This window comes from Gymnogyps californianus, chromosome 1 (genome assembly GCF_018139145.2).
Source record: "Gymnogyps californianus isolate 813 chromosome 1, ASM1813914v2, whole genome shotgun sequence".
Taxonomy (NCBI): Eukaryota; Metazoa; Chordata; class Aves; order Accipitriformes; family Cathartidae; genus Gymnogyps; species Gymnogyps californianus.
The window spans coordinates 3,057,121-3,128,788 of NC_059471.1; the positions used below are offsets into that span (position 1 = coordinate 3,057,121).

Genomic DNA, 71,668 nt, shown 5'->3' on the forward strand with positions numbered 1-71,668 from the left:
ACATTTAGCCGTGTTTCTGTATTAATGAAGTAAGCCTAAACCATATTGTCTTTATTTTCCCTTTTTTTAGTATAAAACTGGAGCACTCTTGACATTTTGTTCATCAGACATCAAGAAATGCTCTCAAGTCTCAGTCTCCTTTGGGTGACCTCCCTGGATTAGGCTAGACGATCCACGCTGGCTGCGTGCAGTCATTCTGAGTGCAGATAACCTTAATTTAGTCTTATGGAAAGATCCGTGCGGCTCCTGGGACCGGTTAGGGCTGTACCGCAGGTAAGTGATTTTTGTGTGACGGGGGACTTGACTCAAGAAGACCCTCCTGACCAGAGCCTGCTGGGCTCCGGGGTAGCTCTGGTGCATCTGCTGGGACTCAATTTCTGCTTCTCTGCAGGGACAACCTTGGTGGATCCATCCAAGTTGATCAACCACTGCAGAGCTCTGGCCTTGGTTCAGGTTACTTACGCTTTTCAGAATTCATTATTTATGTGGTTTGGGTTTTTTTTTTTCTTTGTCCACGGTGTCTCATTTTTATGGGTAATGGAGAACTGATTGTTAGGTTCGTCTGAAGTAAATGGCAACATTGCTGCCGTAACTACAAGCAGAATTTGGCCTTTGGAATTTCTGGACCTCTCTCGCATATTTCCAAGTCTGGGTCTTCATCCTTAATAAAAATAAGAAGTATTCTTGGAAATCATCTTATGACATCTGTAGAAACGCAGCAATCGCAGCTTCAGACACTTCATTCATAACTGGCTCATTTTTTACATCTCTTTTCTGTACCGTGCGCCGAAGGAAATGAAGCATATACCATTTCCCTGAGTACATACATATGTACGTACGTGAGGGTCAGTGTGTGTCTGTCCACCTTGCCTGTAATAACTGTTGATCCCATTGGCCAGTTTCATCCACATTTGAAAGAAAATTAAAGGTCTTTAAAAAATACCAAATTGATCTCATTAAGTTTAACGAATATGGCTGCTGAGCAAGGCTGAGAATACGTATTTGTGCTCTCTCTGAGCTGCGTTGTTATGAGAACAGAGTATGCGTGTATGAGAACAGAGTGCATTAATAAACACACAAACTCGAAGCAAATATTCAGCTAAAATTTACACCTTAGATAAATTTGTTTAAAAAAGAGGTTTCGGTAGTTTCTTGCTCATGGAATGATTTATTCTGTTAAACAACTCGGATGCAATAAAAACGATACTCCGCTAGAGCATCACAGTTACGACCGATGAATAAACCTCAAAAAAGTTACTTTATTCTGTTAAGCGGCAAGGCTGTCCTGCCTGTTCCTATTGACCAGAGTAATCCAACTAAAAGACACATTTCCAGGTCAGTTTGCAGTGGAGTCTCTGACCTGCAAAGGCAAACTTCAACTTCTGGCACCAACCTGGTCTGCACCTTCCTCGGTTTTGTGCAAAGCTTAGGACATTTATCCTTATTAGGTAATATTATGCAGAGATGATGCTACTTGCCTTCAGCTGGTTCTTGTTTAGGAAGGCATTAAAAAAGAAGGAAAATCGTTCTAGCTCTCCTGTACTGTTCAGCATAGTTATTTTCAAGTGCTTGAGATTTATACCGCTGTGAAGAACAATAGGAAACGGCAAGTGAGAAAATGTTCATCAGTGATCACAGGGAAGAAACATTTTTATCTATAGTTAGGTGGAAATAACAGCACTTGCAGATCTGGAAATAAGTGTTGCAATTCAACGCACACCATCCGTCCGCCTTGTCTTCACCTCAGCAAACTTCCAGCTGTTCCTGGCATTCTGAAAGCAAACTATAAAATACAATTTTCTGGGAGAAAGAGGAATAAGGAGGAGCCCTTCCCTCCTCTTCATCAATCTGTCCGTCCCCAGGGCGCCCGTTTGCTTTGCAAAATCAGAAAGCGTGCAAGATGAAGCGTGGAAAAGAAGTGCCTGCAGCAAAAGCGAAGCCCTGTGAGATGGAGACCCGGGAGCAAAAGCTCATCCTGAAGGGACTTTGGTATGATTTTCCAGCGATTGCCTTTGCAGGCAGTTTTATGGATCAGATTTTTTTCTTTTTTTTTTTTACTTTCTCACTGCAACACGCAGCCACCATCAGATGCATTGCTTGTAAGCTTCAGCTGCGCCCCAGAGCTGTTTTATTTTCTATTTCTCATCTGATCTAAGGACTTTTAAAGAGATGTGATTTACTGCTTTTCTTGGAAACCTGCAGGAAAAAAGTTATAATCGCTGTCATACGTAAACCAGCTGCCAGGCCCAGGGCTCCGAAATCGGCGCTCGCGGCTTCTGGGAGGAGGTGGTTGCTCTGCTCGCCGACGAATTACAACAGGGAGCAAAACCACCCCGGAGCGGTTGTGAGTCTGGCTTTAAGGCGTGGATTTTATGACCTTATTGTTTGCACAGAAGCGTGGCGGACTACAGCCCTACGCAGCACCGCGCGTAACCGGGGCCGGTTTTAAGTCAGAAAGCTGGAAACGGCCAAATGACGTCACGGCTGATGTCAGCCCAGCCAGGTTTCTTTGCGGAAAGCAGCGGTCAGCCGTTAATGCCCAAAGTTTAGGGGTTACGTGGAATGCGTTTAAAATGCGCCGCGCTTGCAGCGGTTTCACGCAGCGGCGGCGCAGCGCGCCCCAGCCCGGGCGGTCAACGCACGGGGGCTTTTTGTCCCCTCTCGCTGCCCGTACCCGGCCGCCGGCCCATGGCGGGACGGCCGGCGCCGCTTCCCACCGCGTCGACAAACGCCGAGAGGACTACAACTCCCAGGAGTGCTCCGCGCCGCCGCGCATGCGCGACGCCCCCCGCGCCATCTTGGCACCCGTTTCTTCCATCTCCTCACTCGCAGGAGGGTGGTGGCGGGGGGGGAGAACGGGGACTACAACTCCCGGCGTGCTCCGCGGCGCCCGCGCATGGGCAGTGTGTCCCGACGCCATCTTGGCCCGGGGAAGCGCTGCCGCCGCCGCCGCCACTAAACAAACCCGAGAGCGGCACCGGGGGGGAGGAGGGGCCCTGCCGCCGAGGAGCCTTTCGATGTGCCAGGCACGGCCGGGCAGGTGGGTCCCGCTCCCCGGCAAGCGCCGCCGACGCCTCCCCGCTTTGCCCGGGGCGCTCCCCCTCAGGGAGAGGGGCAGCTCCCCTTCCCCGGACGGCGGGGACCCGCCGCCCCCTCACGGGCCCGGGCCCGCGGGCAGCGCCCCGTCCCCCGCCTTCAGGCCGCCGGCGCTGCCCCTCCGCCCGGTGCGGGGAAACAGCGGCCGCCGCCCGCCCGCTCCCTCCCTCCCTCCTGCCGGTGGGGGCCCCGGGGGCGGCCGCCCCTGAGCCCGGCGGGGACCCGGCGCCGCTGGCTCCCGCCGGTCCCCCGCGTTGAGGGCCGTGGAGGCCCTAGGAAGGGCGGGCGGGGAGTCCCCGGGTGGCGGCTGCCTCCGGGCGCCCTTGTAGGAGATCCTCCTTCCTTCCCTCCAGCCCCGCGCTGGAAGGTGCGACGGCGCCGGGGCTTTTGTTCCCGGTGCCCACCACCCCCCCCGCCGCACACGCTGTGCCGTTCCTTGCCCGAGGAGCGCGGCGCGGCCGCCGGCTGGCCCAAGCCGGCTGGCCCCGCTCGTCTCCGGCTCCTCTTTTTCCTTTATTATCCTCGTTGCAACGGGGAGATGCGCCCTCCTTCCCCGCCACCCCCGGAATCTCGCCGAGGTGCGATCGGGCGAGGGGGTGTTCCCGTGTTTGGGTTGTTGTTTTTTTTTTTTTTTGCGGGGCTAGCGTTGGTACGTGGAAGGCAAATTTTCACGGTGTTTTTGCCATTCTGTCATATAATAGGCTAGTGCTAAATGCATTCCCCGGGGGGAAGGGGGAGCGTGCGGTTAGCTGGAAGAGTTCTTATAATAGGTGCTCTGTGCATAAAGAGAGGGAGGAGACTCGAACATCAATTCGGAGAGCGTTTCAGCATGAAAAAAAGGCTTGAGAAGGAGATAGGAAACTCGGTAAAAAGGCTTGGGTGGTGGATCTGAGCAAGAGACTATAGGAAGTCCATGCCCTTGTGAAACTGCTGAATTCCTGCATGGCAAAGCATGCCATTACAAAGGTTGGAGCGGGGATGGGAGCGAATGTATCGGTGGAGTTGTGAGCAGGCTGAGGAGAGTTTACATTAATCGGCTTGGGAAATCAATAAATGATGGACTTGCACTTACTGCGTTTATATTCCTTTTTCAGCGAGGCTGAGCTCTGTGGGAGCGCAGACACAAGGGAAAGATGCCTGTGGTGTGGCCAACTCTTCTGGATCTCAGCAGAGATGAATGCAAGAGGATCCTTCGCAAACTGGGTACAGTAAGATACAATTTGTGGGTCTGTATGTTTGCCCTTTTAAGATTTGCCTGCCTGCTGCTTCCATGAAATACTTTAATATGTCTACAGGCAACTTACAAGTCATTTCCTGCATTTTGCATGTGTCATTGGTTTGACAGCCCTGGCTTAAAATGATGTTTGGCAGATGCTCTCTGCCTGAACAAAATGAATAGAGCAGAATTGTTTTGGTTTGGTCGAATCTCTCATGGATGTTCTAGTCCATCTCTGCCTCAATGTTGCAGTGTTGCATTGCTGTTCTTTTTACGACTGTTAACCTGCAACGGGATAGTCTGTGAGAGGAGGGTCTTCGTTTGTTTTTCAATTCTGTATTAGACACCTTTTGTACAAAAAAAAATCGTGGAACTCTGGTTTAATTGGCACTGTGGGTCTGAGTTCAAGTGGTAAAGGTACTATTGTAAAGACTTGAAACAGGAGGAAAAAAATAGTGATGGTTTGTGATTTGCAGTTACAAATTATCAGGGAAGTGTGAAAACAGTGTTCTCACTTAACTGTCATAACAACAGGAGCTTTTTGCATTGTTTCAAATGTAGTTCAATATCTAAGACCCCTGCCCAATAGATACATATTGGGAGATTTTTTTGTGCTCTGTCCTTGTAAATATATGTGTACAAGGAGACATGCTTTTGTATTTTGGAAGGTAATAAAAGTATTCACACTTTCCTCACACATCCACTTTTGGCTACCACAGGAGAGAGAATCCTTTGTTAGACCATTGATCTGATCTTGCGCAGTCGTTTTTGAGTTCTTAGAGCTGAATTTCTTTTTATTTAGTTCAGGGGTTTTGCCAGTTAAATGATGCATAATATTAGAAGGGAAGAAAAAACCCTTAGGTTTCTTTTCAGACTTTCTTCTGAGGAGCATAGTCTAGGAGATGATGTCAGGAAGAAAGTTGAGACTCCCTCTAACTTCCTGTGACCGTCAAGTCACAGCTTTTCTTGTTCTCATTTTACTTGAATGTTAAAAGATGATGTGCTGTACTTCTTAACTGTGCCAAGGTTCTCATATGTTATGCAGCCATCCACTTTATTTTCTGAGAGTTGAGAATTTATTTTCCCTCGCCTTGCCCTTTTTATTTCATTTCTTGAGAATCTGGGATTTGTGTTCTGTTGAAGCAGACAGTGACGCAGATGTTGCACACCACATTGCAAATAAGCTGTACATCCATTAAGGTGACAGCCCTAGGTGTTAAGCGAGGCTCAAGAAGTACGAAAACTAGGAGAAAGTGCAAGATGCCAGAAGATTTGGACCGGATCTGTGCTACTAAATTTTGTTAACGTAGCTCTGCTGGCTAGAAGCGTGGAAAAAAAAACTTCCACCCCTGCTGACGGCGGTGTGCTGGCAGAACCTTGCTGGTGCAGCTGAGCCAAACAGAACTGCAGCTACACCTCCTTCAATGACATAACCTAGGCTGACAGGAAAAAAAAAAAATAAAAAATAAATCTTTTTTTTTTCTTTTTTTTTTTTTTTTTTTTTTTTGCTGGCATGAGCTGTGTCCCCACAAGGGGGCCCTGCCAGCGTAACAGAGGATCAGAGCCTGTAGCAGCCGTGTCTCTTCCAGGGTAGAGAAGCTCTCAGTTTAAATAGACGCACCACAAGACTGGAGGGTGAAGGAGCATGGGCAGTGGGAGCGAATAGCTGTCTGATGGTCATGTCCAGCAATATTCATCTGCTTTAGAGAGCCCCACTTTTCCCAACATCTTATTTGGTTCACTGTTCAGCAGTAGCGGGGTACTCTGTCACCAGTGAAATGCAATGGTGTAGGTGAGGCTGAAATGCATCCTGAGGTGTGCAGTACCTAGCGTTGTTCTGCGGCGTTTGTGGTTTAGAACTGCATAAGGGGATGATGGTAGCACCTTGCACTTGAAACAATGATATTTATTTGCGAAACCTGTTTCGGCTGTTTGATGTGTTTTGTGTTGGAAAGAGAGTGCGCCAGTTAGTGATTGCTACATAGACATAAGGGTGAGGAAGCTAGTTACAGCTGTTCCGTAATCTTTACTAGCTTCCAAAAGGCCAGAATGTGCATTTTTAAAGCCCCAGGGTAGAGGATCTCTATTAAAAATGCAGAAGGGAAAAAAAAAAAAAAATCTATCCTTGCTAAATAATTATACGGTTGTATCTGAGAATTACTTTATGTTGTTAACAGAGGAAAATAATTAGTTTCTTAAATATTGTAACATGGTTGTCTAAATAAATGTTGATATTAGTAATAACCGTTGCATTAATTAGCAAATGTTTTATAACTGAAGCTGTAAACGCTTCTGTAGGTCACTCAGCATCCCTGTGCAGGCTGCATAGTTAACCAAAGTGACTCTGCTTTGTGTTTTGTCTGCTTAATCAGGACAGGAGAGCAGGACTTCTTTTCAGCACAATTCCTTGATTTGATTTGTAAATTAGCTCTTTGGAAGCCTAAACTGAAAGCTTTTCAGAATAGCATCAGTCTTTCTTTTGCAGCAAACTTCAGAGGTGTTAGGTTTTGGCCTGCCCCTTTTATTCTTGCTTTTAGTTAACTGGGATCTGTTGTGGGCTTGGTTTGGGTTGGCTGCTGACATGGGGGTGCCAAATGAAAGGCACCTATGTAAGTATCGAAAGAATTTGTATTTCTGGTTTAAAGCAGGAGTTTCAGTAACATTTCCTTAAACTGTTCTAAGCCTAGAATAGCAAGTCATTCTTTGGCAAATTAGCAGACTCCATTATTTGCATTAGATGTATTTCACCCTGCTTAGTAAGACAAAATTCAGAAGTTTCAGTAGCCTTTAACTATTCTATTTTTTAAAACACCGATGGCGTGACATCTACATAGGTCACCTGGAATTATAAATTTACGTTAAATCAGAGTTGTATTTTTGTGAGTTAATCTTCGTCATGGCTCTACATTTAAGACTAGCTGGATTGTTTCTTTTGTGTTGAGCAGGTTTAATTCAGTGTTGCATTCTTTTCAGATTCAAGCAGTTGTACATATCAAGTAAATGGGCATAAAAGATTGTGATGATTGTATTTAACAAACTAGAGCTGATGTTCTCCATGCTAATTAAGGAAAGGCATTACAAAAAAATCAGTTGTTCTTTTGATAGTGTATTTCTTTTTCAAGCCTAGCTTTTCCATGGAACTTGTAATAATGATATGTGTTAAAGATTTTCTTCTCCTCCTTCTAGAGAATTCTGAGCTGCTCTCCAAATTTGGGGACTGTTTCTTCAAGCTTTCTGGCTGAGCTGTCAGCTCGGAGAGAGCTCGAAATATTCGGTTGGGTTTATAAACGAGATAATCCTCTGTGATGATACAATTGTTTCATAGAAAAGCTGTACGCTGCAGAGTAATTGACTGAGAGAGTTCTAAATCATCAATCTCTTTTGAAAAGCGCTAAATAATTGAAAGACATGTTCCTCTTAATGATTTTGAAAATTAATAGAATACTGTCAGTAATACTGAAAATAACTTTTTTTTTTTTCTCCTTTGCTGTGAGCATTAAATAGAAATACTATTTGCTCTAATTCTTCAGAACTGGAGGCATATGCAGGTGTCATCAGTGCCTTACGTGCACAGGGAGACCTTACGAAAGAGAAGAAGGATCTTCTTGGAGAACTCTCTAAAGTGCTTAGGTAACCCTGACCTTTTTAAAATAAGATCTGATGACCTGTTTTCTTTTAAGGTATTGCGTGCTTTTTCTATCACTAGTATCACACAGCAAATCTTAATTTAGAGAATTAATTCTCCATCTTGTGGAGGTTTAATTCCAATTCTGCTTTGAGTTTTTAATAAGGAAAACAACTGTGCTGCTGTGGCTGAAGCTTTACTGTTTTATTGGTGTTTTGTGAGATACTGAGTGTTAAAAGGATTACAGCTAGCTCGTGAGTGTGCGCTAGCTTGGAGTTTCATCAAAGTAGGACTTCAAGGTCTTTGGGCCCAAGTTACATCAAGAAAGAACGCTGCACGTTCTGTGCAAATTTTTCTACCATATGCTTTAAATTTATTGCTCTCATTAGGAGGTTGAATTCTAGCTGTTTTGCAGGGGTACCCTACGAACAGTAATGTTCTTTTTATTCTTCGGTAATATTTTTGAACAATAATACATTAATTCTTTCTCACTGTGATAGCAAAAGTTAAGTGACAATCTCTTAAATGTAACTGCTTGTTCCCTTTTGTCTCTTGAGTAGATTATTCATAAGTTTAATTTTAGCTAGAAGTTTTAGATAAATGTTCATGTCTCCCTCTGACTAAAATATATTGCTGTTTTTTTAAATAGTATTTCAACGGAGCGACATCGTGCTGAAGTTCGGAGAGCAGTAAATGATGAACGACTAACGACTATTGCACACAAGTAAGTTACAGGTCATTTTCTACGTGATTTCCAAAGGTACCCTTTGGAAAATCCATTATGCCTTAACTGAACGATAGAACTTTGAAGATTGATGGTGGTTTAAAGAACAGTAGTTAAAACAGTGTGTGGATGAAGGAATTACTGTATCAGATTTACATCAGGGAAGTAGAAACAGTTATTTAGTACCGTTGCATTTTGGATCTGAAGGCATCCCATTCACTGCACAAGTACAATATAAGAAAGTCTTTTGTCATGAAGAGCTTTCTGTAAGATAGACCAGAAGAAACAGAGAGTGGAGAAAATAGAGAAATCCATAAGCAGAATGAACATGTTTGCTTTTTGTTTTACCTTTTAATTTTATTTAAATCCATTTGGAAAGGTTATATTAAGAGGGACTTAACTACGTAGAAAGACAAAGAGAGAGAAAGGTGGCAGAGATTAGTGGAAACCAGTGTATCAGCACAGAGGGGGGAAAAAATGGTCAGAGTAAAAAAAACTGCAGCAAGCTAGCTGATGACATCAGTGTCCACTGTTCTCTGCTTGATGCAGCTGCTGTGCTGGCATCAACTGGGCTGGTTCCTCCTTGCGTTTGCTTTCGCAAGCTCCACGTGATTTTGAGAGGTGGAGAGCAGCAAGAGGGCAAGTCCTTACGTATCTTTGATAGTTACTTAACAGTCTCACTATTAAGACTGTCTTTAAACAGAGCTGGGTTGTAAGTGTCTGTATATTTTTTTTCTTTTTCTGTGTTACAACCGTTGATTTTTAAGTTTGACTATTGTAGCTTAGATGTCATGGGGAGAAGAAAAGGAAATCATACACATAGCAGGCCGCTTGGAGTTAGCAATTGTCTGATCCAAGACTCACCAAAATCAGCATACTGTTTTAGTGCTGCAAAAGGACATTTAACATTTTAGTGTTCTAACGTTCAAGTTTAAAGAGTTAGAAATACGCTGTTTACCAAACAAAAAACACTACTTCCTTACACTCCTTTAAAGAAAGGGGAAGAAAATAATGAAAAATAAGCATTTAATTGTCAAATCAGGATTCTTTTCTTGAATCGAGTTTCCTTTTTAAGTAGTAGTTCTGTTTTTAGCATATTACAGAACAAGCATAAAATTTGTCCTGAGGTGTTGGAACTTCAAATGGATGAGATACTATAATCCAGACAAGGTGCAATTGTGAAGTGCTACGTGTCTTTATTTTTCCTGTGGTAATTCTTTGTAAGTGATGGTTGGTAATATAGTATTTGACTTAAATAATTCTCTAACTCGTTAGGAAAGATGACTTTGCTAGCTTTGCTATATGCAACATTTGTAGTCTTATTTTTGATTTTAAAAATGTACTTTTACCTCAGCTGATGTAGCTCTGCTTATACTGTATGAATATGTATGAAGAATGCTGAAGCGTATCAGGATTTAACAACAGAGCGGATCCTCTGTATTTTACGAACTAATTTGTGGTAGCTTTTGCTGCAATTTGCTTGCAGTAGTTCACGTGAGAAGTTGTTTTTCAGAATATATTAATACATTAAATGGGTTGATTTGCTTAAGAAGGTAACAGCATTGAAAAGTAATTTCCCATTTTGGTTTTGCTGATTTGACAAATGACTCATGTAAAACAGTCATAAACAGAAACACTTCTCCATCTAGATAAGAACAGCATTTTTTGGAAACATTCCAGTTTGTGTGTAAGTACTAAGGCTAAGAGAAAATTAGAGCAGCAGCCTGGTTTCTGTTGAGGAAGATGCTCAGGGTGTATTTAAATCATTTCATGTTCTGTTACCTTGTTTGGGACTACTTTAATAAGTCTGAGAAACTCTTCTGTTCAGGTAAAACAAGATTTGCATTAGAAGCTGAGGGTTTTTCCCTGTAACGTAATCAATTTCAGTGGTCTTTTATGAAATCTATTGGATGTCTAGGTATTTTTGTCATCCAGAAGTAGAGAGTGTACCAACTCTACCTGAATAGTAGCTAATGTAATACGGGGGTTTTGAGTATGACATCCACACACCTCTGGCCCTTTAAGGGCTCTGTAAAACAAAACAGTAAAAGAAGGAGCAACTCTTAAATTTTTATGGGAGGATTTCTACATCAGGTGGGAAAAATGTAATGGCTTTCATGAAATGAAGAAAGTTGAAGACTATTGCTCTAGTATGTCTTTAGAAACTGCCTTTTAGACTTTCACTGTTGAAAAAAAGGGACTTAAATAAGAGTACTGAGTATTTTGGAAATTCGGCAGAATACTTACAGAATGTGCATTTCTGTTTAGTATGTCTGGACCAAATAGCTCTTCCGAATGGTCTATAGAAGGTCGTCGACTGGTGCCGCTGATGCCACGGCTTGTTCCACAAACAGCTTTTACTGTTACCGCTAATGCTGTTGCCAATGCAGCTGTTCAGCACAACGCATCTCTTCCAGTTCCTGCAGAAACCGGAAACAAAGAAGGTGAGAGAAGGCTGGGATTCTACTGCAATCTATGGGAATATAAAAATAATATCACAGTTTAAATGGTTATCTTAGATTTTAAGTGTTACTATTTTTTTTTAAATCTGAATCTTATTGAACAGTATTCATAGACATATGAAAAAAAATTTTTTTTTTTTTTTTTTAAAAGATGCCTTTGCGGAATCTGCAGCATAAATCTGACAGCTTTGTGTTACTGAGCACACTAGCAACTGAAATTAAAAAAAAAAAAAAAACAAATTGCCAGGAAGTGAGGGGGAAATTCACTGATTAACTTGTTAAGCTCTGTAAACTATAAAAACTTGGACCGATGGCTTAAGATTTTTTAAAGTTCTGTGCGTGATGAAAGATGTTTCAGAACACTTTATTTGAAGGATGTAAGGAGGTTTTGGTGAAAGTCAAGAAAATTTTGTTGTTTTTTTTGGTTTTGTTTTGTTTTTTTTTTTTTTACTTCAGATTAAACATACCAAGTTAACAAGTTAAAAGATTGCTTTCTGCTTTTAATTATGCCTTTTAAATAGTGCTAGTACACATTCCGTCTAGCTTGGCTGAATAGGCTCGAATTATGCTTCGTGCAGCTGGAGAATGTGTAACACTTCTTGAAACAGGCTGTTTTATTCTGGTTTTGTGACAAATACTGGATCATTGTACTATTACTTATAAGCAATAGTTTAAAAAAGCTGATCAGCAAAATCAGTTGTTCATTACTGAAGGAATATTTTGGTTTCTTCAACTGATGTACTGTTGAGGAGAGGCACTAGCTATTTTCTATAAGTAACCTGTCTCGATATGGTCATTTACAGAAAAGCAAAAAGATTGAAATACTGAATTAATGCTAAAATGAAAAATAACAAATTGTAAAGTAAACCATCAGATTAATACAAATAAAAAAATCTAGAATCAGCAGCACAGATTTCTGGGGATGGGAGGAGGGGAGGTTAGATTTCTATGTTGTCTTTGAAGGCCTTTAATTCCATGGCCATACTTAGGTCGAACTGGGGAGTATTCAACAGTAACAGGATTGCAGAGGCAAAGATGTGGATAATGACCCAATAAGTCTTTGGCTTCCATTTCAGTTGTTAAAATAGTGATAGAATAATGGGATTCTGCACTTCAGTTATATGGAAGGTGTCTTTTCTCCTCTTCAGTGGTGGTTTGCTATTCCTACACAAGTACCACTTCAACCCCAACATCTACCCCTGTTCCAAGTGGCAGTGTAGCAACAGTGAAGTCCCCCAGACCCGCCAGTCCAGCCTCCAATGTAGTCGTCTTGCCAAGTGGAAGTACTGTTTACGTCAAAAGTAAGTGATACTAGCGACTGATTAACAAAAGGGAAAGAAAGGGACAGTCTTGTGGCTGAAGCATGGACCGAGTTAAACACTCTGACCTTGGGCAAGTCATTTAATGCCTTTATGCCTTCGTTTAGTCTAAAGAATGAATTTATTGCTTCCCTTTTTCAGAGAAATTGTGTTCAGGATAAATCCACTCACTGTAAAATGCTGCAGGGAGCAGTGATGGCAAGGACAACAAGAGTGAAAAGTATTTTGACAATAAAATATAGGAATTGCTGTATATCAGTGGATTTCTAATCCAGCTTCTTCAGAACTTGTCTTTAAGGTGGCTCTGCTAGTTGCTTCTGCAGAGGACTTCCCTCTTCCTTCTGCTTCAATAATGCATAGTAGTCACTTATTTGAGTTAGAAAAGGTCTCTCCTTTCCATTTTTGCACTTGACGTAGACTTTTTTAGAATACAGTAGTTTGGCAAGCATTTATATGCTTACATTAACTATGTCTGGCCATTTTGTGATTTATTTGGAAGCGAATCTTAGTGAGGCTTGCATTCCTGGGCAACTGTGAAAACTCCGTACGAAATCCCACCGGATACCCATCTTCATGTATTTAAATTTGGAAATCCAGGGCATAACGTCTAGAAACAGTCTTTTTTCTTGTCCACCCCCACCTTCTTTCTTTGGCTAATAAAACAGCTAGTTCTAAAAGCTGAATACGTCCTCATACATATGCCCAGCTCATCAAAGGTAGTTTTATTTAACTAATAATTAAAAATGTTTCCTTCTGTCCTTATTTGGTGTCTTTCAAAATGCAGGTGGCAAACAAAGATTAGTAGTGAAGTTGATAAGTGCTATTTTTATGCTTGCTGTGGATACCTTTAATATTTAAAAAATTATTTTAATCTTTATGCTATATGTGCATGTTTGTATAAACTTCCAGCTAGTCAGAAATGTCACGTTGTACATAAATATAATGTTACCTGCAAACCACCATCTTTAATGGCTGTATCAACCCACGGAACCCATTACATTAAGATTTTTCATTTTTCTGATTTAATGCACTAATCACTCAGCTTTAGTTTAAAGATTCAGGGAAAAATGTTCTTAACCTCTTAAAAATTTAATTTAGACCTCTATTGAATTATTAAATGGTAATGAGTACAAAACCAGTCTAGACACACGATAAGAGGGATGAAAGGTTCTCATTTTTATTCCGTCCATCCCTAGATTTCATTTGTTCCCCACTTTGCGTGCTTCTTTTTGGGGGGGGGGGGGGTTGGGGTTTTTTGGGGGGTTTTGTTTTTTGGGGTTTTTTTTTGTTGTTTTTTTTTAAGGAATCATGAGTCTTTCAGAATGTGTTAAATCAGTCACGTTTGTTTTTACAAACCTGCTTAAGGGCAGACTCAGGCGGCCTGAGTTATAGTCGTGACTTCGCCACTGATCTGTTGCGTGACCTCATCCAAGTCACAGTCTGATTGAGCCATTAACCTCTCCGTGCCTCTGCTTCCTTGCTTGTCAAGTGTGAGTTATAGTCGAACTGTATTACCTTTTAGCTAAATGCTTGTGGAAAACTTTGTGCAAATGCAGTTTCTAACAAGAAATTATAGGAATAATGTTCTTACAGAACCCCAGCAGTGAAAACAGGAGATGAAATGAGCTGTACTTAACATAAAATAATGTTCTGCTAGTTTAATCTTACTTTCTCACTTCTGTGTTGGGTTTTTTTTTTTGTGGATGAGGACCACAAACAGCTTTCTCTTCAGTACTTCTTGGTGACCCACCAAAATAACAGCTGTGTCCTAACATCCTAGCTGCTTGTGGATTTTTTGATTCAGATGGATTCTGAGATTCTGAAATTCCTGCACATTTTCAATGTGATTAGTGACCTCACAGTTGTAAGTCTACAGAGTGCATTCACAGTAATACTTAAAAGCCTGTTCGTAATAAACCTTAAAGTCATGTAACCAAATCTCTTCTTTATAGATGGAAATCACTGCTGGGCTTGTTCAGGGCCGTAAAGTAAATTGTTGATTAGAGCTTTGAAACCCGGACTTGTAGATCCATGCTTCATCTGTACTGCTACAGCCAGCTAAAACTATTCTTTGGAGTTCAAAGCAAACTTAAAATAGAGCCTTTGCTTCTCTTCACTAGTTCAGTTTCCCATCTTTGTGTGGATACAACTGTCAGCCTTCTGAAGTGTACCGGCAAATGAGCTGGTACTCGTACTAAGAGAGAATCCCATTTTTCAGAAATCACTTGCTGTGCTCCTGGGCACTTTCTTGTCCATGGTAATTCCTGCATCTTCACTTTTCGAATGCCAGAATATTTAGTTATTTTAATTAGAGATTGACCATAATTAGATCTTGACCCTAATTAGAGATTGACTGCCAACCAAGTTTGCTTGGGTTACCAGCAAGACCGCTTTTTACCGTGACAGCTTTTTTTGTCTATAAGCCCCAGGCATACAGAACAATATCTTCAGTCTTGTTCTGTGTAGGAAGATTGTGTATTTTCTGCATATCTCTGTTTTTTAATTGTTTAACACTTGTTAATTTGGTAAACATAAATGCTACCCAATAGCTGTAAGAGATTTTCAAGATAATTAAACTATGTCTTTCTGTAATGTATACCAATTTATGAACCTTTTGCCTACTTAGGAGGGTTTCACGTGGTTTTAGGATCTGTTGATCACACTGCAGAAAGGGTTATCCATTGCTCAGCTGAATATTGCAGCAGACTTTTTTCCTATGTGTGCAGTAGATGATTGTGAGGAAGAATGAACACATTTGAGGCTGGATTTCTGTTGGTTTTCATGATTGTGTATTAGGTGCTGTTTTATATCTGTTTCATAAAACACACCAAACAAGGCAGAAGCTCATAAAGTGGGGTTTGACCTTCGTAATTAAACTACGTCATTTAAAAAAAAAAAAAGGATCTGAAGATGCTGTGTTGAGGTGAAAGGGAGAAGGGTACTGTAATGATAAGCATGGCACGAGAGTAGGTACAAAGGTTGAAATCAGAGAAGACTAGAAGAGGATAAACTTCAGTAGTCCAGTTGCTGTAAACAAAACCGGCAGCAACAACAGTAATGTAGCGTAAAGTTTTAAACTGAAATGTGCATGATGTTATCCCAAACCCCTTGTGTGCGTAGTGTCTGTAGTTAAACTTCTGGACACAGAATGAAATCCCTGTACTGGCTCTTACATTCTTTTAATCTCTTAAACTGAATGAAGTAACCCAGTAACTGAGTAGCTTGGGGTTTTGGGGTTTGTTTCTTTGCTTTATGGCACTTTAAGTGTGGTCTATGTCGAGGACTAAGACCATCTGTGGTGTGATACAGGTTAGCTGTGACCGTAAGGTGTAATTTATCCTCTATTTCTTTTTATCTTATTTGAAAGTGGGTATAAGACTCAGCAAGTTTGTAGTATTTTAGAAAGCACTGAGAGCTGCAGATGGGGAAAATATAATTTAGAAAAAGTACTTCTTTTCCAGGTGTCAGTTGCTCAGATGACGATGAAAAGCCCCGCAAAAGACGGCGAACGAATTCTTCTAGTTCTTCCCCTGTTCTCCTGAAAGAAGTCCCGAAGGCAGTGACTCCTGTCACTAAAACTATCACAGTGCCTGTAAGTGGCAGCCCCAAGATGAGTAATATAATGCAGAGCATTGCCAACTCCTTACCACCACACATGTCGCCTGTGAAAATAACCTTCACTAAGCCCTCAACACAGACAACAAACACGACAACACAGAAGGTATGTGGGGGAAGCTGCCAAATGTTACTGTATTCTGGTTTTATCAATGGATAAGATGTGATGTTTGACTCTTCCTTTCTATGAACTGTCTAGCTGTTTTTTAAGGATTGCACTTGGGATAAGGTAATCCCTCTTTAAAACGAACAAAGAGAAAACCAAACTCTTGTATGAATTTAGTTCACCTGTGTGTGAAGGGACCTGGATTGACAGCCGTGGAGACTGAAGCCCTCTTTTTATCCACAGAACAGGTACAGCACAGGCAGCGGGAGTGCAAGCTTCCCCCAGACTGCCCCACCAATGTGCCTCAACCCTGACCTGAAGGGACCACTTCTAGGGATGAGAGGGGATTCAGTCTCCATGCTCATTCAATTCTTGGCCTCTCTGGTGAGACTGCCAACAAGGTTGCCAGTTAGTACCATTTGTGGTGTTGGGTTTTGTGATATGGACACTAGTCCACTGAGAACTGGATCACATAGGCCACTGAACAACCTTCAGATGGTAACAACTATTGGTCAAAGGTAATCTTTCTTATTTCTATTTTCCTTATTTATAATTATTCTTTGCAGTAGTAGAATTCTAGGAGAGGTGGCATGGGCTTTCCCTTGCCAAGCCTTTTGTCTAGAGACTAGTTTTTTGGGGTCTATAAAGCTTATTCTTGGAGCTGATCAAAGAATGGGGGGCTTTATTTTCCTTTCAGTACTAGCGTGCCATTTCTCATTCTCCATTAACAGTGTTACAGTGGTCAAAGTCAGTTGCATTATTTCAGCTGAGTGTGCCCAGCTTTCACCACAGTGCAGTGGGTGGAAAAGGTTTTCCGTGTTGAAATTTTGTATTTGACTGAGGTTTTTACGTGCCTGATCTATGGCGTGACTATTTTCCCATGCTTTAGGAAGCATTTCAGATGCGTCTGCTTTTTTGTTCTTAAGATTTAAAAAAAAGATTAATGGCTCAGACCAAGTTCATTCTTGGTATGGTTGTTAATTAAGGCAGGCTTGGGGGGGAGGGTGGTCTGTGGAATTAGTTTGGCCTTGATACCGACAGACTGATGGTAGGCTGGCCGCTAACAAGCAATTTTTTTCCAACTGTGAGAGTTTGACTATTGAGCTCAAACCTTCACACGGTATTTGTTCTATTAGTCTTCTTAATTGTTTTATGACTATTTGGATTAGCAGAGTTCCCATGTCCCGATTTTTGGAAACTTTAAAACCAAGGAAGACTAACTGAAGTAATGTGCAATAAAGATCTTGCTTTCTGGCCTTTTCCCACTTCAGAGCTCTTTGATGCTTTCATTTGATTCACTGTTCTTTAACAGTGTCCTTAATGAAATTTCATCTCTGAATACATGTATAGAAATTAGTGAGTGAGCATAAACCATCAAATAAAATGTCCTGCGTCCAATGCAGCAAATCCACAGCTAGTACAGGGCTTAACCTACCCATCCTGTTGCTCTTGTTAGGCTCATCTTTTGTGCAGGAAGAATTTTTTTGCCTTAAATGTCTGTAGTGTTATATTAAGTTTGAGTGTTATATCATGGTAGTTAAAGATGGAGTGTATTAAATCTCCAAAAGGAATAGAATGGACTGTTGATAGGGTCTTTTCTGCAGTTGTGCCTCTGCTTGTTCTGACATGGAAATTTTAGAGGTTGCTTTGCATAGTATTATTTGACTCTTACTAACCTGCGATAGGAAAATCATCGCTTGTTTCATTAGGGAGCCATAGTAGCATTTGTGTCTGAACTTGTCACACTGCCCTCTTTTGTTGGATTTAGATATGCCAAAATACATAACTGGATCATTTTGGTGGGAGAAATCCCTTTGAGTAATTTTAAATTAAATGTCAGACTTGTTACACTCAAATTGGAAATGCACTATTTTAAACAAGTGCTGTTGGATAGGAGTGAAGTTGTTGGATATGAATGAAATTCTTCGTTTCTTCATGCCAGCTTTCTGAATTGTTTTGACATTTTAGTAGGTTGGAGGAAGATTTGTCGTAACAACTAATAATGTCACAGTTCCAATTTCTGGATTCTCTTATAATAAAGTCCTCTGTCTAGGACACAGAAGGAATCTAGCTAGTGAAGCTTCTGGCAGTTCATGCCTTTTTTTCTTCAGGGACTAGGTTTTGACGTCTCAAAATACAGCTGACAGGACTAACTTCAATGTATGTTAGGAATTAGTTTTTACCATAACAATTAAAATCAACAACAGCAAAAGAGCAACTTGCCTTTTTTTTTTTTTTTTTTTTTTTTTTTTTTTTTTTAAATCAGGCAGTCTTTCTGCTGTAAAAGATGTGATGCAGTTTTGGTGCCCATGATGAGGTTACTTTGATCATTTTAACATATGTGAGAAAACAGTATCTCAAAAATATAATTGTTGTGATTTGAGCTTTAATACTTTTAAATTTTTACCCGAAAATTCTGTTTTCTGGATATACTTCATACATGAAGATCACTACACTTTGTTCTGCTGTGTTAATTTTGAACGAAGAAATAGAATAAAGAGACCCAAACCTGCTTAGTCACAGGACAGCAATCATTGCTGAACTATAATGCTTTACAAGTTTTTTTCCCTTGCGTGATTAAATAAAGTGTTATTAAGTGATGATCTTGGACTGACAGTTTTTATCTCTGTCTTTGAATGAAGAACAACAGTCTTCAGGAGTCGTGATTATGCCCAGATTCATCCTCCATATCTGTACTTAGTTGAGATGCTGAACTTGCCCTGTTGCACTATGGGTTATATAGGAAGTTTAATGTGAATAATCTGCCTTTTTTAACTGCCAGTTGTCCTTTGACTTTATTCTGAAATTAGTTATCCTAGGTGGAATGGAGCAGGCCCTAAAATTCAAACACTTGGGAAGTATTTCTAGTGTTGACTGTTTAAGAAACAGGATAAAACTCCAGGGCCACATCGTAGGATCTTTCCACCTGCAAGCCTTGTACCAGAATAAAGCTGTGTCGTGTTCAGCTCGTCTGCATGGTTGTAGCCTAAGAGCAATTTCAGAAGGGTGTTTTGATTAAATCAAGGTTAGGCAGAAGGCAAAAATAAGAGTGACGCAGAGAAAACGTTCTGCCTGGAGAATGCAATAAAGTTGTAGAGCAGCAGATGTGGAAACCTTGTCCTTCAGGCGTTGGTCAGTTGTGGTCAGCCTGCTGTAGCTCGGGGAGGTAGTAAGGTTTTGGTTTTCCTCAGATCAAGATATTAAAGGCTTAGCTAAGTAGTTGGGACCATAAAACTAAGCACTGGGGTGAGAGGAGAGGCAGGGGCAGCAATGGTGGTGAAATTTGCCGCTTTTATTCCATCTGTGTGGTTATCTCTTTTATTTTATTTTTTTTTTCCTAAACAAATTATGAACGCTTAATCTCTTACTGCTTGATCTGTCACTTAAGTCTATTTCTGGTGCCATTATCTTATTATTTCTTTTCTGTATCAGGCAAGGTTTCAGTAGTCCTTGGGTAGTAGTGTAAGACTTTCGGTTTGAGCTGACCCAGGTTTTCTTTGCTCCTTCTGTACTTTCTTTTCTGTCTGCTTTTGTTACAACAAATCATTAATAAGTTTTAATTTTCAAGGTTTTAATAAATGAAATTTTTATTGGGACAATTGCATTATTAAACAATTTCTCAATATTCTTGCATGGTGAACTGAAAATACATTGTATTTCTGTGCTATGTGTTTCTATTTTAACTGTGTGTTTGTAAGTACAGGAGGTATATGTAAGCAGAATAAAAGGAATCTCTTTATGTAAACAGTCCCCATATTCAATACTTAAGAAATGCTTAGTTTTCTAGGTCAGTTGCATAAGAACAGACCTCTTCCAATGTTATAATGAATTCTATGTTTTTCTATGTCAGATCAGATTCATGGCGTTGTAATTGTAACTCACGCTAGGGGTAATGTTTATTCTCTTTAGACAAATGGTTTTCAGACAGATAAGAAAGAATTTCTTGTTATTGAGAGCACTGATTAAAGCAGAAATTGTTTCAAACCTAAACCAGTTTTTTCACTGATGAAATATTGATTGTTTACAGCCTTGTGGATCAAAAATATTTCCCATTACTGACTCGGCAACTGCTTGTTAATTGTTAAAGAGGAAAAAAAAAATCATCTATTCTCTCATTGCCATTTCTTGATATATGTGCAAGGTTTGGGAGAATGGTGTTTAAAACTTGCTGGAAATCCCTTCAATTCCATTTAAAATGGGCTTCAGGCTTCCTGGCCCAGTTTAATGCAGACAAGCCGTTCATTCCTGTCTGTTTGCCTTCAGACATGAGAGAATTCTACTTTAATTAGATAGTAATTGTCTTCCTCAAAAGAACTTCTAATTTTAAGGAAATGTTTATCACCACTTCCTCACACTAATTGAAATTTTTTGTTGCCAGCAAATGTGATTATGACACTCTTAAATGGTCTTAATAGACATGTATCCCTCAAACTAAGTACACGTAGACAGATATATTACTGAAATTTTGTGCTTTTAAATAAATGCAAAGAACAAATGAATTTCTTGTTCTTTTTCTTCTTTCAGGTGATAATAGTAACCACCTCTCCAAGCTCAACTTTTGTACCCAACATCCTTTCAAAGTCTCACAACTATGCAGCAGTTACGAAACTTGTCCCAACATCAGTCATTGCCTCAACTACTCAAAAGCAACCAGTGGTTATAACTGCTTCTCAGTCCTCTTTGGTCAGTAGCAGCAGCAGCAGTAGCTGTTCCACTCCCTCCTGTACTGCAAATACTATTGCTGTGACTGCTGTAGTATCATCAACACCGTCAGTGGTTATGTCAACAGTAGCACAAGGTACGGCAATAACATTGTATTTATAAAAGCTCTTTCAGTGATAAGTTGGACTTTGTTTTGAGAATAACGTAGGGGAGGTGCACTTTATGTTTACATATGATGAGTAAAGCACAGGAGACGTGAAAGAAGTCTACTGATGAAACTAATCCAAGACACCCCACAAAAGTACTTGTTGAACTCTTTTCCTCTTTACTTCAACAATTAATATGCAGATCCTCTTTTTAAAGAGAATGTGGTCAGACGGTGTGGCATAGCTTTTTATTTTGAAAAGATTTTACTTGCAGCATTAAAACACCGTAGCTTCAAAATGACTGGCTTTAAGAACCCTATCTGATGCATGGAAAATGGGTGTTTCCAATATTTGAAGACGATTGCTTCTCTTAAAGCCTGATTTACAAAAACATGCAAAGTTAACATCAAATAAATACAACTTATGCTTGACATGCCCAGTCTTTAGAATGTTTCTTGTGGTAACTAATTTCGATGACAATTCTGAAAGGTAGAGAAATGTTTACACCTTTTTATCTGTGTATTTTATCAGCATGTCAGTTTTCAAGTCCTTGAAAACTAAGACGTGAGTAGACCTGGATTAAAATTCCTAGCTTTCTGATTTCTAATTCCAACTACACATGCTAGCTTGACTGTTTCAGCTCCACAGCCACTAGCTAGCATTTGGAAGGGAAGCTGTGGATGAATGAAAGGGCCTCAGTGAGCAGCACTTGAAAAATACTGTGCCTGACAATGACAAGTGTCACACTGCAGTTTTTCCTGGTCCGTATTTTCCATTCTTATTCCATTCTACAAAAAGTGGGGCAACCAGATCAAGGCTGAGGAGGTATTTTGCCTTCCATATTGCTTCTGTTAATCAGGTCCTGAAGTTACTAATCTACAGAGCACAAGGGCTTACAGCAGATTTTCATATTGTTTGAACTGTGGATTTTTAGTTGGGTTTGATCCTGGAAGAGGCTAGAATTCTAAAATACATTAAGTGGAATATCTCTAACAGTTTTTTTTCAAGACTATCAGTGTCATTGCAGAAGATGCTGGTGAAACATTTTGTGACATAAACTGATAATCACTCCAAATGTGAAGAAAGTTAAATTCATGAATGAAAACAGCTGACCAAGGAAATGGAGAAACCATCTTAGATGATGCAGTGAGAAAAGGGTTGCTTATTTAGATTGCCAGAATTGTGGTTTATTATGATTTTTATCACTATCACTGCCATCTGTAAACGTAGAGAAGTAAGACAGGAGATTTTCTTTCTGTTTTCCACTACAACTGGAACTTGGTTAAAAACTGCCTTCATAGGACATGGACTTTATGTTTGTCTTTTTTGATACTTGTGGATGTGCAGTTTAGAATTATAGATGAAGCCAAATTTTGCTGGAAATGTGACAACTATATAAGGGAATGACAGAAATAAGTATTAAGATTTATTTGGGAACTTGGTCTTTCCATCTTACTGCAAACTTGTTTTAATCACTTTATTACTTGTAAGATCACCTAACCTATCAGCACGAAAAACGTGTGTTCCACAGTTTTCTAAATCACATACCATTACTTGATACATTCTTTTAAAATAACATTGCGCTTACTAACAGATACTCCCTTCTAATGTTGATGGGTTTGATATTTGTCATCCTCATATCCCTAGCTTTTTGTAGTCATGATTTTTACTATAAATATTTTGCTTTCTTGAAGCTTAAAGCTCAGACTTTGAAAACATTTGTGAATTATTTGTACTACAAAAGGTGCAGGAAGGAGACTGGGGTTGTGGTCTTTCCATTAGCTGCTGTTCTGCTGCCGCAGTGAAAATTTGTATGAGGTTCCTTGCCTCTGAACAGAGCACTTCTGCTCTGTGGCAGTTTTTTTCCCTCATGTGTATCTGTGCATTTTTCAGTAGTAAAGATAGTTTAAATGCAAAATTACTTTAGAAATTGTCATATTTTTCTTTCGTGTTGCACTATTCGATCTTAACCCATTTACTCTTTCACAGGTGTGTCTACATCAGCAATTAAAGTTGCCTCTACCAGACTACCTTCCCCAAAAGGTTTGGTTGGGAATCCAACTCAGATCTTAGCACAGTTTCCCAAACAACATCAGCAGTCCCCCAAACAGCAACTGCACCAAATACAACAGGCCCAACAGCAGCAGCAGCAACAGCAACAACAGCAGCAGCAGCAACAGCAACAACAACTGGTGCAGTCTTCCGTAGCTCAACAGCAGCCACAGCAATCTCAGTTGCCACCTGGCATCAAGCCCACCATTCAGATCAAACAGGAATCAGGTAGTTGGAGTTAATCTTGGGTCATATTGCTGATTGGTGAGGTCTAACCACAACTCAAGAAAGTCGGGCAGAATTCGATCCCAAAATGTGTATGGGGAGCTATCATTAAGGCAGAATTACTTGAGTACAAGATTTGGCATTAAACCTGGATATAAGTAGATAGTGAAGGAAGTCTTAATGTTTTCAGCTAACATTAATTGAAGGATATGGTTCTGTCACTCTTCTTGTTTGGTTCAGGTATTACAGACCATGCTTTAGGAATAAATGTTTTACCTTTAGAGATTGAAAGGTACGTAAATATCTTCAAAAGTAACATGATTGGCAACCTGGAAGACACCAGTTTTCTGAAGATCCAAGAGCTGTTCAGCTGTATCAACTGGAAAAAAGAAGTTAATCCATGTTTTAATTCTTTTCTTGGGTCCAGAAATCAAAACCTACTTTTGAGGTACTTGTCAAAACAAATACAATTAGATCTGAGACCGGAAGTTGGACTGGATTCTTTTTGTAACATTGATTCATTCAGTTGACTTTGGGCAAGTCGCGTAATCTTTCTATCTTGGCTTTACTCTGCTGTAGAATACAGTTCTTATCTCCATAAGCTGTAGTAAGAAGTAATGCTTGCAAAGTTAAATAATCCTAAAGGAAGAAGTGCTATAAAAGTGCAAAGTATTTTTATGTCCATATTTTATATTAATCATGCAGTAAAATTATTATTTTATATTCATACTATTTAGAGCAAAGAATCAAAATAGGCCATAGAATGAAAAAATAAACAGCCCTACTCCTGTCCTTTGATAAACTTCTTTTTGGATGATAGGACCATTGCCTAAGAAAAAGTATCTACTAATGAAGACAGATAAGAGGCCTCCATCCTCCAGTCACTGAGCAATATTTGATCAATAAGAGCTTCACTCCTTGTCTTCTACCACGGTTTAGGTTCAAAGTGCTTTTTAGTTAAAGTTCCTTTGGAAATACCGTCTGATACCTATTCTTTCTGGAAGATGTGAATCCATTTTCACAGAGACTTTGCTTTTTATCCAATTTTGTGTCTGGATGATGCAAAGGCTTCAGTTTCTCTTTCCTAACTTCATTATTTAAGTTTGGAGCTTACTTGCCTCCATACTGCTTTTATAGTCAACGTAGAAAGAAGAAAACATCTCCGGAGGATGTTTCATGTCCCAAGTGGACAAAATTGTTCACCTGGAAATATTTGTGTACAAATATGAGTGCCTATATTGAGATGGGATTAATTCAGGTGTTTCATGGCATTTGACCAACACAATGCAACACATCTAGCTCGTCATGGAACAGAACGTAAGATGCAAGTGTCCTGGATATGCTGTTGAACAGATGACATGAATCTCCTGGTTTGCAACTGAGAAGTGAATCTTGCAGAGGTCCCATTCCACTACACAAATCGAGAGAGAGGGAGCAGAATCCTTGCTGTACTAAGGTGTCCTCATCCTTTGTTCTTGCTGATTCTACTCAGAGCTTGTTTCAGCCCAGTTCCTTTGTGGCTTCAAGATAACCAGTAAATCAAGAGGAGAGAGAGCAGTTTACTTAAAGCAGCCTTCCCTAGCCAGGGTCACAGTTGCTTCCTTACGCCCACTAATACTCTTTGTGCAGAAAACTTTTTAAAATTTATTCAGAGGGATGAAATTCAACTAGGCTAATTAAGACACATTAGAATTTACAGACTAAGTTGATGAAGAACTATTTCTCTTTTAGATGGTTCATTGTATATGAACTGACTCACTATTGGTTGTAACCTGTTGGTTCCTGGGAAACATTCTATTTTTTGAGTCATGGACCAGAAAAGGTTAAAAATCACTGCAACAAATTAATGTTGGAATGGAATCCCATGTCTCAGTGGGAGTAGCTAGGAATTGAAACAGGCACATGAAAGGCAAAAGATGATGACTGTCTTGTTATTTGCAAAATAAACAAAAAAAACCAAGCAAAAAACCGAACCCAAACAAAAAAAAATTCTTTTCAGGATCAAGAATACTTGGGCTCAGAACAGAAGCCTTGTGAGGCTACTTGCCCACCAGGGCTTGGTCTGAGAAAGCATTTCAGAAAGTAACTTTTCGTGCCTGTATTTTAACAGTGACCTTTCTCCTTTCCTAGGTGTTAAAATAATCACTCAACAGGTGCAGCCCAGTAAAATCCTTCCCAAACCAGTTACAGCGACCTTGCCCAGCAGTAGCAATTCACCTATTATGGTGGTTAGCAGTAATGGGACTATCATGACAACTAAACTGGTCACTACTCCCACTGGTAAGTTACGGCTCTGAGAAGGGAAGGGAGGGTAAACCCAGACATACAGGTGATCAAACATGGTTTATTAGGGTAAAAAAAAAAAAAAGCACTTCTCTCTTGTGAAGTGAGCACAGCACATTCACAATCTTGTTGATATTTATTCTAGATTAGGTTTTTTGCACTGAGTGCTCTTTTATTCCTTTTACGGTCTTTTTGAATTGGTACACAAAAATATGATCGTTCCTTCCCCAGTGGGTTTATTTTAAAGGAAGTTTTCTTGCAACTTATACTGATACTTTGCACTTCTGTAGCACCTTATATTAGACAATTTGCATTAATTTGACTTTTTAGGTACCTCAAGCAGATAGGTCAGCATCATTCCTATTTTACATATATAGACTTTAAAAGACAGGTGACTTGCTCATAGTCCTGCAGTGAATTTATGAAAAGGCCAGTAAATTCAATTTTAAACTCCCAGTGTTTTTCTGGGGATCTAATTGTATTTGTGTTTTCTTATTGATTAAAGATCAGAAATAATGCAGACTGTTCAGATTGTAAACTTGTATGAGGAAAACTTGAAAGGCAGCTTTATCCTAGTTTTCAGAAAACTCTAACTTCCTGAATTTTTAGCATAATTGGGAATATTAGCATAAACTAATGGTTAATATTCTTTTTTCAACTTTTGAAGTACTTCCTAAAAACATTCTTAAGTACATAAAAAAAAAAAAATTAGCAGTTTTGCAGTTCATTTAATTGGTAAAACCCTGTATTGTGCTCTCTTGGATTTGAGCACATGGCTTTCTTGTTACAACAAACTGTTCTGCCCTGTGATCTTCAGCAATCAAGGTCTGTAGTGCACTATCCACAGCAGTACAAGCAGAATGGAATTACAGTGTTCGTGTAGCTGTTGACTGGTATTATTATTTTGAGCAAGTTTCTTCTGTGGACTCAGTTCTGTTTCCATTCTGAAAAGGAGTAGATCTGAAAAAACAGCATTTATACCATGTCAGGAGGTTTCTTTTGTACTGCTAAACGCTAAATCCATAAAATTGCATTATTATTGTAAATTATATTTTTCTTTTAGAGTGATATTCAGACCCGTCATTGGTGGTGTTCTTTATGAACAATCTGTCATATAAGAGAAGTGAGAGTATAGGTGTCTTTCAAGAGAGGAAGAGATCAGTTCTGGTAGTGTCATCAGATGCCTAACTCTTGGGCATCTAAGGAAGCAAGTGGCAAACATACAGGCAGAATCTAAACACCTATTGAAAATCAAAATCTTAGGCATCAGGATGTGAATTAAAATATGGCAGTCATGGAACATCTGGTAAAATACTTCAGAAGACTCTTACATTAATTTAAAGTTGGTATATACTTCAATATTGCTTTGTGGATTTAAAAAGTACTAGGAGAATTATAAAGGGTGGTAATAAATTGCAGTGTGGGCTCTCTTTGAATAAAATCTAATGCTTTTTTCCTAAACTAACTTATTTTTCCACAAATACTAGTAGAGGATCATGTTCTAACAGTGAACTTTCTTGTTCTCTCTTTAAAACAGGAACTCAAGCAACATATACGCGGCCAACGGTTAGCCCCTCTATAGGGGCTCGGATGGCTGGAACTCCAGGGGCTGCTACTTACGTGAAAACTACAAGTGGTAGCATCATTACTGTAGTACCAAAATCACTGGCTACGCTGGGAGGGAAGATTATCAGCAGTAATATTGTTTCTGGTAGGCATATCAGTACTTGGATGTTAAGACTTAGTTCAAAAGTAACTTTAGAGTTGCTCTAATTGTTGAGGGCTTTTCTGTGGGTTACATGCTCAAATAATTATTAGGACCTTTATTGGGGAAGTTGTTAATTCAGAAGAAAAATAGCTGAGGATGAAATAATGGGTAGAAGTTGTGGAGGTAAAGTGTTCTTAAGGATTGCAGTAGTTCTTGTGTTTAAGAAGGAAACATCTAATGCGAGGGAAGCCTGGGAGGAAAAGAGAAATGTGGGGGAGGAGAACTACTATATTGTCCTCTGTTAGAGGGCAGAAAGATCAGAAAACTGTATTGGCCCCAGTTTATAGCATTTTATAATCTGGGTGCTGCCCTTTTCTATTCCACTGCACGTCTAAAGAACCAGAATAAAAATTAACTGTCTATGTTAAATTCAACTGTGCAGTCTCCACCTTATCTTGTTCTTCTTTTATCAGTGTCAGCCTGTCTTTCCCTTACCCCATGTTCTAACTTAAGTTTTTCCTCCCAGCCTTGTGCAGACCCTGCTGCTTATCTTTGTTAGTCTGCTGACCAGCCTTAATGCCCTCTGCCAGTATAGCCTCCTAACATAGGGTCTCTTTAGGACCAGGACCAAGCACACTCACACCAGTCACAATTTCTTTAGTATCTGTTTTGAACTTTAACAATGCTAACACAGAGAAGGTCTGCTGCATTTCCTAGCTAGGTGCACACGTACAGCAAGATCTGCTGGGTCTGTTCATCCTGTCTAGTAGTATCTTTAAATTACTCGGAGATCCCCTTGGTGCTTAGCAAAGACCTGACGTGGCACCAGCCAGCTCCCGTCACTGGAAGGTGCCACACAAGCTGTCCAGTAAACCCACTCTGGGGTGTAGTCTGGTAGAGGTACCTCAGTTTTTCAGATCCTGATTTCTACAGAATGATATTTAGGGCTGATACAGTAGCTTCTTTGGGAAGAAGTAACTTTTTTAGCCTGTTGTGGGTATGATGAGTTGTTAAGAAGATTTCTAGATCTACTAGTGAGTTTGTGCACAAATGCAAGTGTTATTCTCCTGAGCACCAGCTAATGCAGGGAAACCCTTGGCTGGTCCTGATAAGGATAATAATGATTGTCCTGAAACAACACAACTCTGGAAGGGATGCCTGCTTTTTTTGTTGTTGTTTCGTGGTGGGGGTGTTTTGGGTTGGTTTTTTGGGGGGTTGGGGGTTTTTTTGTTTGTTTTTTTTGCTCAGGGAGCAGTCTTTAGATGCCTCTGCAGTCACTAGAATTAAGTAAATCATGATCTTGTCTCAGCATGTCTTCCCTTTCCCAGAATTAATAGAATTATTAATCTGAAATATGTAGTGAAGTATCTACAAGCATGGCTAATGGGTAGAAGGTAGTGAGGGGAATCCTTGGGTTTGCAGCTCTGCTGTGACTGAGTGGTACTTTCTTCAAGGAGAAGGTGGAAGGTGTTGATAAAAAGCTGTCTGAGTAGATACTGAAATGGCAGTGTGATAATGCTGATGACTTACATATCGGTATATGTACTCTTGTAGACTGTGGAGGGCTGACCAGAATTACCTGTCACTGCAGGTAAATAAAAACCTGATACAGGGAATGGAACTAATTAAATACTGGGAGAGGAACAGAAATAGCCAACACAGCTCTTAAAAAAAAAAAAAAATAATAAAGACACCCACCCCCCCCCCCTTCTAAACTCAACTTTTAAGAACTGATTGTAAAACAGTAGCATATTTTTCTTTTTTCCTTCTTTCAATCCACTACTCGTCACTTGTATTACAACAGTTCAATGCCAAAAACAGCTGGTATTTCTCTTGACCGGGCGTACCTTCTTGGTATGTAGATTCTTCTACAGAGGTTATTTGTAGAAGAATATTTATCCGTGCAAATAGGACCTTGAGTTGAGTATTAGTGGTGTCCATATCCCCCCCCAATTCTAGCCTTTGAAAAGTTAGACATGTTAGCCTGAGAAAGCTGTATTAAGTCTGCTCTAATTTGTGAGAAGGGGCTGACTTTCCTAATATAGAATAAATTACTCTGTCCTGGGCATGCCTGTTTTTACTATAGGTGAAAGGTTTGTAGAGTGGGCATCTAATCTTTATATGTTGAGTTGGGTGACATACATTCCCATTCCAGATGCCGCCCTTTATTTTTTTGTTGTGCTGTCAGATTTAAATACAATGATTCCTATATAGCTCACCAATTTCTACAGTGGAAGGAAATGTACATGTGATAAACTGCACATTATTTCTTTTCCCACAAAAATTTAGGAACTACAACCAAAATCACTACAATTCCAATGACATCCAAACCCAATGTGATTGTTGTGCAAAAGACTACTGGAAAAGGAACTACAATTCAAGGGCTTCCAGGCAAAAATGTTGTCACAACGCTGTTGAATGCTGGGGTAAGTAAGAGTTTCAAGTCTCAAATTGATAGCCAAGTGACTGGCTGTGTGGTGGCTGCTGCATTCATTCTGCTCAAGTCCCTATTAAAAGCAAATTGTGCATGAGCTCCTTAACAGATACAGCATGCCTTAATGTCAGGGATGTTTGAAAAGGAAGTACGTTTTGCAGGATATGAAAGATGCTTAAAACAAGCTGGGAATGTTCTCAAAGTTAAAGGAAAATAAAAACTTCTGAGCTTGCCTTTTTTGCATGGTTAATGAGTTTGTAACCCTGAAGGGATTAAGTAGGAGGAAATTACTAGAATCTTACCCTGTTTGTGTTCTAGTGAGAACCACGGTCCTGTGTTATAAACTTGCATCTCCAACTGTTTATCTTTTGGATGTAAAGGGCAGGAATAAACTGTCCTTTCACAGGAAGCGTACCACCTTTCAATTTATGTGGTGTGTAACACTGTAACATCCTGTACCTGAGTATTGTATAGTGTTGAACTATTTTTTGGGTAACCTGATGTGTACTAAGAACAAAATCAAGTTTCCAGCTTCAACTGGGTTTACCTATAAGTGCTAGTAAATAAAAAAGATGAACGTGCTTTATGTTCCTAGATAGAACTGTGAGATTTAATGCATTAATCACGTAATCTTTAAAAGTCTACTTGAGTAGCAGAGCTGAGTAGGGAGGGGTTTTTTAAACCTTTTAGGATTTTTTTTTTTTAAGGTTTTGAACTTTCCTAGTTTGCAAAACTTAAAGCTGTATTTTCACACAAGTGGAAATCTCATGATGTTACACAGTAGGAACCACCAGAATGTGATGATATTTCTGAAACAAGTATGGTTCTTGGAATTTCCAGCTACTTGATGGGAATTGGTAGGAATACTGGGAGAACTGGCAACTAATGTTGTTCCTCATCAGGTTTGTTACTATGCAGAGCAAAAAAAAAAAGCATGCTCAATGTCTTTGCTCTTCTTAAGCTACCAGGTGTCTAGCCATATGTCAGCACTATTCCAGAGTCACGTTTCCTGTGAAACAGCTGTGAATCTGCATTTTTTTTTTAATCAAGCGAACTTTTAGTTTAAAAAAAAGTCCATATGTAATGAATGTCTTGGTGATGAGGATAATACAAAGACCTGTATTTAGATAATTTCTTTTTAGAATCTCAATTCAAGTTTTGTAGATGTCTTGCCAAAATGAGTGTTAATAGAAATAAGAGGTTTTAAAAAACATTTGAGAAGGATTTGAGGAAAGCTCCAACTTATGTGAATTCTTTGAAGCAACTTCAAAAAACTTGTCAGTGTCTTTTACTTCTTTTTGTTCAACCCTTCAGAGCTGCTCAAAAGGTAAAGTAATGGAAAAGGGGATTTTGGTAGCTTTTCCATTCAAAGCCATAGGGTTTTTTGTTCTTGGTCTTTGAATGTTTTTTGTATCAATAAGTCTAGTTGCAGCGGCAGGTTGATTTCATGGTACACACACTCACCTGTAACTGTGTATTTTTTTTAGAGAAGTGGGTCTCTCTGAAGAATTTCACTAAGTTAACCTGTAAACTTTGACTTCTCTACAGGGGGAGAAAACTATTCAGGCAGTGCCAGCAGGAGCAAAACCTGCTATCATCACTGCCACAAGACCCATCACAAAAATGATTGTTACACAGCCAAAAGGAATAGGGTCCACGGTCCAGCCAGCCACCAAAATCATCCCAACTAAAATTGTTTATGGTCAGCAAGGGAAAACGCAGGTACAGTGAGGACCCATTTCTGTCTTGAAATGTACCCCTAAATTTTAGTGGGAAGTAAATAATTTTCACTGTGTTGCCGCGTTTGTTGCAGGATTAATATGTATCTATGGGGAATGAGACTTAGGGGTGTAATGAGGTGGCCTTGATTCTGATTTCTTGAGCACAGTGTTTGCATTTGCTAGCTTTTTCTGGAGGCCTAGAGCAAGCCAAAAGGATTTACTATGCCTTTTACATAGCTGAAACTGTCTGGTCATCACTCTAGATGCCTGTTTAAGTCTTACAGCTAATGGCTAGAGCGTGAGAAATAAAGACGCAACATCTGGACATAGGTCATCCATCAAATCTGAGGTTTTATTGAAGTTATTTTCTGGTTAATGTATGTTCAGGTTGTCCCTGCAACCTTGTGTAGTTGGTGGGGCTGTATATAGAGAATCTGGCTTATTTCTGGATGCTCTCAGTTTCAGCTTTTCTCTGGTTACACTTAGTATTTAAAAGAACTAAACTTTTATCAGATATAATATCTTGTATGTCTTGATTGTTCAAGACTGTATTTATTGTGGGCTGTGGAAGAGAGGTGCTTGTCCTTATCAGTGCAGTGCATGTTCCACCTCACTTGCGTAGCTTTCTCTTGTCACACCATAGTTGTATCCAGCCCTGAAGAATTACTGTCTAGTGGTTTATTGTGTTAAGTACTCCAAATTACTGAGTGAGAAGTACTTTCTTGTGCATTGCCATTTACTTGGGGTTTGTAGTTTAATAATCAGAGCTGCTGAATTTACAGGTGGACTTTTTCAGTAAATTATAAATATTATGTAGGTCTTGTAAATTGATCTATTTGAGTAGCACCCTGTACTCTGATTGCTCAGATCTGTTTTCTTGAGTGCTCTTACTATACACAAAATTTGTCTTTCTAATTAGGTTCTCATAAAACCAAAGCCAGTGACATTTCAGGCAACAGTTGTGAGTGAACAAACTAGGCAGTTGGTGACTGAAACGTTACAGCAGGCATCAAGGGTAGCGGAGACAGGAAACTCATCTCTCCCAGAAGCGAAAGAAGAACCGCAAACCTACACCGATAGCAGCTCTTCTTCTACAGAGTCCTCCCAGAGCTCCCAAGGTGTGTATTAGTGTCGCATAAAATACGAATGGACTGTCTCCCAAGCATGCTAGCTAGTTTCGTATAACTCAGTGTCGCCTTTTAGCACAGGTTTTCACCCAGTCTGTTAGCAGTGAGTGTCATTGTTCGCTTCCCTTATGGCTTTATTTATCTTTTATGAGCTATTTACTATATGCCTTCATTTCCTATGTGAAAAGTGGAGATAATAGTTTCTTGCTGGGCTCTGACTTGCTGCTACAATGATTGTGGCCTGCAGCCTGTCCCTCTTTTTGGGGAGTCTGCCAGAGGTACGCAGTGTAGCAGGGTTGTGGTTTTGGTTGGTTTTGGTTTTGTTTTTTTTTTTTTTTGGCAGCCCATGCTCTGCCACCCTCTTTCCTGAGTGTATTGAAGCATTTCTCCACTGCATGACTGAAAGCTGTCATGTGACCAACATAAATTTTGGTCCTTTTATAGGCACACATATGTGCAGCAGGACATATATCAGACATGCAATCCTGATGGGGATGCTGCCGTGGCTTTGAGCCATGATACAGATGCAGCTGTTTGTGTGTAGAGGAGGATAAATAATAGGGCATAAATAACACCCAGCCTTTGGTCAGGAGTGACATCAGGTCAGGGTGTATCACTGCATTAAATACAAGCAAATGTCTCTCAGGGAAACGTGTGTACTTGCGTGCCTTTCAGTCACCTTTTCTATATAATTCTGTAACTGTAGGTCTATACTGCCATTTTAAATAAATTTAAAAAAGTTTTGAAGATTCAACAAACTTATCAAAATTTAGGAGCTGTTAATTCAGAATGCTGAATACGTGTTGATCACCTGAACCGCTAAAAACTTCTGAAAAAGAGTTCAATCCAAGGCACATTCAACATACAAAGAAACCTGCTGAACTTCGATTGTTCAAACCAAAACTTTTACAAACAACTAAGATACAGGATCTTTTTTTTTTTTTTTCCTGGAAACTGTTCATAACATCAGCAGTGTTTTACTTCAAGAGTCAATTGTATTAAAAACTAAAGTGTTGCAGAATGAGAGTATGCATCCTTGGCAGTGTTCAGAACGCTAGTGGATAATGAGTAACCTCGTCTAATTTTGAACTATAGCCCTGCTTTAAAGCAAGAAGTTGGACAAGAGACCTCCAACCCAAAATGGTTCTATTATGACTTGATGTGCATTTGTTCTTTTGCAAACAGATTCTCAGCCTGTAGTCCATGTGATTGCTTCAAGAAGTCAAGATTGGTCAGAACATGAAATTGCTGTGGACACAAGCCCTACAATAATTTACCAGGATGTATCCAGTGAATCTCAGTCAGCTACTTCCACGATAAAAGCTTTGCTGGAACTTCAGCAGACAACAGGTGTGAAAACCCATGCGGTTGTTTAGGATAACTTCAAAGCTTATTACTTGCTTAAGCAGCAGTTTGTAATAAGTTTTGTAATTGAAAAGCACCTATCTTGAATCAGCTTGATTCCTTTCTTCTTACCCTGTAACAGTTTGTTTGAATCTATTACGTAAAGTTCACTATCTATTTAATTAAACTTTTGCATTTGTATTGGAGGTTTATTTTATTATGGAGGTTTATACATTGGAGGTTTATTTTATGTTTTTCTTTTCTTCTAAAGCAGTGAAGGAAAAGTTAGAATCGAAGCCAAGGCAACCTACCATTGACTTGAGCCAAATGGCTGTCCCAATCCAGATGACCCAAGAAAAGAGGCATTCTCCAGAAAGTCCTTCAATTGCTGTAGTCGAGTCGGAATTAGTTGCTGAATATATCACAACTGGTAAGTGACTAAGGTAGTGTGATGGTGGGTTTGCGGTTGAAGTCTGGGGACTTAATTTTGGAGTTTTCTTACAAGGGGTTTCATTTTTGTGTTTTCACTATAATTTGCTGTAGAGGAAATGAGTCTTTTCTTCCACTCTTGAGACCCTGTGCAGGGGACAGAGATTGCATCTGCTTTTGCGGGGCATAGTGGAGAATGTTTCGAACTGAAACAAAGGGTTGTTGCTTCAAGACATCCTAGTTGAACAGATTTTCTGTTCGCTGATCTGATGGAGAGGACAGGCTGTCCCACTTGTCTTTTAAGGAAAATGTCTAGGAAGGGAAAAGTAGAAAATGAAGTTACAGGAAATGTATACTGTTTTTTGTACATACCGAGAGGAGTCAGACTTTGAGTTAATTTAACCCATATTTGCGCAATGTTACTTGCTTACCAGGACTAAGTAGGTTTTTAAGCCAGGTGTGTATTTAGCATGCTAATGTAATTCCCAGTTTCCTCATTTGCTAGAAGGGTTTGAGCTGCTAAATTTGCACTTTTTAAACAAATAAATTATTCAAATTGAAATTATGGTAGGGATTCAGCTCTTAACTTTTTAAACTCCTGACTCCTCCTGTCTGGTTGTCCATTTTGTGTAAGTCCTTGACTCCCTTGTATTTCTGATGCTCCCTACTACCCCAGAACACTAGGTGCGAGTCACTTCCCGTACGTACGTGAGAGGATCAAATTACCTGTTTTCCATTTTAATTTCTTAAGTCCACATTATTTGTCTCCCTACTTTATTTGGAAAATGAAAGCAAAATTGTGTTGAAAATCCGCATTGGAAAAGAAGAATAAACTTGATTATATTAAATTGTATAAGTACATATCTGTAACTCCAGTGTTTTTAGTGTTAAATGTCTAATCTGATATTTTCATTTTTCATTTGCTCTGTACCTCCTCCCTTTGCTTCCATCCCTTGTATGGTCTAAATTTAAGTTGTGTGAAATCGGAGCTGGGGGGGATGTTATTGTTATTCTTTTAAATAACACTTACTGTATCTGGCTTCAATTTTGAATGTTTGAGTCATGCTCCCTTGGATCTCTTTTAAAACAAACTCAAAAGTACAATAAATAGTGTTAAAGTGATCTCCAATTAACAGTCAGTTATCTTCACTGACGCAGATGCTGTGCATTGAGCTTCTGTTCAAGGTTCCAGTTTTTGCTGGGTGTTGCTGTAAAAGTTGATGTAAGATAGGAATCTGCCAGAGAAATGCAGGCTGCTGTGGGTTGACTAGCAGCAGTTTCTGCTACAGCACAAAACCCGTTACATTGCTCTTACGTTTTTGTCCCTTCCCCCAGTTTCTGTGAACACTGCCAGGGAATGCAGGTAATTCAGTGTATCTTTTTGTTTTAATTTGTGCTTCTCAGGATTCATCAGTAATCCACGTAGCTATACATTCTGCTAAAAATTCAGTAGTAAGATAGTAGACAGTCTGTAATCTGTTGTGAAATCTCCTGCATGCGCCTAGACCAAAGGATTAGGCACACTTTAATCTATATGGGAGCTGGGATTCAGCATGTGCTTCCTCGTGAGATGAAGGGAGCGGTTCACACATCTTAGTGTCACCATTTTTTGTCTGTCTGCAGACTCAGGAAGACAACACTGTATTGGTTCACATTCGGAAGAATATCTACACAACCATATAGGTTAGAAACTTTATTTTTAAATGAAGCTTTCAATTGTGCAGGAACTGTTGGGGGATATCCACGACGGATCTGGCACAGCATGCAGGCCGGTATTGATATTATCCGACTCCTTTCTTGGAGTGGGAAAGTAAAATTATCGTATTAATTCAAAATATGGCCTTTCTTTTAACTTCCAAGAAGGTCACTAGAGACTTTTAAAGTTTTGTTACAACTGAATTTAAACTTTGCTTGTTCTCCTTCAGTTATTAATTATTTTGTAACTAAAAAGTTAATTAAAGCAAGTTACATATATACATATTAGTATGGACAGGCATAAAGTAATTTGGATTCATGTCTTATCAGTGACTGCAATATAGAATGGTTTGTGGTTTTTTTCCTCAGCAGAAGATCATTTCTCTGTCAATCCACTATTTAATTACAGAGCCATCACCATAGCTCCATAACTCATGCTGGATCTGTTCTAAAAAGTGACATAGACCCATGACAAGGTCTCCATTTTTTGGTCTGTGATTTCTGATCAACCTCACTTGCTTTCATAATACTCAAACGTTTTCTAATTGCTAATCTTTCAAATTTAGCCGATGCTCTGGAGAGCATTTCTTGCAGTTTATCAGCGGTAGAAATTCAGTGAGCAAGGCTTGCTGTTCTTAATTGCAGTCAATTGTGCAAGTGCTTTTAACAGTGTAAAAACCACAGAATAACTTGTGCTCTACAGTGTTACGCTGGTGCTGTATAAAGAACCCAGCTGAAAGTCGAGTATAAATTCTGCTTGCAGAGTTGGTGTGTTGGGAGAGGGAGGCCAAAGGAGGTTTGGACGAAGTGTGATTAATTAGGAAACGGAGACAAAAGCAAAACCCCTGAGTTGCTGCTTTAAGAGGCTGCTTAGAATAGATCTACACTTTAAGGTTGAAGCTAGCATACAGTAAAAGATGTTTTTCATACTCAGATCTTTATTTCACTCATATATGCTTTCAGTTGAAGCTTAAATGTAAAGCCAATAGTTGAAGTTACTGCAGTTAGTTCTGGAGAAGTGCCACTGACCTCTTTACTTTCAGTCAGTCATCGGTCCCAGCCCCACCAGCAGTCATCTCAGCCCCAGAGGACTCTGCTGCAGCATGTGGCTCAGTCGCAGACAGCAACGCAGACTTCTGTTGTGGTGAAATCTATCCCCGCATCCTCCACAGGCGCAATTACCCATATCATGCAGCAGGTTGTACCCTTTCTTTTCCCAACAGTCTATAAACAGCAGTAGGTTATATGAATTATATAGGACGAGGGCTTGTTCTGAATGTGTCATGTTGCTGCTGCTGAAAATGCTAAGTGTAAGGGCAAATTAATAATTTTAATATTGCCTGTTTTGATGGTGAGAGTGGTGGGATAAAAGGGAAGCAGTTAACGAGATTACTTGAGACGGTTAAGTAAGAGGTATTAACAGCCACTGTGGAAAAGATAGTGCTTCCTAGATCAGTTCTTGCTATCCATATGTCATCTCTTCCACAGCAACAAGCTGCTTTTTTCTATACGTTGTATTGCAAGGGCCTAGGCTCTTTAGATTACGTTGGTGTTAGTGTAGGGGGAAGAGGGATGAAGCAGAATCTGGTCAGTATACAGAGCACACAGTGTCTTTTTCATTTGAGGGCTTTAGTTTGTGAGTAGGCAAACTTCTCTGAATCAAAAAGTAAGATCGTATGTAGACCAGTCCCGTGAGGACCCAAAACACTTCAAACAAACAGTGTAGCTTGCAGTGAAATCTTACTGAAGCCACTCCGATGCCTTTGTTCAAGACCTGCTCAGCTCTGCAGTGCTGTAGCTTCTAGGAACTTCAGCTGTGGACCAGGACAGTACTGTGTTAGGGTTATAAACCCACTTCAGAGAGTGTATTTTCACAGGTGTTTGAGGAGGCTGCTTCATCTTGCTAAGGCCATTTATTAATACCTTTATACCATGGTATACAAAACATAGTAACGTAGATCTCTTGCTCCCTCAAATCCTCAAAAAAACCCAACAAAGTTTGTGCAATGCCCAAGAAAAATTGCAATAAAATTCTGAGGAAGGAAGGAGAAGAGAGGATCTGTGCTGAAGTAGGGTAGACTGGAGGTATATGGGGAGCCGCAGAAGAAATCATGAAGATGACTAGGCTCTCAGAGGCAGAATAAGAATTTATTGTACAGAGAGGCTCTGGCTTTAATGAGGAGCTACTGGTTCAACCACCTGCTAATCCCTGCTGCTTCATATCCAACTGCCATGCAACCTTAGGGGCTTTGAACCTTGGTCTGACACACACGAGGGCTACATAATCTCCACCGAGGATTAGTTATGCGGTTAATGTTGTCACATAGAGACATACCACGTTTTAACATGATAAAAATAGCTATTGATTGCTTACGTATTGTGGAATCTCTGTATAAGGGTATCTTTTTATACATGGATTGGGAGTCTGTAATGGTAAAGTAAGTTAAAGTAGTCCAGTTGAAACATTAAAAATTCTTTTTAGATTGTGTATTCTTATAATTAGTATTTCTCTTTACTAACTTGCTCTAACTTCTTCTTGTTAAGGCCTTAAGCAGTCACACTGCATTTACCAAACACAGTGAACAACTTGGAACTGAGGAAGGAGAAGTGGAAGAGATGGACACCTTAGATCCTCAGACTGGCCTGTTTTACAGATCTGCCCTGACACAATCGCAGGCACAAAAACAGCAAAAACTGAGTCAGCCGCAGCTGGAACAGACTCAACTGCAAGTGAAAACTCTGCAGTGTTTCCAGACTAAGCAGAAGCAGACAATCCACCTGCAGGCCGATCAAATCCAGCACAAACTCCCACAAATGCCCCAGCTTTCTATAAGGCATCAAAAGCTAACCCCCCTGCAGCAAGAGCAAGCACAGACCAAACCAGATGCACAGCACCCCCCACACCACATGATGGCCAAAGAAAGGCAACTCCCTACCTTAGTGGCACAGCCACAGCAAACTGTAGTACAGGTGCTTGCAGTAAAAACCACGCAGCAGCTGCCCAAACTGCAACAGGCACCAACGGCACAAAAAATCTACGTGCAACCCCAACCCCCCCAGAGTCAAATGCAGCTACCTGCCTCTTCAGAGAAACAGCCAGCAAGCCAGGTAACGGAATATTGATAGCATGCAAAATACACGTCGCTGTTCAAGGAAAAAAAAAAAAAAAAAAAAAATCAAAACACCAACCCTGTTGCTGTAGCAGTGTTTTGTCCTGGCAAGAGAGAACTCCTCATTCCGCTGGTATTAATTACCCCATCAGAAGGTTGACACTAGGAAAGAGAAGCACATGTTATAGGGGAAAAATCCGTAGAGCTCACAAACGTGTTTTGTTGGACAGTTTTTATGAATTTCTGCCACCATTGGTGCATGGAATTTGTCCCTAATTATTTTCTTTTAATTTTTAGATATGACACGTTATTAATTTCCGTTCCCGTAGCACTTTTTATTTCTGTGGAAATAAAGATGAATACACTGCAGTCTCCTAAGGCTCTCCATTGTACGTCTTCCTTTGTAGTTTACATCTTCCTGAAGTTATATGGCTTTCATGTACAGGAGTAATTTGATTTTCCTTGGGAGGGGAAAATGTAAAGACTGAGGAATGTGGAAAAAAAAAAAAAAGTATTTGAACTAACTCCAGAAAAGTACAATTTTTTTCTTTTTTTTTTTTTTTTGGCCCTTTCAGGAATACATGTGAAAACAAGAGGGTTAACAAACATCACATGGGGATGTAAATCCCAAAGGAAAACGAGGCTGCTGTGGTGTTATACTGCTACAATCCTTATCTAGCAGCCTAAAAAGCTGCTTTTCCCCAGGCTTCAATTAACTGTTACCGTATCATTGCTAATTCCTTTGTTAAAACACTGAGTTTCAACTGTCTTCCTAATAGCAAGTATGTTGTTTGTGCCATACTGTCCTTGGAAATATTGATTAGATTTTCAATAAAAAAAAAAAAAATCTAGCTGTAACATGCACAACAAAAATTTGATTTTCAGGTGCAGCATCCAATTATAACGCAAGGATCCACTGTTACAAAGATAACTTTTGCGGGGCGTCAGCCTCCTTCTGTTTCAAAGGTAGCAGGTGGCAGTTCTGTGCCCAAACTGGCATTGCCGGTTACCAGCCTATTTCCCATGCAGGCATCCGCGAAGACAGCAGTAGCAGATATTTTGAGAGTGTCTATGGTGGAAGCTCAGATTGATACAAACGTAGAACATACGATAGTGGATCCCCCAAACGAGGCCATGTCCACTAGTAAACCCGCTAGCGAAGCAGAGTCGTCACCTTGTACCCAGGTGCCGAGGGTGACTGCAGTAGGGATGACGGCAACTTCCATCCCCCAGCAACAGACATGTACAGAATCCAGTTCAAGTCCTCCTGCTGTTGGTCCTACTTTAACAGAGAGGAAACTCGATGCACAAGGAATGCCTACAACAAACCAGTTTATACACATTCAGAATATATCACAAAAGAAAGCTGAAGAGAGTTCATCAGAAATTGTTATCCAGGTAAGAGAAGACCAGAGCAAATAAGGCAAAGGTTGAGCAGAGCAAACTCGTGTCTAATGTGATGATAGCAACTGAACGATGTTCGAGTATTTTTTGTTTTCCTTCCCCAGTTTTTGGTTCTTTTCCTACTCTTATGCTTGTAACAGATTACTACTTGAAAGTGTGCAATTCTTCTTAAATTGAGCTCGAGTTTCTCTAGCACTGTATCATGCACTGTGTCCTCGGTGTCTTCCTTGTTCTGTTAAGAAAACAAGTTCATCTAATTTTACAAAGTACTTTTTAAATGCTTAAAAATGTGACCTTCAACACTTGCAATGGAACTATGATCTAGAATTTTCTATAGTATCTATTAATGTTACCTCTGAGTATAAAATTAGCGCAAAACATGAAGTAATGGGGTTCTACTTAACTGGGAAAGTTCAGCAAATAAGGTCTGGATTCAGAAGAAAGCTTGTTAACTTATAACCAGTCTTATGACTTTTGAGATAAAAAGACTATTGATCTTTAGCCTAAATGCTTTGAGTCATTGCCTGACTGATAATTGATATTTTCATTGATTCTGCTGTCTTAAATATGATGTTTTATGATGTAATACATGGTCAGAATGTCAACTGAGGAAGTATTTAAGTCATCCGAGGACTCATAGGGGTGTAATACGAATCTTTGTAGACAAGTTGGCATGGTATATGTTCACACAAATGATAGCGTGGATTGAAATGGTTTTATTGTGTATCATATTTGTGTCACAGTGAAAATGCTTCTGATGTGAGAAATAATTTGTGTACAGAGCTTTCAAATTTTTCATGCTACTTTGTAAAATCTTCATTGCAGCTAACTTCGCTTTTGTAGAAATCATCATTTTTGTACTCATTTTTAGTCCTCATTTCCCTAAATAGACAAAGGTAGATTTCTATTTTACTTCAACTCTGTATGCTTTGAGAATCTGTATTGTTTATCATTGTGGCATGCTGCGAGCCGTTTCAAAAGTAAAATACTGCCCAGAATTTCAGTTGCATAAAGTTGTAGATTTAGTTTCTAGAACTTATGAAAGTATAAGCAGAAATAAATAGCTTAGATCTGTTGTGTTTCCTCAGCCTCTATGCTGCTGCAGCTCTGAGCAGGGCCAGAGCTTGTATCGTATTGTATACAAAAAACACGGCACATCCTTATATCTGAATGTCTTGTCTGAAAAAGAGAAGAAAAAGATAAGGCTGAAGGAAGTATTATCTCTGCTTTGCGTTTGAGGGATGATGGATGGTGGGCATTGGTGGTTTAGCTGTTGGTTGTGCTGTCGCAGACCTTTAGTGAAGATCCGAGGCCAAAATCAGTGAAGATCCGAGGCCAAAATCAGTGCCTTAAGAGCAAGATTACTCAAATTTTATCTTTCACAACTTAGTCTGGTGAAAGGGTGCTTTGAAGCTTTAGCTAACGTAATGTAACATGCAACGGGCCTTAGCTAGGGAAAATTGCTCTTGGAAACCGAATATCCCTTTTCCATGAGTACCTGCGCTTGCGCAGATGCCTTTACCTGTGCAAATTGTGCGTGTTAAAACTCAAATCTTTTCTTTCTTTCAGACTATCCCTCACTATTCCATCCCTTGTCACTCCAGCTCCAATGTGGTAGTGGAACCCAGCGGGCTCCTGGAGCTCAACAACTTCACCAGTCAGCGCCTCGACGATGAGGAGACGGCAATGGAGCAAGATGTGGACAGTAGCACTGAGGACGGCACTGAGCCCAGCCCCTCTCGAAGTTCTGCTGAACAATCCTAAGGAATTGGGACACTGGAGTGCACTTTAAAAATATCTTGGGATTTTGAGTATCCAAGATGCCCTTGTATTGTGATGTCTTAGAGCACTTTGCCTATTAGAGTTGTTCATTGGACCCTTGAAGCATCAGTGTGTTTTAACAAGACGGTATTGCAAAAGCTGCATCTTAAAAATTATTTCCAAAAAAAAAAAAAAAAAAAAAAAGATGTAGTTACCGAGATTTAGTAAACCTGTGACAGTGGAATGTACTCCTGTTAAAAAGCGAATCTGTAGCGAATTCTACAGCTCGTGCTATTGAAGCCCTTGCCCAGATACTGAAACAGCTTTCAGTGAAAAGGGATTGTTTATTTTGCTGTGTCTTTTTGTTAGCTATTGAGCAAAACACCATCGAAAAAAGAGAATGTTTAATAAATATTTGTATTTTTAAATAGCATGTGAGAGAAAAAGTGTCTCTGACAGTGCTGGAAAAGCCCCAGGAATTTTGGAATTGGTTAGCTTTCTTGCACTTGTGCTCACTTAGAGTTAAGATTTTTTCATAAGCCTAAAAATATAGTTTATTTTTTTTAAATTCTTGTTGGTGAATCTTTGGAAATAAGCAAAATCACGAACTGGTAGCAAAGTGGATTTGCTAGTGGATTTTTGTTTTCATGCTTTACAAGAAGTAGGGTAACGGTGTATGAGGCATTTCTTTGTGCCATAAGCACATGAAATGCTCATCGACTCTAGCTAATCTTTGATTATTTATTTAAATATAAGATTTCAAGTGAGGCCAAGTTGTTTAAAAAGTTCCTGTGAAACAGGCAGGTGTGTTAATTCTAATACGGAGTGGGGGGATGTATTTTGCTATAAATCAGTTTTTCAAAATTGGGGATAAGTGGTTCAGCATCTTTCAAAGTTGAACCTCTGAATTTAGAAGTGAGCTAAGGCTTTTAAAAATCTGTATTTTACTCTTACATGCTGTTTTTAAAGTGACCATTTTGGGAGTTTAAAAGTTTAAATCAGTATACAGTGGTAGGTTTCAGAAATTAGCCTTATGACTTGGCTTGTCGAAGCAATACATTGGGTTTTTGTGATAGTTACAAGCCACAGAGAGAGGTTTGGGTTCAGATGGGATAAGAGAACCAGTTTTAATACATTCTGCTAATGAAGACAATACTTTTTTTTTTTTTCCAAATGTATATAAAAACACGTTTTTAACTGTTTTGTATAGATTTCATTATAAATAACTAAGCATTTTAAGACTTTGACATATCGTTTAATTGTATATACATCTATCAGCCTAACTGCCCACTTTTTGGTGCTGAAGTACTACTGTAAGTAGATTTCATCCAAAGTCTAATACAGCTTTTTGCGTCAGTCTTTTTTTTTTTTTAAGCTGTGATTTTACTGTTGATATTGTAGTTAAGATTAAATTCCAACTAGAGTAACTCAAACTAAAAATACAAAACCTAAAAAACCATTTATCTTACTTGTCCTGAGTATCCACCTATGTAAGAACATGCAGTAACCCCTAGATGGTGCTGCTGTTTTTTCATCTAACCTCAGTTATTTTATAAATTCAGTCCCCATGACTTTCCTACACTTTTTTCCCTTCTGTTTTCCATCAGCATTAGTTCCAAAATAATGTAGTTTATTATGACGGAGACGTGTCCTGATAAATTCAACGTGCAAATGCCGGAATAGTGGGTTAGGAAACGGATTATTTTTGCGTTACCTGTGTGTTGGAATAGGCATTGGTTTGGTTTCTGCTGTACTTAGTGCTCAGGATGGAAGAGAATAATATGTATGAAACATAACATATTTCTTTCTCTAGTAAAAAAAAAAAAAAATTACCAGTATGCCATTCTAGGTAGTTCAGGTCTTGATAGTTGTTTGGGAGCTTTTACTCTTGTTTTAGTGAAATAACGGTGACCGCCAAGAATGACCAAGTTACGATCTAACTCCTGGAAGTTCCACATGACTACAGAATGACAAAAAGCGATTTAATACAGATTTTACTGCCAGTGGGATTGGACAGTCTGTTGTGCTTTGCAGATGCCAGCGTAAGGCATAGCCTGTAGTTTTCCACACGCAGTTACGAAAAGCCCGAAGCAGATGACACGCGCTTCGTCTGGCTTGTATCACATTTTCGTTGTCACCTGGGGTCTTGCAGTGTTTTGAGTGTCCCTGGCATATCTAGGACTGAAAGGCCGTGAGAATATAAAGTAGAGCAAGATTCTTCTGAAGCGCTTTTGCCCAAGGACTTTGCCTTAAATTATGGTTTCGGGTGAATGTATATGCTCTCTCCAGCCAAAAAGGGATACTAAGAAACGGCATAAGGTGAATTTGACACTCCTAATGCGTTAAGTATATTGCTGAGTTCTGGTGCAATTTATTCCGATGTTTTATGTCAGACTTTTGTTTGCATCTTTAGTGATGACTTTACAGCAAAGGTATGAACAACTACAGTGAGCTGTGTGACAGTTCCTTGAAGACAGCAAATCTTCTAAAACACGAAAGCTTTTAGCGTTGCTGTGAGAGGTAATTGTTTTCAGATTGGCAAATGGAAGCACATGGTGGGGGTATCTAGGGGTCGTGTAGGAAATTTAGAAAAAGGACTCTTGTAATCAGTGCATTCATTACTGAAACTCTTGGTGCTTTCCCAAATTGAGCTGAATTTTTTCAGATTTGTCTGTTCCAGCACTTCACCATATAAATACCTTTAATAATAAGGAATATACAAGATGAGCTAAATTAAGAGTCAAGATGTTGATTTTTTTTTTTTTCCTAGTTACTTGATTTTTTTTGCGAACAAGTGTAAGAAGACATGCTCAGAGCGTTTGGCCTTCTCCCCCTTTTCAGGAACTCCAGGCAGCACTGCCTGTGCCTTCTCCTGCCCTGCAGATGTGCAGATTTTTCATACCTGCCCCTGGGATACTTACTTCATCCTACCGCAGCCATGTATCCGCTCCTCACAGCCTTATAAATATCACTGAGCCGCTAAAAATAAAACGCCAGTGTGTAAGATAACGTTTGCATATCCCTTCTCCCTAATGAGCTGCATCTTCCTTCCTGAAATGAGTTTTATGTCCCTCCTTGGAATAGAAGAAAGGTGAGCTACGGTGATGATGATAATCTTAGGTACTAGGAATTAGCAGGTAATAGGCTTGTAACTTAGGAGGAAGCTGTGGATGAATCGGAGAGCAAGTAAAACAGCATTAAAGCGTCGCTTTGAATTCAGCGTTTTAACAAACGGGCTCCGGCACTGCAATAGTAAATAGGTGAATTTTCAAAAAAGGATGCTAAGAAAGTGAAACACAGAGGAAGTACTGAAACAAGGGAGATGTTACGCGTGCTTTAAAGATGCATGCGATCACAGAGGACTACACGTTTTCTGGAAAGATTGAACCATCAGGGTAAAAGTATTTTCAGTCTCAGTCTTTCTCCCACTGGTAAAATGAGTTTTTGAAATTTCGGGGCAAAATCGAAAAACAGAAGCTACTTGCAGTTGTGTTATCTTACATGTGGAGAACTCTTTGAACAGAATGCATGACTAAACAGGTGGGATTTAAAAAAAAAACCCAACACCTAAGACCTTTAAAAAAATCAAAAGTCAGGGAAACTTAAGACTATATGTTTTTGTCTCTAGTGTATAAGTAGTTCCCGAAGTCTCAGGGTTTCACGGATGAAGGTGGTTATGCGTCCCCATAGGTACCCTGCAAAGGCAGATGGTTTCAGCTTGGCGATGTTCAATCCAGAGAAGACTCTGATCGTAATTTAAGATAAGGAACTAGAAAAATCAGACTATTCAGTGGTTTGCCTGTATTGGAAAACAGTATGTTTAGCGCCTGTGTGCCTATGCTGGGCTCAGGACTTGCTCCTTTCCCTAGGTTTGATGTAAACCATGAAGAATGATTACTAACAGCCTGTCAAAGTTTCCTTCCATACTATGGGGCTTAGAGTTTTTCCGCTACCCAAAGTCTGTCCTGAAAATCTGTGAATCTGGTTTCTTCTAGTAGAAATGCAACACATAGCTTATGATAAATTTAGAGCTTAACGTTGTTTATCAAAGAGAAAATTAGGGAAGAAGTGCGCTAAGATGTATTTGTGGGTTCCTCTGCAAGAATAAATTGTCATTAGGGGCATTTTAGTCTGGTATAGAGGCACAGAAATGGAAACTTGAAGAAAATCAATACCGAGATTGAGGATAATTAATTAGGGTTACCAGGGAGTGTCGTGTTTTCTGTCATTTGGAGTCTTTTCTCTCCAACGAGCACAGGGGCCGCAGGTTGAAATCCAGTAACCTCGTACCTCGTATGGTGGTAACGAACTAGACGGTTGCACTGGTATCTTAAAGATTTTAAACTATTAATAAAATAGCACTTGGTGATACCTTGAGGCAGCTAGAGCTGTGACGGGCAAGTGGAGGTAATTGCTGATCTTGGGCTGCGGTGGTGGTGGGTTATTTTCTCTTTGACTGTACTTGGGTGAAAAGTTGCTCAGGGGTTGTAAAGAGGATAAAGAGGACCTGGGAACTTGTTCGTCATTTCTAGAGAAAAGGGTCTTTGAATTATTTGGGGCAGGAAAGGTATTAAGAGGTTTTTAAGCATTGGGGACTGAAGAGTAACAGCATGGCCTTGAATATTTTTTGGAGTCCAAGACTGTTAGAATTGTCCGATAAATACTACTCCAGATCAGGTCCTACTCAAAACGTCATAGGATTTTGGTTTTGCCCAGTACTTGGCCGCTTTTGAAAAACAGAATTTTTTATGATGATATCTTGATGTTTTTCTCAGCTTTCCATCTCTCGGGAAGTGTTTAGCAGTTTTGAAATTTTCTGGGATCCCGTTTTCTGGAGCTGCCTTTATTAAATGGATTTTGTCATAAAGAAAAGATACTCATGTCACCTAACTGGGGGTGGGTAGTTAGGACCATGGGCTCTTTGGCTTATCATTGAACCCTTCAGAGGGTGGTGAGCACGTCAGCCAGTGTCTCATGGACTACGTATGGGATTTAGACTCCATAGAATGGTTTGGGTTGGAAGGGACCTTTAAAGATTATCTAATCATGTCACTTGAATGCCCAGACTACCTAGCGTGAATCCTCTGTGATGAAGCTTTTGCTAAAACTGTGAAAATTCGTAGTGTGAGAGCCTGTCTAATGTATTACTCGTTAGAGCGAAGGCTGTTCAGGAATTGCTGTCTTTTATGGTCACAAATCCAGCTTCTCATAGCTGTTAGCCAGAACTGTCCCGGAGGCTCGTAGGACTGGAGTACTTTGGGACTTCCTTCACATCAGTCTCTACCAGAGGCCAGCTAAAGACTCTGGAAGACTCTTTGCACAGGCTTTTATTGCTGTTAAGGACGCTGCTGTTTTTTAATATGTACATATGGAATGCGTAACAGGCTGCTTGTCTCTAGAGATGACAGTGAGTCCGTCACTGCTGCCCTGTAGCCGTCACCATGGCCGTTGACTGTCTCCATAAGCGTAAACCCTTTGAGCTGGACGTTTGGTCAGGCCAGACTTTTCCTGCAGACTAGTTAATCCTTAACTGCCAAGTTACTCTTTGATATTGCAGCCTTATTTTAAAAGCAAAGCAAGCCAATGTGCAGGGTATCTTTTGCTTGGTGTCTGTTCCAGGTCTCTGTTTTCCTAATTCTCTTTGTTCCTAGGAAGCTGCTTTCCCCTTAAGTCTAGTTCAGACCTGTAATCTGCTCTGTTATCTCCCATTCTTTTTGCAAGAAGATAAAGCTGTGTATAGCTTCAAGAAGATAAAGCTGTGTATAGCTTCCATAATTCCCATGGAGAGAAAGGGAGTGCTTGCATCCCTTCCTTGCAAGAAACTTCTCAGTGCCTGAGACCTGAATGCAGCAAAGGGCTGGGAAGGGTTCTGCGTGCACTCACGTGGTTGGTGAGGTTGGCAGGAACCTCTGGAGATCGTCTAGTCCAACCCTCTTGCTCAAAGCAGGGTCAGCTGGGGCAGGCTGCTCAGGACCGTGTCCAGCTGGGTTTTTGGAAATCTCCCATGATGGAAACTCAACGTGTTCCAGTGTTTGACCATCTGCATGTTCTTTTTTTTTTTTTTTCCTAGTGTTTGAGTGGAATTTCATGTTTTTGAGTTTATGCCCATTATCTTTTGTCCTTTCCTTGGTTACCACTGGGAAAAGTCTGGCTCCATCTTCTTTACACCCCCATCGGGTATTTATACACATGGAGGGGATCCCCTTTCAGCCTTATGCCCGGAACCCTGAATGGTTGCAAAACCAGTGATATAAAATACTTGGAGAAATCACTTCTGGTTTAAGTTTCAATAACTTGGGCCAAGGCATGACGCTTGCCTTGGGATGTTTGGCTTCTGACTTGAGCCCTCGCTGGTGGGAGGATTTCAACTGCAAGCAATGCAAAATCTGCTGCTTTCAGGGCTCTGGGAAATAAATGCAGTTATAATGATTGTCAAGGCAGCTTGGAGGGATGATAGCCATGGGCTTTTGGGAGCGTGAAAATAATGCCAGGAAATAGTTTGAAATTATACCCGGAGAGGCTGGAATAAGATTTTCCTGTTGGGTATCACATGGAGAAGATCTGCCTCCTCCAGAGTCAGGATCAGGCACTTTCTATGGGGTGTCTACGTGTCCCAAAGACTGGAAAACGGGACTTTGTTCAAGGTTATGAATTTATCCAGAAAATAATTTCTCCCAGAGATACAAGAACTCATTACCTTACATTTTTAAATTTATTTTATTTGTTGTTTCTTTTTTTTGTCTGTTTGTTTCCTGTCAAGATTTTTTTTTTCTTTGTTTTGAACTAAATGTCACAGTGAGATGTCGTAGCGAGCCTGGGCTATTTATAGTGGAAAGCAGCAGTATCTCGACTTTCAAAGTCTCTAGGACAGAATTAAAAGCGCAACTTTTCTGGTCAGGAAATGGCAAAGGTTTGTTTTGAAATAAGCGGTAAAAGCAGAGCCTGTAGTATAAACAGCTGCTTTGGGGTACTGTGAGGGAGGGGGGGGGTGCCTTTTTGGACACCGGGACTACGTAAAGCATTACCGATCCTGAGCCAAAAGTGAGATTTTTCTGTTGTGATTGCCTTTCTCCCTGTCCTGACAGGTGATTGAAGGAGACGCTCTTCCCTCTGTAGTTACACCTTGGGGACCTTTTCTCCTTTCGTCAATTTTCAGCCCTTCTCCTGTTAGCATCTGCTGAGAAGGGTGGTCACAGGAAGGAAAAAATGCAAGTTATTTCCCTCTGTCGTCACAGTGAAGACTGGATGTGTCTTACTGCTGCAGCTGGGAACGTGGCCGGTTCATGTTCACTTGGTCGTGTTGCTTTTAAATCAAAACGTAGAAGTTATTCGGTGGTTAGGTGAATAACAAGAAGTTATTTCAATAGTCCACGACGGTAGGAAGTGCTGTCCTACATTGCCATCTCTCTTCTGATGCTTGGCAAATTCTGCAGTCTCCTGCAAGCAGCCTGCGCTCGGGAATTGAAGGGCATCCTTAAGGAGCATCCCAGCCTAGCAAGGACTGAGCATGAAGGGTCTTTGGAGTGTGCGTGGTACAGGATCCCACTGGGGCTGAAATGAAAATCCAGTGTAACGGGTCAAGAAAAAGAAATGCTGCTTCAATAGCTCTTAAAAAATACTCTCTTTTGTACCTTAGTTACACACGTTCTCAAAGCATGTGGGACACGTCCCCTTCTCATCTGGCCATTTTACTTAACATGAGGATGTAGTAATGAGATAAGAAAAATCACCTTTAAAGCAGACTGTCTAGCTAGAAATTTATCTGTTGGGTTTTTTTTTTCCCCAAAACCAAATTTTGTTATTTAATTGGGAAATAGAGCCTACTCTTTATTTAGATGCACTACGGTGCTGCTTTTTGTAATAAGTTAAAATAGGAACATGTGAACTCATTAGGAAAAAAAAGAAAAGAATTGACCTGAATTGTGGCTAAAATCCTTTTGGGAATGAAAAGGTTTCTGTTCAATTGTTTTTCCTATGTGCTGTGTTTTCTGTTTTTTCCTTGGTTTGTTTTGGACATGAAATAGAAATACTATATTGGTTTGAGAAGAGGTTAAAAACAGCATGAGAACAAACCACAAGAAGTAGGAAGTAGCACAAGTTTAGTGAGAACAAAGTTTTGTAGCTGCAGTGTTCCCAGAAATAGGGATATTTGTTTTCCTCTCCGGACTTTTGCTTGTACATTCTCCCTGCAGCCGCATTTGGACTGCGGTGACGCAAGGCACTAACAAAGCACTGTAGTGAGCTCCCACTTTCTAGTATTAATATTGAAAAAGTGTCCGGAGAAGGATTTGGGTGCTCAGAAATGTTTTTTTTCAACTGCATCAATCTACGATTGGATGCAATAGCTGTTAGTGAGCACTGTGCAGCCTCCTCTTTTTGCATGAAAATATATAATGTAGATCCACGGGTGACTGTGGCACAGTTTTAGCTCTGATTTATGGCTTTTGCTCAAACCTACCATGTAAATGTGCAACACGCAAGCCCAGAAGGACTAATTTGAGAACTGGAGGGCTGCCTTCCCTGTAAAGCAGTGATTTTGGTCAGGATGGAGCCTGGCTAGCTTTGCCTTGAGGACAGACAAACTCATTTGGTTGCTGATACTGCTTCAGTGCCTCCCTCTGAATTTGTCCTGAGGGATGGATGAGTTCTCCTGTGATAGATGGGATTGAGGAGACCAAAATAATAATAGAGATCTGCCGAAGCATCTTAAGACAAAGAACCAAGGAAGATGCTGAAACCAGAGCTGGCTGAATAGAGAGGGCGCAGGATAGGGCTTTATTACAAATAACTGTTACCAAGTGGCTTTATTACAAATAATTGTTATGAAGTTAGACTGATATTAGTGCATGGAGTCAGTGGGCAATTGCCTGGTCTGATCAGCCACTGTGAATGTACCATGGGGCTCGGAGTTACCGTGGGGTTAAAGTTAGCACAGGTGCTCTATGGAAAATTATTGTGGCCATGTTTGGAAATAAAATAGGAACCTCAAGCTGAAATAAACTGGGGTTGGGGAATGGGGGTTGCAAACTTTGAACCTGAGAGTAAATGTAACCTGGACCATTTCAGTTCTCTCAATCAAGGTGCAGGAAGACACAAGGACAACTCTGGCCCTGGAGCTTTAGTCCCCTTCCAAGAGTTGAGCAGAAGTGGTGATCTGGGAAATTGCTTGCCTTGGACGTGTGTGGTATCTACGGATGGTGAGTGGGACGTGGGAAACGACGGCATGCAGATGCCAGCAGGACAACTGGAGGGGAACTACCAAAATCCCCTACTGAGAGCTGCGGCTCCTGTTACGGTGAGACACGGTTAGCCCTGGTTTGCACCCAGATGGTTGATTTGGTGGTGGCACACTTGTTTGCAAAGCTAACAAAGGCTCTCAAAGTAAAACAAAGTTATCAAGTTCCTGACTGAGTTGGGCTAAGCACCCCATTACCTCATTCCTCCTCACCTTCCACCCCTAGAAAATAAATTTCAAATTCCCCAACTTCGTTCTTAAAGCTACTGAAAATCACTTTTCCTGTCTGACGGCTTTCTTATGAGGGTGAGGTTTGTTTTCATCACAAATCACACCCTTGTTCTTGGTTCTGGCAGAAAGGATGCCCTTTGTGTGGTTGCCAAACGACTTCATGGTTTTCCTTTCCCTTCTTCTCTGTCCTTTTCTTCCTGGACTTTGTGGTCATGCTACAGTAATCTCTACAACATAGAGATTAGCAGGATGACCTGATTTTTCAGGTCAAATCTAAAGTGAAATTCCCCTTGGAAATCACCAAGAAATTCCTTAGTTGGTTAGGACGGCTGTGGAAAAGCATGAGGCCGCTTCCTCACCATCGGACTAGAAGATCTGGATCCCCGTGCCTTGGAGACCGCCACACACAAGACAGGCCTGCTGTGGGACGGGACATCTGGGAGGAGTGTGCGTGGCACGCTGACTGCATGGCACAAAGCAAGACGATGATGCTGTGCTGCACGTGTGCGTTGTCTTTGGAGAGAGGCATGAGCTACCCCACGGGCAGATGAAGCCCGTGGGCCACTGAGAAGCAGGAAGGAAGAAAGAGGACCTCTTTTGTAGCCTAGGACTGGTGAGCTCAGCAGGTGAATTGACACGTGAGCTTGCAAACTTCAGGTTGTCAGCCATGCCATCGAGAAGTGTGGAGACATCAACCGTGCAGTCACTGCCACTCTCCCACGGGATGTGCGAAGGGTCCTGGATGCGATGAGATTTTATGGTACAGTAGCGAGGACAGAAATGATACGAACCCCCAAGGACCTGTGGAGTCTCCTCCTGCAAGGAGTCTAATGCGCCTTCATCCTTCACCTTGGGTTTTTCCTGCGTGCTCTTTGGTGAGACTGTACTGTTCTCTGCAATTGAGCAAGTCCGCACCGCAAAACCATTCACCCTTCCTGGACACCCCACTTGCTACAAAGTCCTGTGGCAACATCCCTTAAAGTAATGACAGCTCCTTCATTGGTTTTTGAGGTCACTAGTGAGCCCTGGAAGATAACAGGCAATGGGAATGCCAGGATGCACCTGGACAGCCTGGGTTCTGCTCCTGCGGAAAATGGTTTCACCTACAGACTTAAGATTTCTTTGTTCTAACTTTTTGTTTTGTTGATTTGTCACAATTTAAATGCTTGTGATTTGAGCCCTCCATTTATTATATTCCACCCATCCTGTTTATCGTAGTCTTTGTTGTAGAGTGTGCATCCCTCATTGCCGCTAAAGCACTGTGAGAAGCCCGATGAAACGGGGCAGTCTCGCTCCTGCGATTCACGCTGTCTGGTGTGACATGTCCAGCAGACTTGTCTTCTGCTTCCCTTGGCCAGACGTGGTGCGTATTGCGGTGTAGTAAGCAGTAACTTATGTTAGCATAACACTCCGTATTGCTGCTGTTGGAGTCTTGCCAAAAATATTGTTAGGTTTATTTGTCAGATTTTAATACCAAAACATAAATAATCCAACCCAAGAGAGCTTAGTGTAGATACCTTCTGGTTGGCTTGGCAGGGACCCAGCCTAGCTGTGTGTTGACACAACACGCTCCATGCTGAGCATAGCGTCTTGGCTACGGTCTTGTTCCTCCGAGTTTGCGGCGGTGACGTTCCCACTTTGCTGTCATGGTGTGTTCGAATTCGTCCTGTTCTTCCACCAACCATCCATTTTTGAAAAGTTTCCCCTTAACGCTAGTGCCTTGTGCTAATCCATCTTCTCCTGACCAGAGAGGAGTCACCACGGAGGCTGCTTGTGAAAGAAACTCTGGGACTCGCTCCTGCTTCCTCTCCCCTACAGTCTTGCATTAAGCGCACAGTTTTAGTTTTCCATTACTATTTAGGTGGCACCCGTCTCTTCTGAACTACGTAGGGTACTGCTGGTTTGTGGTAATAAAAAAGCAAGGAGCCCCTGAGATTTCTGATGCACTAAGGACAATGAGGAGCTCAGGGCCACGTGTAGCGTGAATGGGTTAAACCAAGAAACTAAAGGCCACTGTTGCTTTGGATTTCCGTGGGTTTCTGTGCCACAGCTTCAACTTCTGTTTGCTTTTAGGTTCAGCTACTTAGAATTTATTGTTTCATAAAAAAAAAAAAAAAAAGTTTTGTCAAAATAATAGAATTTGATTATAATGGAAGTGGAGAAAGACTGCTGTTTGGGAAAGACTGACTCGTTTAACTGGATGCTTCATTTCTGAAACACAAGCCCATAATGTTGTATTGTTTGTGTTTTTCTTTTATGGATGCTGAAGGACTGAGCTGGCAGAAAACGTACGTGAGTTTTGAATTAAACCTATGATTCCACCCCCACCCCCCTCACCCCCCAAAACGTATACTTATTGACGTAAAAGACAAATCAAAGGGTCAGGTGTCTTTGTCGGATGCCACCTGCGTGAAGCTCTCTAGGAATGAAGCCAGGCGTCTGCAGTCATGCTGCAAGCTCCCTCTTGTTTTGCGGGAGCATAAACAACCCTATGCAGATGTTTCGCGGCGAACCCAAGGCCGGAACAGCACAAACTGCATCCCGCTGTAAACACGGTTTCCTGTGAAGAACAATAATACTTGATCACTTTTTTTTTTTTTTTTTTATGTTGCAGTTTGAGCCGGGTGGCAGGCTGGCCTCCTTCGTCATCACTTGACAAAGTCCAATGCACTTTTTGTTATGTTCTAACGGTCTCTAAGGACAGGTGGTGGAAACCGTAATGAAGACTCCTGGGCAGGGCAAAACCATGGGGCATCCTGTAAGGAACCAGACACAAACCTGCTGTGAGTCATGGAGGTGCCATGGTTAGTGCCCTGGTGTTTATTAAATTGCCAGGGTTGCGATCCAGCTTACATTTCAGAGGGTAATGTAAAACGCTGGCGGAAGAGGAAAATTAAAAGCTTCTGTTTCTGGAGAAGCGGGGTTGAGCACCCACAGCGGAGGAGGACGAATTCTGACTCTTGCATAGATGATGCATCTACGTACTCTGCTTTTTCAGGTGGACTTTCATAATAGAGCTTCTAAGCACAAAAGCCTTTCGCTGAAGCAAGAAAGGCCGTACTGGATCCAAGTGACTAGGAGATCATCCAGCAATGGTTGATTTTGTATTGGTACTAAGCAGCCAGTCTAAAAACCACAAGGGAGTGCTTCTGTGTTGGGAAAAATGCATTGCCCTCACCAAGCTGTTAAGGTGGTGGGAAGCGCAGCTGGGAAACCTGTGGCTTCCAGGTCAGGAAGGATGCAGAAGTCCTTTTCATGCAGCCTATGGAAAAAAAATGATGGATGGCCATAGTGGACCAATGTCTCACCTCTCATCAGGACCCATCCCACTACCCTCTCTCATGAGCTGACCCAACAGTGCTATGCACTGTGAGCTTTGCCCCAGCGTGTGGACGTATAGAGTAATGAAATTTTTTCCCAGTGGAACACTTTTATAATAACAAGGTGATTTTTTTTTGTGTGTCTGTGTGTGAAATTTCTCTCTCTCCTCTATTAGTGTTTTTCTTATCCTAAGGCCTTTCTTCTCAAATAAATACCAGCAGGTTGCTGACCAGCTTCCCTCCTTCAGGGAGAGCATGCCTTTGTGGTGAAGACGCTGAACTAGGGCTCACATCATCTGGGTTAGACAGTCTCTATGACCCCAGGCAAATAAATCACTTGCTCTGCTCTTTGCCTTGGCTCCCCGAGCATTTGGCCATCTCCCTACTCCACAGGGTAGCGTAAGGATAAAATCCATTTATGATTCTGAGTTGCTTGGATGCTGTGTGGACTTAGGGCTAAATAAAAAATAAATAAATAGAAAAACGCATCTTCTAGAGTCTTCCCTCTGGTCTCCAGCCCTCCTCATGTAATTAACCAACCGCTGTGTCTTTCCTTGGGCCAGTTTGCCATCCCGAGCTGCTGCTTATCTGGTGTCCTCGCTCAGCAGCTCCCCACAGGGCCCTGCAACTTCTCTCCCTAATTGGCGGCTTTTAATTGGCAAATCATCGCCCTCTTCCAGCACGATTCCTCCCTTCCCTGCAACGTCCCTGGGTGATGCCTGAACAATAAAACACGACTGATGTCCTCTTCCAGGGCTTTCCCCACACTGTCTGCCCCTCAGAGGAAGCCTATGTCGTTGATAATGAGCAGTGCTCATTTTTAGCCTTATCTTGCTATTAGGTTATAGTTTTTATATATATATAAAATCTTTATTACCTAATTCCAGGCTAAAATTATGAGTTAGACTGAAGAATCCTTAAAAGACATAGCTACAACTATACAAATATTGCCATGCAGTGATGTCTGAGGGCTGGTCAGGGGTTTTTCTGGTTCTGATATGAAATAAAGTGTTTGGCAGGGCTTGATTGGGTGCATTTGGCTGGGTTTGAAGAGAGTGTACATCGATCAGCCCACGCTGATGGCCCTAGAGCTACACTAGTTCAAACCTGCTCGTGACCCTCAGTTCCAATTAATTATATGCTGAGATTTATTTTTCAAATGAGAAGAAAATTACTTGTTTCACCTTAAATTTTATTGTGCACGTGCGTACACTATAGGAAAATATGGACTTTTCAATGCGTTAGCTAGAAGCCAGGTTTGCAGCACTTCTGGCAACTTTTATGTATTTATATATGTATATATAAATGCATATAGATATCTTGAATGGTGTACATCAGCTAATGATTGGTTAAGCGTGCTGCTTTCTGAAAGCACACGACAGCAACTCTTGCTTCTCCCCTGGAACCACCATCGTTTGCATGGCTCAGCAACCGATGATGCTGACGTGCTCCGGGGAGCATTCGCAGCAATTGGGCTTTATTAGCTGCTGATAACATTCATTTTCCTTCCTCCTGGCCCCAGCGTCAAGGCTACGCTTGCAAAGGCAGCAGGACAGCCAGAATCATTCTTCGCTTTGGTGGAATATAGGGACGTTAGGAACAGACGCACATTGTAACTTAAATTTACGGGGAAAAGCAATCTAGGTGCTTGCTGTATGCAAGGTCCAGCAGCTGCTGCCGCCATATGTTCTGCTAAACTATTTGCTGAGGGTGGCTGGGCAAATGCTGAGTATGTTTGCAGTGATGTAGTTTTTAGAGCTGAAGCATGCTTCAGTGGGGTCTGATATTATAAGCTGCCTTTCCCTCTGTTCCCAAATGATTTCCCACTACGTAGAAGGTCAGGAGGTATCATTTCAGTGACTATAACAGAACTGAAGGTCATCCTGGATTCTTCTTAATTTTCAAAAGCCACTTTTATCTTTTCTATCACGTTCCCTGCTGTCCTGACTTATGGCAGTACATGTGCTCCCAGTAGCCTGACTTCCTGGGCTACAACTCTCCCAATAAGCCAAACAGGGTCAGAGCGTGGTCCTGAGCATGGTCCTGTGGTTGACAAGACCTTAACTGTTAGCACAGCAATTGCTGTTAGTGCGAAGCAATGCGAGATGCTTATTCACAAATCTGAGCACGTGCTTCAGAGTAAACGCCTCCTGGATGGAAGCAATGAAGCAAAACCCAGCTGTTTGCTCAAATGTAGCTGCAAATAATGATTTCTTTATAGTACAAAGCAAAATGTCACTTCAAAATCAATCTCTGCATGTCGCTGGGTTCTTTGTTTTAGGCTTTAAATGGTTAACTTCACATCTTAGCTGGTCCTCCTCATCATTTTGTAGCTGATCGTAAATACGCTGCAGTGAATTCCATTTATTAGATAACGTTTGTAAAGTAGCATAGATGTGAACAGTATTTTATAGATTACAGATAAGACATACTCCCTGTCTAGGAGACTTTGAAATCTAAAGTAATCAAGTTAAACACATGGCAGAACATGAGAAAATATTTCATCGCAAGGATTGTCTGGGGTTACCAGTGATTAGAAAAGAGGAGTGCTGCTTGGAGAGCTGAATTTTAAGCAGCGCTTTGAAGAAAAGAGGACGTTTGACAGATGAACGCAGGGAAGGGGCAAAGGCACAAGGCCAAGAATGTGAAGAGACAAAAAAAGAAATTAGATGAGAAGATAGAGATAAGCCAGTGCACTGTGAAATAATGGTCTAGATCTTGGTCCTGGCAGGAAAAACTCGAGTTATGAAGGTTGGGGGGCAGTGCAGGTAGAAAAGGAGAGGTCTTAGGACAGCTGTGTTTATAACTTCAAGTGCGTGATTGCATACTGTGTGAGGTCTTGGTCTCCAAGAGGGAAGTGTGGACTTGGGAACGAAAGAAAAGAGCAAGTGATGTGCTGCAGCAAAGACAGGAAAGGAGGAAAAAGAGTCAAAGTTCTGGGAGTCAACGGAAGGTGGGAAGGTGTGGATCTGGAAGGAAAATGTGTTCATTTCTAGAAAAAAGTGTGTTTGAAATGCAGGTCCTGGTGGGGGAGGTCCCCATGGGTAGTGTCAGGATAGAGGGGGAAGAGAGGTCGGAGCCCAGTGCCAAGGTTCAGCGTCATGGCTGTACGGCAGGAGAAGCATAGACGAAATACATCAGGAGAGAAGGTGGATAGAAGGAAACGCAGAGGACCAAAATCAGGATCCAGTTCAACACCAATACACAGAATAAGACTAGAGACAGAGAAGCCCTTGCAGAGAGGTCTGTAGGAAAATGTTCAGGGACACCTACTCCATCTCTGTTCTGTCGCAGACATTGTTCCCTCTGTCTTCTCACACCCAACGTGGAGAGACCAACTGCTTCTGCCTGGATGTGGCTACCATTGCTTGTCTATCAGACTTCCAAAAACACAAGTCCGTGCTTTTCCATTCTGTGCCTTATCCTTGATAAAATTCCCCTATAGACACCTGCAGATAGACCTACATCATCAATGCATACAGAAACCTTGATGACTTCTGTTGGGCATGACCATTGCTGGTTGCTCTCAGTGCTTCCTTGTGCTCCCCTGTCTGCGTTCATGTGTCTGCCCCTTGCTTTATACTTTGTGAGTCAAGCAGACCCTTCAGTAGATCTTCAGGGTGCTGCAGTGATACAGGAAAGTCATGTCCTGGTCTAGATTTTCCTCCCTGATAGCTGATGCAGGGTGGGTTGTCACCCTTCTCCTGGAGCGATTAGTGGAGCTCTCTCCCTTGGGTATAGTTATATGTGTCAAAAAGCACACTCCATCTTTACGTTTGTATTGGGTTTGCATGGCAAGGTTTTGGTAGCAGGGGGGGCTACAGGGGTGGCTTCTGTCAGAAGCTGCTAGAAGCTTCCTCTATGTCCAACAGAGCCAATGCCAGCGGGTTCCAAGATGGACCACCGCTGGCCAAGGCCGAGCCCATCAGTGACAGTGGTAGCACCTCTGGGGTAACATATTTAAGAAGGGGAAAAGTTACTGTGCAACAGTAATTGCAGCCGGAGAGAGGAGTGAGAAGATGTGAGAGGAACAGCTCTGCAGACACCAAGGTCAGTGAAGAAGGAGGGGGAGGAGGTGCTCCAGGCGCCGGAGCAGAGATTCCCCTGCAGCCCGTGGGGAAGACCATGGTGAGGCAGGCTGTCCCCCGGCAGCCCATGGAGGTCCACGGGGAGCAGATATCCACCTGCAGCCCGTGGAGGACCCCACGCCGGAGCAGGGGGATGCCTGAAGGACGCTGTGACCCCGTGGGAAGCCCACGCTGGGCAGGCTCCTGGCGGACCTGTGGCCCACGGAGAGAGAGCCCACACTGGAGCAGGCTCCTGGCAGGACTTGGCCCCATGGAGAGAGGAGCCCAGGCTGGAGCAGGTTTGCTGGCAGGGCTTGTGACCCCACGGGGGACCCACGCTGGAGCAGTCTGCTCCTGAAGGACTGCACCCCGTGGAAGGGACCCACGCTGGAGCAGTTCGTGAAGAACTGCAGCCCGTGGGAAGGACTCACGTTGGAGAAGTTCGTGGAGGACTGTCTCCCGTGGGAGGGACCCCACGCTGGAGCAGGGGAAGAGTGTGAGGAGTCCTCCCCCTGAGGAGGAAGGAGCAGCAGAGACAACGTGTGATGAACTGACCACAACCCCCATTCCCTGTCCCCCTGGAGGGGAGGAGGTAAAGAATTTGGGAGTAAAGTGAAGCCCTGGAAGAAGGGAGGGGTGGGGGGAAGGGGTTTTTAGGATTTGGTTTTATTTCTCATTATCCTACTCTGATTTGACTGGTAATAAATTAAATTAATTTTTTCCCCAAGTCGAGTCTGTTTTGCCCGTGACGGTAGTTGGTGAGTGATCTCCCTGCCTTATCTCGACCCACGAGCCTTTTGTTATGTTTTCTCTCCCCTGTCCGGCTGCGGAGGGGAGTGATAGAGCGGCTTTGGTGGGCACCTGGCATCCAGCCAGGGTCAACCCACCACAACGTTGCTGTAATTTACTCAAGAAACTGAGAAAAAATTAGCGTCGCGATACAGATTCAGGAATTGGTTTGGGGCACCTACCCGGGCACAGGATCTGGGAAACCCCCTGGTTTAGCAATATAAATGCAGATACAACTAGCTGTCTCCAGCAGCACAAAAGCAACAAAGGAGAGCTATCAGCAATTGAAGGGGGAGTAGGTGGGTGGATTAAAGACAAAAATAAAGACATCCATGAAAAAAAAGTTAGGAAGACAGTTTTTTTTCTGTCTGTGCTTGGTGCAACAATTCCCAGAAAAGGAATGAGGGTAGAAAAATAACACCCTTCCACAAGCCAAAATTTGATTACGAGTGGAAAAACAAACTCCTCTAACAGCAGCTGCTGTTTTATGTGTTGGCCATAAAGCACATAGTATTATGAAACTTGTAATAATATTTAGCAACTGCAGTAATCTAGTTAATTTTTTAATAGATGTTCACTTACATCCTGTTTATAAGATGTCCCTGAGCATCTGCAATATTACAAAGATGTATTGTCATGACAAGGTGATTAGAAGAGATGGTTTGCTTGGGGTGGCGGTGATTAATTAGAGTTTGATTTACAGTCTAGAAAATAAGTGGAACAGGATAAACCTTTGGTTGATATTAAGACAGGTCTTCCGCGAGTCCAAGTTGGCCTGGGTTATTTGAAGACTAAACTCTGGTCTGCCTTTCTGTTCTTGGTTTTAATCAAAATCATGTCATTTTACAATACCTTGTAATTTGTTTGCCTATCTGCTCTAAGGTTTTCTGCATTATTTACATTGTGTTTTATTTTTATGATGTTACCCAAACCATGTAGATCAAGTTTGGAATTGAACTTGAGTGTTTCTAAAAAACCAGGTATTTACCCTCAGAGGTTTTAAGCCAAGAATTCTGAATGAAATAGGCAGTCAGGAGAGAGCTGCATAAAGGTCCCAAGTTCAACGCAAATTTACCAAGTTATAAAGCTTTCATCAGGAATCGTTCCCATGCAAGGATGTCCTAGGAAATATCTGTGCATGATTGAGGAATCTTGTGCTGGGATTGAGGAATCTTGTGGGATTTGGGGTGACTGGGCATGGCCAAGTGCTTACACAACTACTTGAAGGATTGCAGACTTACCACGTAAGCAGGAGGAGAAAGACTCCATTTCTTACTGACCTGAGCCCTGAGCAGCTTCACTGACTTGTTGGATGTGGCAAGGCGTAAGTCATCAACGAATTTAGCAGGGTGGGCAAAGCTCGTAGCCAGTTTCTGTGCTGATACAGCTGATCTCATCACTTGTTGCAGCAAAAGAAGCAAATGCAGGGAGCAGAGGCTCAGTCCGTGTCTCGCTTGAACATCTTGGTGGTTGCATTTTACCGGTGGTGTGTAGGGACAATGTGCATGGCCATAGTCTCTCCTCTACTCATTTTTCAGACAAACAAGAGGCTTCTTTTCCCAAGACTTATTTGGCAGCTTCCAACAGCTCCAACCTTTTTAGCAAAGAACCAGAGAGGAAAACCCTCACCCTGATCAGTTTGTACAGTAGTAGCAGCGAGTCTTTGTGACACCAGCTAAACAACTTCTTCTCCTCTTCTGGTGCGTGGGGGTGTGCAGGAGCGAGTCCAAAATCAATAGTACCCAGAAACATAACAACAATTAGCACACATACATAATTAAACCTCCCTGCCTAAAATATCAGCTCAGAGCACATATTTACCTACTCATGCTTCCCACTAGAAATAAACAGATTAAAATCACAGACCTACTGTGTGAGTAGGTGGAGGGAAAAACACCACATGTGAAGTGTAGCATGTGATAGAAATTCCTCTGTGCAACATGTTCAGGCTCCCTTCCCATCTCACCCTCCCTTCAGCAGTTTGGATTGAGTTGCTGGACAATTCTTGCCAACAAATACTGGGACAGTGTGTCTGCTTTGTGTCTATATTGTTATTAATTATCCGCAGCCACTGCAGCCACATTTCCAGGCAGAAATTATCAGAAATTCTTCCTTTTTTGGGTTTTTGTTTGTTTGTTTGCTTTTTTGTTGTTTGTTTATTTGCTGGAGACGCCGGGGCACCAGGTTAGGACTGAAATCCTAAGTTTGTTTTCTGGCTTTGCCACTGACTCACTGGCATTGTCAGGAACAGGTTGCACTCATGACGTGTGGAGTAGTATCAATCTGCGCCCATGCAAGGGTTTTTTCATCGAAAACAAAATTATTTGACACGCGTCAGCGCTGCTCCTTCAGCTCCCTCACCGTGGGCTTTGTGCAGCCAGGCCAAATCTCTGAAGTGGCAAAAAGGGGCGTTTGCACAGCAAAAGCAAGGAAGAATTAGGATGCTGATGGGCTTTGTCATGTTTGTTGTGTTTGATCTAAGAAGCAGTACGCAACAACTCAGTGTCTTTTGATCGTGACCTCCATATTCAACACAAATAGCTAAACATGTTGGCATTTCTGCGAGTCCTTTCCCTGAAGGCACAAGTATTGTTTCTGTTAGGCTCAGGAAATGAATTTGAACCCTCCCTTTCTTTTTGGCTGAAGTTGCACAAGAACTGTCCCATCAAAGAGCCCCAGTTATTTCTGTCTCCTGAGCTTGCCTCGAGTAATTCATTCTCCAAGGCTATGTCTACACTAGCAAATTGAACTTGCCCATGATTGCTCTCCAGCGCTGAGGCCAACTGGCACGGGCTAGCCCACGTCCATACTACTGAAGTCTATTTGTCGCCAAAACGTGGTGTCTGAACATCTTGTGCTTTTTCCCAGGCTGTGCTCAGTGGCACTTCAGGAGAGGGCTGATTCATCCAGGGCAGAGGTGTACCAGGGATAGCTTAGCAGCACTGACACCGATACACAGAGTCTGAGTCCTCATAGTGTTTAGTTGACTAGAGTAGATTATGCTTGAAAGACTATTCTGGGTTGGATATTAATTTTCACAAGGTATTTGCTTATCTTCTAGATTCTTCTTGATACTCTACAGTTTCTTCAGAAGCTGGACCTTCCTCACCCATTTCTTATTGTCTAGAGAAGAGGCTCCCAATTATTTTGGACCACAAACCTTCAAAGTCCTTGAAACTTCATAAAGACCTAGCTGCACCTTTCTATCCAACTTTAAACTAAAAATATTGTGAAGGCTATCATTCTTGATCTTTTGTGCATCACTAGATGTGACCTTGCACACTGTGTCTTGAGAAACTCTGCTGCAGGGCACATTCTCATGTAGGAACATAAGAATATGCTTTCCATCTTTGATTTTTTCTAATGAACCCTATTTTTAGTAAGGGTAAGGTGAAAAACATGTCTCTCGTTGCTTTTTTTGTGCAGGTGTCTCTGTGTATGTACAATGCCAACAACAGCAACAAAAGGCTGACGGGCAAACTTGTGTGGTGCTCCAGAAGCCACAAACTTTCAGTGGCAGCATCTCTGCCGAGAGAAACTGGACCCACAGTCAACCCTTTCTTAGGCTCCCAGCCTCTTTTGCAAGATCTGATAAATTACCAGGCCATTTTTCTTTCCAGTATCAACCATTGCATCATCAAGCCACAGTGTATTTTAATTCATTTCTCAGTATCTTGTTTTCACTCAGTGGGCAACTGCCCTTGTTAACAGTTCCCTTACTAACAAAAACATGTCCTGAAAGAGTTGCTCTCTCTCAAACTCAAAAATGTATTTTTGAAGTCCTAGAAGACTAGAAAGGAAGAAACCACCTATGCATTGTTTTCTTTGCTGAACTCCATAACTATTCAGGGAAGCTAAATGAACTCACATGCTTGCTTTCTTCTGTCCTTGAATATGCCCACGTACCGCTCTGCATTGGTCAGACCAGAGGGAATGAAGAGAGCCTACAGCCTCTTTCTTCTCTCAGTGGACCCGAGTCAGAGACCAAGCCCTACTACACTGTACTTCCTAAAAAAAAAAGAGTGATAACAACTTTGTAAGCACAATCTGTGGCATTCATCTGTGTTCCTGGGTCTCTAACAGGTGTATGTTTCTGCCAACAGCCACAAATTATCGACAGCCGTTTTGCAGATTGCTTGCCTACCATACCAGAATGGCCAAGCCCCTTGACGTGTGAAAGTCTCAGTAATGCACCGTTCCTCTGTCCTGGTTTCGGCTGGGATAGAGTTAATTTTCTTCTTAGTAGCTGGTAGAGTGCTGTGTTTTGGATTTGGTGTGACAATACTGTTGATAACACACTGATGTTTTAGTTGTTGCTAAGTAGCGCTTATCCTAAGTTAAGGACTTTTCAGTTTCCCATGCTCTGCCAGCAAGCAGGTGGGCAAGGAGCTGGGAGGGAGCATGGCCAGGGCAGCTGACCCCAACTAGCCAAAGGGATATTCCATACCATGGAATGTCATGCCCAGTATATAAACTGGGGGGAGTTGGCTGGGAGGGGCGGATCGCTGCTGGGGCATCGGTCAGCAGGTGGTGAGCAATTGCATTGTGCATCACTTTTGTCTTTTCTTGGGTTTTATTTCTCTTTTGTTTGTTATATTCCTTTTCATTACAATTATTATTATTGTATCTTTATTATTATTCTTAGTTAGTAGTGTATTTTATTTTACTTTAGTTATTAAACTGTCCTTATCTCAACCCACCAGTTTTCCTTTTTTTGTCCCTCCTCCCCACCCCACTGGGTGCAGGGAGGGGGAAGCGGCTGCGTGGTGCTGAGTTGCTGGCTGGGGTCAAACCACCTTGTTTGGGTGATGGTCAATTCCAGTGGTACTATTTTTCTGCAGCCTCTCAGAACTCTGTGAGACAGCAAAAAAACTTGGTTTTACAGCTTTGCAATGTAAGAATTATCATTCAAAATGATAGAAAACAAAGCAAAAAAACCCCCCACAATTAGATACAGTGGGAGTAATAGTAATTCGGTTGAAAAGATTCACATCTCTAGGTTTTTTTTCCCATGGAGACAAAGTAAACACACGGCTATTAATTTCAGACATGTTTTTATGAGTAAATAGCACAAAATTATGTTTGAGAGACATCCAGCCTAACTGATGAAGACCTAAGATTTCTTATAGGATTCACAGCATCATATATGTGTTCCTCTGCCTGGTCACCTTGCGCTCATCTTCTCCTAGGTTATTTTTCGTTTGGGGAAAGTGTGAGTTTAAGCTAGCTGCAGAGGCTCAGGGAGCAGATGAGCACCATTCCTGCCTCTGATGCTTTTCCCTTGAGTTCATCATACGATGCATGAAGAGCTTTGCTATGCCTCTCATGTAAGGAGGGTGGGGAATGGGAAAGTCTAGCTGTGTTGTGGTAGTGGACTGCGGAACGGAATCCAGATGAAACACCATTTCAGCGAGAAAATAGCAAAACATGTGTGGAGGGACCTGGATCTCGGAGATCTCCTTCCTTTCCTCCCAACTGAATCTTCTAACCCGGGACTGGAGTCAGACCCCTTCCCCAGCTCTCCTTTTGGCCTCGTTAGTTGTAGGATGTGTAAGTGAGTGCTGCGTGCTCCTCAGTGCGAGGAGAGGCTGGGACAGGGGTGTTTGCTGCCGCGCTTGGGCAAGAAGGCAGGGTGTTGGCAGGGAGCCCCGAGCCCCACCTTGGCAGGGTGAGATCACGGTCTACGCTCATGCGCTGTCAGCACACCCGTCTCTTGGGAAACTCCTGTTTCTGGCTCAAATGTCATGGCATGGATGGGAGTGGTGTGTGTACCCTTTCAGACACCGCTGGTTCAATGCATGGACAGCTTGGGTGCCCAGCTGGGCATTACGAGATCCTCCCAAGCTGTCTTCCTGAGGGCCACGCAATGGGGCATATCACAACACCTCTTGTATCACCCACGTACCCCTCTGGTAGAAAGGGGGTCTGATTCCTGTTGGTTTTAGTAGAAACAGGAGATAAAACTCCTAGTAAGAGTGAGGTGTGTTGGGTGCAGCCCAGGTGGAAGTTGGGTACCCAGGTTCCGGAAAGAAACCAAAAACCTCTTGCAAATTCTTCTGACATTCTTGAAAAGCTGAAGACATAAGTTTACCTCAGAAACTTAGTAGGGAACTAAAGTTACATTAAATGCAGAGGATCCCTTACTTCATCTGAGGTGATGGTCTACCGAAGTATCTAAACTTGGGGCCAGCCACCTCAACTGAAAGACCTGCTGGAATGTGCTTTGGCTCCCTCCCTGTAACTGCACCCGTGTTTTCTTCCTGGGGAAACCAGCACAGGGAAGAGTAGGAGGAAGGGTGCAGCTGGGTCTCTTTCCAACACATACTCAGGAGCTGAAAAGTGCTGCTTGTTCCTACTATTTTTCTGTTTCCCTGATGCCCATCTCACACACCAAGCATTTCAGGATACCCATAATAAGTGACCTCTGACAAAACCCCTGTTCCTTCCACACTGTTTTCCAAGTATGGGTTTGGGGACCAAGCTTGGGCGTCCAGTGATTAACTCAATGTAATCTTCTGTTGGATCCCCATTTCATTCAGGATGTAAATTCTTCTGCTTTTTGTCCCCAAGGAGATTATTAGAAATACTGCCTTGGTGCACCTGTACAACCTGCAGAGAGCAGCAACTGGATGAGAGCCCAAGTTGTGGAGCACAAATTGCTGCTGTCACTGTCTCCTGGATGAAGGTTATGGAGCTCTCCACTTGCCTTGAACATTTTGCAGTTGTTATGTGCTCTTTTCTCAAGAGCCCCGTACAGGACCACTGTTAAAGTGCTGTTTGTTTTTTTTATTTTTAATGAGAAGAGAAATTCTTTGTGGTTTATTTCACTAACAGCAAGAAAATAGGTAACAGATCTCTTAGTTAAAAACTAAAATGAAAAATCCATCATGCAGCAAAAAGAGCTTTGAATGATCTCTTCCAGACTAACTCCAAGAAAGGCAAGCAGGTCCCCTATTTCTTAGTGATCCACAGCCCTGAACATCTGTCCCAAAATATTCAGGCTCCAGGCTGCCAGCAAAAGAAGGACTGGAGGTTAAGGGCTTGACCTTCCTGAAGAAACTGTACTTGGCCAATAAAGACTTTGGCTAAAAGGCTTACTGGGGGATGGGTGAGCATTCATCTCAAAGCAGAAAGTGATGCCAGTAGTTTGCTCAGATGTAACACTTTAACTGGAGATTTATTGGGCTTTTTTTGTTTTGTTTTGTTTTGCTATTGCTTCTCTTTGCAAAGTTGAAACTTGTCCAGTAACACTTTGTTTCAGTCTTTTATATGGATTATCAGACACCTGAGAAAAACAAATAAACAAACAAAAACATAACACAAGGTGCCAGTCACTCCTGCAGTTTCTTTTAACAGAAAAAAAAAAAAAAGAAAAGAAAAAAGAAGTTGAGAGTCAGCTAGTTTGTAATGAAAGGAGGTGGTCTGGGAGATCTCTTAACACTTTTAGCTGAGATCTTGGCAGAACAAAAAATAAAGAGCTGTTTTCCTTAGTTGCTGCCAGCATTTTTAGTGTTTCCACTAGCTTCATTGGGCATCAAATGGGCACTAAATTTGGATAATATAATTTCCAGCACAATGCATGATGCATGACTCCTTTGACGAGGCTGTGTTTGTGGGAAGTATTGTACCTCGTGGTCTTTAACTAAACACAGGTGAAACTGAGTTTATTCATAAAGGCTGGGATTACTTCAGCCGTCATCATGGAACAGAAAGATAAACAGAACTAATAAAGTAACAAAGCTTTAAAAAATCCTCCTGAGGCTTCAGCCCATCTGTAAGTTGCTCAGTGATTTAACAGAAACTGCACATGTAGAGGAAGAGGAATACGGGTCTCTAAAGCCAGTTGTTGGGCCTTCATCACAGTTTCGATGGGTAGGCAGAACTCTCTCCATATGTCTAAGTTAATGTCTATTTAAAGGCATCGCTGAATCTATCCTATAGCAAAAGGGAGTGTCACTGAGTTCAGGATCAGGACCAACGACCTCAGAGTTGCAATGACTGACTCTTTCCGTAGGTTTAAGCTGTTTATTTAAACCCAAGCTTTGTTTCCTGGGCCAGCCCAGATGTAACCAAGTGCAGCCCGCACCTCTGACCTTGTGAAATATCCACTATTTATATCTCATGGGATTAGCTTCAATATGGACCCAAACCTAGCTGTCTCCTAGGCTAAATTTTATAAACTCCATACTTTCATTTATGCCTAATCCACATCCATCTCTCACGCCACCCTTGAATCCCACCCTGATAGAGGGAATGGCTTTCCTTATCCAAAACCTGTCAAGTCCCCAGGAGGACTCACAATACCTGCGATGATACCTCCACGTGATTATACCAAGTTTATGCTCATTCCTGCTTTACAACAGTGGAGGGAACTTGCTCAGGGACTTCAGTGTATAAAACACCCCAGCTGGCACTTTTGTCCGCATTGAAATTCAGAGTGAAGACAAAGGTGTTGAAAAATAATAGCAAGTTGATCGTTCCCGTAGCACAATGCTTTTACCCTCTCGCAGCGATGCTGAGAAGGACGAAAGCTGCTTTTCCAGGGAAGTTGCCAATCAGTGGTTCACAGCTGGAGGGGATTGACTCACAGATATAAATTGAAGGGCGTTTAGAATCTGAAACAAAATAATAATAACAAAAATCTTTGGGCTTTTCTGAGAGGGAAGTGAATTTCTGCTCAGGCTGAGTGGAGTAAGTGGGTTGGAATAATCATAAGATGTGACTGTTAGTGATTCAGTTATATGTTAATCAGTGTATTGGGGCAGTCAGGAAAGACTGGGCTATGTTTCAGTGACACAAACGGGAAAAAAGATTGCTTCAGGGTTCTTGTTAAGCAGCAGAAGGATACAGTCAGTGAGGTATCATACCTCCATCCCTGCACACCAGTGAAATTTGCTCAAAGGGTAAGTGACCATGTAATATTATTAATTCATGTCCAATCTTGGTGCTTTACGCTTTTGTTCCCAGACTGGTGGTTGCTTTTTCCCTTGTTCCCCGGATTCACACCACTACAACTCCACGGGAATGAAAGTTTTTGCTGGAGTAAACATGGCGAAGCATCGAGGAAAATTGGTGCACTGATCACTCCTCCCAATTAAGTCTGTAAGTAATGCAATCGGTATGGCACTCTCCCATGCACGATCCAGTGTGGATATGTGGATAGCAATAACTGCCGTACTAATGACTAAGCAGGTTAATTTCTTCCTCTACTGCACTGGGAAGCCAGCACAACACAAGGTTCATCGACATTTACCAAAATCTTGGTGACCCTGGAGTTTTCCTTCTCAGGGCAATCCCAGCGTATCCGGGAACTGCTCAGAGCATCGTTGTGACTATTAAAAGCCAGGCTTTGAGTATTTACTCAATGCCATACCTAATTACCTCCCATTGCACAATGCAGACCAAAGCTACAGGTTACCTTTGTGCAAAGGATTAATCTTGACCGTTGCTACCTGTCCCTTTTCTTAGCACCATTTCATTGGCTTTCTACCTTATAAACGCTGCATGCATCTCTCCGGTAAATGACATAGATGTCTGTGTGCCCAATGACGCCTGTGCATTGATTGGCTTCTTCTCTCCAGCCCTTTAGTCCTATCTCACTGCTGTAAAGTCTCATGAGTCTCTTTTTCTCTCCGAGTGTTTACTTTTGACCAGGAATAGCTGGGGAATTGCCATTGAATAATTATTTATCAGGAAGCCTACGCTGTATGGTGGTTTGTAAATGTCACAGTCTTTTAATCTGAAAGACAAATCTTATCTGGTGTCTGGGAATAATGTGTAGGAGTTGCTGGTCAATGCATTTTTTTTTGTCCTTTCTCAAAGTAGCTTCAGCCTCCACGGCTATATGTAAACTGTGGGTCTCACTGTATAAGCCCCACTTCATTTACCTGTAAGAACAAGAAGGAGGCTCAAGGGGGGCCCACAGGGATTGGATTTCAGTATCTTCTGCCCCAAAATATATCAAACCAACATTGTTTCTGCTGTGCCTAGGTCCTGTGGGGCAAAAGGGGTTGGCATCATTTCTTAACTTTCCCTGCACAGCCGCTGTCAGCGCTTCGAGGTGCCCTTGTGCTGCACTGCGGTTGAGTTACTGCCTTGGCAGGCTGCTGAGCACCTCCTCGGTGGTTTCACCTCTCGGGGTGGTTTCCAGGCTGTTAATCAGCGTGCATACAAAAACAGCCTCCAAGACAGCCCCTGGGGATGCCCCCACCTTGCACACGTTGAGGCAACGAAGCGTCTGTCCAGAGGTGTTGAAGTCTGCACAGGTCCTTGCAACAACATCAGGAGCCGAGGCCGTGGCTGGTGCAAGCCCTGTCCCATCCTCTTCTTGTGCAGGTCAACGGAGCCGGGCTGTGATGGACGAGTGTGAGCACAACTGAGCCAAGTGATGTGATTCTTAGGTGTCACTTCACCCATCACTGGAGCGCAGCTGACTATTTTGCTGTTGGGTGGTGTGCGAGCAGCGCTGCCCTGCAGTCTGGGAGGAGGGATGGAGTGGCAGAGCAGTGGCAAACTGGGCTTGTAATGAGCAAAAGCGATCAACGCTATGGATTTATGTCTTTATCTGTAAGACAGCGAAAGCCCACTGACCTGCTTTTCTAGTGGATTTGTTTGGGACAGCTGCCAAACTCAATTCTGCACAATACCATTAAAAAAAGATAGAGGTTCTTTGTAGCTCAAATTGCCCCTGAACTCAGTTGTCTGAGTCCCGTGTTGGGCCAAATTTTCCGAGGCAAAATCAGCATGTATTGTGTGACAGACACGGCTTTTGATAGCCCGGATGTTTTCGGGGTTGTCTCAGCTATAATTAGCTATGAGGACTTGCAGCCTGAGAAGGTTTAGCAGGATTTCAAACTATCTTCCCCTAATTTGTGACAGTCATTTCTGAGAAGGGCAAGATGTACTTGCAAATCCGCTGCTGCCTTCGTGCACGGGTAGAGCTCAGTGTGAGTCTAAGCCGGTCTCAGATGGCGTGACCCCCCCGCCGGCAGATCTGGAAGGGAAAAACTCCCCCAAACCTGCTGCTGCCGCTGCGGCTCTGCTCCGAGACGAATGATGCCAGTCAGAGGTATGATGAGATGTTTCCTCCAGCAGCAAGGTCTCCATTGCATAGGCTGCTTCCATTTCTTCATTTCCTCTGCTCTAGCATGACGCCGTCTTCTGCTTTCACTCCTACCTAGTGACCTTTGCATCCTCAAAGCAGCTTTCGTTTTAATTGCTTTTATCAGCGCTCGCTTTCAAACCCGGTCTGAGGACATCTCACCTCTGTGTCTGGTGGAGGCTGGGTCCTTGTTCACAAAAAAGGGGCTAAAGTGTAATATTGCAGCATCGCACCCAGTTACTGCTTTTGAAGCTCACAGAGTTACAGGTCTGAAGGCAATGAACACTTAAACTCTTCACTCCTAAGACCTCTAAGGGATGTTTGCAGCCTCCAGCATGGGATGGATTCACATCAAGCTTTGCTGAGAGGTCAAGTGTCTTAAGCTGCTGTTCCAAATTTGGCTGAAACTGAAGAAACAGAGCTGCTGTCTGGGAGTTGTCTGATGGTCAATAATAAGCAGAGCCTAACAGATAGGCGCCTACAGAGCATTAAAAAAGATTAAATGAATGGCACTGTGACATCCTGAGCTGTGTGCTTCTCCCTAGGCAGAGGTCTCCTGCTATCCCCCTTCAAACCGTGAGGAGGGTGGACATCTGGGATGTGTCCACAGTGAGCGGTAGTTTCTTCCTAAGAAATTGTTGCTGCCAAGAGAAATCCTCTT

The 71,668-nt window shown here is 41.7% G+C and overlaps 1 protein-coding gene across 1 annotated transcript; it reads left to right on the plus strand.

Moving 5' to 3' along the window:
* Positions 1 to 2,999: 2,999 nt before the first annotated feature.
* Positions 3,000 to 42,439, plus strand: EMSY (EMSY transcriptional repressor, BRCA2 interacting). Its single transcript, XM_050896563.1, has 21 exons — positions 3,000 to 3,040; positions 4,191 to 4,299; positions 7,843 to 7,942; positions 8,587 to 8,661; positions 10,930 to 11,105; positions 12,272 to 12,424; positions 15,904 to 16,163; positions 20,688 to 20,961; positions 22,961 to 23,251; positions 25,379 to 25,528; positions 27,069 to 27,242; positions 29,529 to 29,665; positions 31,222 to 31,395; positions 32,314 to 32,512; positions 33,707 to 33,871; positions 34,137 to 34,295; positions 35,918 to 35,977; positions 37,033 to 37,187; positions 38,534 to 39,097; positions 39,985 to 40,497; positions 42,073 to 42,439. The coding sequence occupies exons 2-21, from the start codon at positions 4,230 to 4,232 to the stop codon at positions 42,265 to 42,267; spliced, it is 4,044 nt and encodes a 1,347-aa protein (XP_050752520.1). The 5' UTR covers positions 3,000 to 3,040; positions 4,191 to 4,229; the 3' UTR covers positions 42,268 to 42,439.
* Positions 42,440 to 71,668: the final 29,229 nt, after the last annotated feature.

What these genes read in the sequence shown, in the direction of transcription:
- EMSY (XM_050896563.1), top strand. Translation starts at nt 4,230, where the DNA reads ATGCCTGTGGTGTGGCCAACTCTTCTGGATCTCAGCAGAGATGAATGC. An exon ending in TATGTCAACAGTAGCACAAG is followed by an intron (nt 20,962 to 22,960) that starts GTACGGCAATAA and finishes ACTCTTTCACAG; the next exon opens with GTGTGTCTACATCAGCAATT. An exon ending in ACTGGTCACTACTCCCACTG is followed by an intron (nt 25,529 to 27,068) that starts GTAAGTTACGGC and finishes TCTTTAAAACAG; the next exon opens with GAACTCAAGCAACATATACG.